The 72089-nt window shown below is 37.4% G+C and overlaps 3 protein-coding genes across 3 annotated transcripts; 1 reads left to right on the forward strand and 2 right to left on the reverse strand.

Annotated features, from left to right (window-relative positions):
* Positions 1–47180: 47180 nt before the first annotated feature.
* Positions 47181–48416, reverse strand: LOC114526523 (uncharacterized protein K02A2.6-like). Its single transcript, XM_028548134.1, has one exon. The coding sequence runs from the start codon at positions 48414–48416 to the stop codon at positions 47181–47183; it is 1236 nt and encodes a 411-aa protein (XP_028403935.1).
* Positions 48417–52014: 3598 nt separating this feature from the next.
* Positions 52015–53102, reverse strand: LOC114526524 (piggyBac transposable element-derived protein 4-like). Its single transcript, XM_028548135.1, has 2 exons — positions 52190–53102; positions 52015–52088 (listed from the first exon to the last, which is right to left on the reverse strand). The coding sequence occupies exons 1-2, from the start codon at positions 53100–53102 to the stop codon at positions 52015–52017; spliced, it is 987 nt and encodes a 328-aa protein (XP_028403936.1).
* A 1261-nt stretch (positions 53103–54363) lies between these two features.
* On the forward strand, positions 54364–54729 carry LOC114526525 (myb/SANT-like DNA-binding domain-containing protein 3). The gene has a single exon (XM_028548137.1). It carries the CDS (start codon positions 54364–54366, stop codon positions 54727–54729), a length of 366 nt encoding a protein of 121 aa, XP_028403938.1.
* Positions 54730–72089: the final 17360 nt, after the last annotated feature.

Below are 72089 nucleotides of genomic sequence, written 5' to 3' on the forward strand. Positions count from 1 at the left end.
TGTCTCTCCAATGACATACTAAATTTCTCGTGAATGTCGACAAAACACTTCCACTTCTTATCGAAAGTTTCGATTTCCGTTAAAATTTCCTTCGTGTCATCACTACTTCCGGTTAATAAGCAATGAACTCGCTTATACGCCCTTGATAATTTCTCGATCTCAACAGCTCTCGCTTCGTAAAGTTCGTGCAGTTTATCTCGCAAATTCTCCGCTTTATCCAAATCTAACTCTCCGTCGCCAAATTCAACTTTCTCGCCGTCCTGATTTCCATTTTTACCGTTCTTTGCCGCCCACAATTTCTAACACTTTTACTTTAGACTCCGTTGACATGTTTCTTTCTTCGCCCCGCTAGTCAAATTACTTGGGTTCGTATTATTCCCGATTTAAGCTTTACCAATCGAACAAAAAGTCGAAAACTGTTACGGGCCTACGCTCCGTTATGTTCAATCGCCGCCATTCAACACACGCAAACACATACTTTATCTGATACGGTTTTCTATACAAATTTTACATAAATTTACATATATATACAATTATTTACAAACAAAACACGCCAAATATAAAGTGTATAATAAATCCTCTTACCGACTGTGTCGATCTACGTCTAAGAAATGTTTCGAATATGAACAAATAATCGGTTTTATCCTTCGCCTCTTGGTTTCGTTTCTAACAGATTTTGCCCCTCTTTTCACGTGTCCCTTCCGAAATCTTTCCGGTACGTTCCGACCGTTCTCAAACTAACAATAAATATTAATTAATTTGGTAGCTACAATATTATAGACATTTATTGTCTATACTATATACTGTAGTATTAACTCTATTCGGATCAGATTTAGCTCCGGAGCGTGTAAAAAAGATACGGTTATTCGCGCATTGTATGTAAATCAGATAGGTGCTATTATATACATACATATAGTGCATGCATTATTGTATTATTATGACTTCACTCTGACATATAAACTTTATTATATTAGAATGTTGTTTATCTGCCTGCATGTTTGACATACTGTATATAGACCAAATTACTACAGCATGCAACAGTTTAACAAGATATTTATTTTTAGAGAACTATAGTCATATATTATGCTAATTAAATAAGGTGCCCTTCCATAAATAAATACTAACTTCTGCATTGATTGCAGATATTTTAAGAAATATAGGTAATATATATGTATCGTTCCTTCTCTGAGCTTGATGCACTACCTATGTGTTTACACAAGGTAAAGGTGCAATAAATGACAGAACCTTACCATGATAAGTCTGGAAGTAAAAAACAAGAAAGAGAGACATGCAAGATTGGAAAATGAGAAATGAGGCCAGACCTCACTTTCTATGTTCTTTATTTCAAGCGGACAAAGTCCTAGTAATGATGACTCAGAGTTAGACACAAGTGTTTCTTTTCACCATGAAAACTGTACAACTGATTGTTCATTGGTTACAGTTGAACAAGAAACTTCAAACCTTTGTAGTGTAACAAACAATAATAGTCGAGAAAATTCTCCCAATGAAACACCCAATCAATCTAGTTCTGGCGAGTGTTATAGCTTATCATCAGGCAATTCACACGCATCCTCTAAAGTCATTACTTCTGCTGTAGACAGTGATGGGACTGAAAGCGTTGCGATAACATGTGTTGGTCAACTGCGTGATTTCGATATTGGGCAGTTGGATGGAGAGATCCCAACTTCAATTCAAATCCACACTGCTGTGCATATGAGCCATTTAGAACATTTACTGATTTTCCTTGTGATGAAACAAGGTCGCGCTTTTCCTTATTCGTTGTTGCACACTCAGTTAAACAATGGGGGAAAAATCCTTCGTGACTGGCTAGTATGGAGCAGAAAGAAACAGTCACTTTTTTGTTTCTGTTGTCGTCTCTTTTACAGTGGTCCAAAGCAATCACGACCAGCACTAGCTCAGGCACAAGGCATTAGTGGAAACTGGCGAAAATTGTACGAAAAAATACCTCAACATCAGGAGAGTACTGGTCATAAGTCATGTTATGTGGAGTGGCGAAAGTTAGAAAAGGCCATTGCAAAATCGGCAACAATTGACTAATCTGGAAGAAAGTTTTCAGAGCGAATTCTTAAAATGGAAGCTCATTCTCGTCAGATTGTTAGATATTACCTTGTTCATGGCTGAGAGGGGCCTCTCTTTTAGAGGAGTTAACGAAAAGCTTGGTGACCCGTGCAATGGTTTGTTCCTGGGTATTTGCAAGTTACTTGCACGCTATGATAAAGTATTAGAATTGCACTTAGCCGCTGTGAAAGAGGCTCAAGATTGTAATTGTCAGATGCAAGTCACGTACCTTGGAAAGAAAACTCAAAATGAGTTTATTGAATGTTGTGCCAACGCGGTTCTAAAAAGGCTTTTGAAGGAAGTCAAGCTTTCTAAGTATTATTCAGTAATCGTAGATGCCACTCCAGACACAGCATGCTTTCAGCAAAATGTCTTTGTTCTACACTGCGTTCTCTGCAACAGCAAAAGAATATATGAGGTGCAGGAACAATTTCTGGATTTTGTAGAAAATCACGGAAGACACAGCAAAACAGGGGAAGCTCTTGTGTCCATGATTATTGATACTTTGAAAAAACACAGCATTCCCTTCCAAAATTGGCGAGGACAGCGATATGACAATGCGAGTAATATGACCACAGCCCATAAAGGTGTGAGTACTCGCCTTGAGAAGGAGAATAAGCTTGCAAAATTTTCTCCTTGCGCAGCTCACAGTCTTAACTTGTGTGGTACTCATGCCGCAGAATGCTGCAAAGATGTCATTACATTTTTTGGTGTGTACACAATGTTTCACGGATCACCAGAACATTTGGAGCTTTTGAAAGATATTATTGATGATAGCTTACATCCTTTTTCAAGCACACGGTGGTCTGCAAGGATTCAGAGTGTTCGTCCCTTCGCTGCTCATCTGTCTGGGTTAAAAGAAGCTTTAATGTCTCTACAGTTTAAACTAACAGTTCAAGCTAAGGCTGAACTTGAAGGGCTGATAAGATATTTGTCGTCTTTCAAGTGTGTCCTTATGTCTTCAATCTGGTTCAAGGCTTTGACAATGATTGATAACCGAAGCAAGATTTTGCAAGCGCGAAACGCTACCATAGATATTGAAGTTAAGAATATAGATGGTCTTGTCAATGATCTCGAGAAACATGGTTGAGATGGTTGATGGAGAGGTGGCCCGAAATTCTAGCGGAATGCAAAGTGGTCACGGAAAGTTTGAGAATCAAACTTTGGCCTGCCAGGTCAGATAAAAGAAAGGGGAGGCGGAAGAAGTTTTTCGCGATGCATCAGACATTTCTGATGAAAGCGAAGAGGAAGGGGATGAGGCTGATTGCCACTATACCGCATACGAACAGTTTAGATTACAAGTTTTTTAAATAATTATCGAGAGTTTGCTGAAAGAAATGAGAAACCGCTACAATGTGGTTCGCAGTTTAGAAGCAAAATTTGCCTTCCTTTGGAAGTACCTCAATATGGAAGAAGAAATCATTAAAGAACAAGCATTGTTATTTGTTCAGGAATATGTCGTTGATGTGTCGGGAGACCTTGTTGGCAAGATCTTGCACCTAAAATCTATCCACAAGGACAACCTTGGCAAAGATATAATCCCTCCTCTGGGTCTTCTAAACTGTCTGGCAGAAGAAAATCTAGAAAGTCTCTTCCCAAATATCTGTGTGGCACTGAAAATTTTCTGTACATTACCTGTATCTGTCGTTGGAGCAGAACGTTCTTTCAGTGGACTTACCATTCTAAAGAGCGACCTTCGGTCTATGATGGGACAGCTACGTCTATCGTCGTTGGGTATGTTTTATTTTAATCCAGCCTTTGCCCGTCAACTAGATTTTAATGCTGTTATAGATGATTTTGCAAACAAGAAAGCCAGAAAGGTCAACTTGTTATCAAAGTGACTCTGTGATTACTGTATTTGCTGTGATGTGTTATGTTAACCCATTAAGTGGCATTGCACCCCCATGCGCCCTGGAATTGGCAAGTGGGTAAGTGGCATTGCGCCCTCATGCGCCCTGAGCGACGCTGTATTTCTATTGGTCAAATATGAAAAAGATGCATTGTTTGTTGCCTAGCAACTGATACCTATAAAATCCCCAGAATCCGCTCTTTCAAATGAGACCTAGTGCAAGCTTGTACAAGTAATATTGTCCAAGAGTGTTTTAAACCGTGCTTTTGCGAAAAAAATTGAAATATGGCTGAAGCGCTTCGTATGTTCGATGGTAGCGAAGAAGAAGATTTTGAGGGCTTTTTGATCGACAAAACAGTTGAAGAGACACGGCTGATCGCAGCGGGAACATCGGCGATTACGTGGCGAGAAATAGCGGGCGAGTCAGACGAAGAAGAAGATTTTTTCGGTTTTTCGGACATCGAAGTAGAAGAGATTGAAAGCAAGAGCGATAGCGAGAGTGATAGTGAGATAAGTAGCGACAATTTTATTAATAATTTTGAATGGAAAGATAGTTTAGGTAGTGTAAATATTGAAGACTTGACTGCCGACTTTGGTCCTTGTCATGGGTTGGGTCAAGATGCAACCCCTAAAGACTTTTTCGACTTGTTTTTCGGCGATGAATTTCTTGACCATGTTGTGCATGCTACTAATTTCTATGGTCGTTTAAAAGGTGACCAAAATTTTTCGACCGACCGCGATGAGATGTCTGCATTTTTTGGATTGAACGTTTTAATAAGCATCAACCGCCTACCCAGAATCAGTCTCTACTGGGATTCAGATATATTTTTGGGAAATCTTGGCTTCAAAACTACAATCCCTTTGAGACGGTTTTGGATTTTGAAAAAATATTTTCACATTTCGGACCCGCGGCAAGAAAACGCAACCGATAAACTTACAAAAATTCGGCCCCTGATTTCAAAGCTCGAAAACGCTTTTCAAAATGCTTATGTACCAGGAAAAAATATTTCGATTGACGAAGGTTTGGTGAAATTCAATGGTCGTTTATCTTTCAAGCAATATATGCCTAAAAAGCCAAACAAATTCGGTATTAAAGTTTGGATGTTAGCCGATTCGGATACCTACTACGTGCCGCGTTTTCAAGTTTACTTAGGTAAACAACAAAATGACAACGAAAATGATGCGGAAAAGGCGCAAGGTCTCGGTTTCAAAGTCGTTGATTTTCTGGGAAAACCCAACTTTAATGATTACCGACATTTCTTTTTCGATAATTATTTTTCTTCGATCTCCCTGCTTCAGCATTTGTTGGAAAACAAAACTTACGCATGCTCGCTTTCCTGTCGATTTTAAAAACATGAAACTCAAGCGAGGTGAAATTAGAACTAGGCAAAATGGTAATTTGGTTTGTTTGGTTTGGCAAGATAAGCGCTTAGTTACGATTCCTTCGACCAATGTCGATTTCGGCCCTTTGGATGAGCGCACTGGAAAAACAAAAGCGTGCCGAAAGAAGAACGCAAAAAACCCGCCATCATATCTGTTTACAATAAGTATATGAACGGCGTGGACGTAAACGACCAATATAGGAGCTACTACCCTGTCGGATCTCCATCAAAAAAATGGTGGAAGTATTTGACTTGGTTTTTTGTTAATATTTCAATCGTAAACGCGTATATTCTCCAAAATTTGCAGACTGATCGACGCAATCGGTTGAAACACTTAGAGTTTCGGCTTGCCCTGGCAAGGCAACCTATTTTGACCTATAACGGCTACAAGAGAATTTCTAGCGGTCCGACTAGCCGTAAAAAAGAAACTCCTGTGGGTCAAAATGTCAAAGGCCATAGTTTAGTGACGTCTTCAGAGCGAAAATGAGCGTGTGTGATGTGTGCTAAAGTTGGAAGAAAGCGTGCGTCGGGTAGAACTTTTGAGAGCGTTTATAAATGTGCTCAATGTAATGTAAACCTTTGTAGATTAAGAGCTTGTTTTAATGAATGGCATGAATAAATTTAGTCTAATTTATAGACAAAATCTTCTATGGTTTTTATCTTGTTTTAAACTAGTAGTTATTTTCACAAGGGGAGTGCTGGCGAGTCTTAAATATATATATATATATATAGTCTTATATATATATACATAATATATATATAGAGAGTAGATGAAATTATTAATTTTATCTACTTAATTCGCTCTACTTACATCTTATAGTATTCAGCACTCTTTTGTCTTTTCGAACAACAAGATTATATATATATATATATATATATGCCTGCGGAAGTTACGCAACAAAATGTGACAACGGAACGCGGATACCCTACCCACGTGGGATAAATGGGGGACTTCAAGTACCTAGGGCTCTTTCAATGACCACGCAGCCGAAGACAGCCTCGTGGTTTTGTTCGATCATGGCCGAGTCAAAGGAAAAAAATGCACCAGGTAAGCTCTTTTCATTTTTGCATTTAAATAACTTGTAAACGTCGACCTTTGAACGTAGCAGCCTTTTCAGGCGTGAACTGCAGAATATTCTTAATCTGATTTTCGTACGCATTGATGATTGATTCGTACAACATCCATGACTGTACTCAGGTATTTGCTTGGAATTTGGAAATGACAAACCTTGGAAATGATATACTTGAAAATACTATAGCACTTCAAGTACAACCCAAAATAATCAGTGTGGTCTTCGATTTTTGAGCTGTTTCTTTTTCGAATGCCGCAAAGCTAAGTAGCTGAGTACATATTCCTTGGGAGTGATCTTAAACTCTGTCCTATTATTATAATAATCATAGTGTAGTAAACAATAAATATTTTGTAATATTTTTTTATTTGAACAGGAACTCATTTGAAACTCGAAAATTCACTGGACTGTTTTGTACACAATGTCTCTCCAGTTAAAGATGCAGCTGGGAGCAAACGAAAGTACTTTCATTGTACTTTACAATCTGAAAACAAAGTTGTCCGGGCAGTTTGTTTCTCTCCTGAAAAACAAAGTCACTGGAAAACCTTCGAAAAAACCAAGAGCCCAATCAAGCTGCAAAATTTTCAAATCTCTGATTCCCGATACAGTAGTAGCAGGCAAGATCTGTATATTACAAAGTTCAGTAAGACAACACCATTAGAACCAGAGCAAATGAATTTGGATTCTCCAGAATTGAGTGCAACTGGTACTGCGATCAACTTGTCTTCCGTCCATAAACTTGCACTTGAGCAGCTGATAACAGTGAAAGGTGAAGTAGTGCAAATGTCTAGCATCAAAAAGATCAATTCTACTTCACAGGGGCATCTCAAAAAGCAGGAGATACTAATACGTGATGGAACAGCTTGTATGAAAGTTGTGTTGTGGCAAGAATATGTAGATACTGTAGAAGCAGGCAAGACATATGAATTTAGTAATCTGCGAGTCAAGCTGTCCAAACATGAGAGGTACTTGAATACACCGAAATCTGAACACTTTACTGCCACAGAATGTCAAGCTTTAGCTGATCTTGCTGCCATTGATCCTGGCATACAACTGGAAGATGAAAATGAATCTACAGTGAAGGTGAAAATACTTGGAGTGAAGAATGCATATAAGAAGTTGTGCTGCATCATGCAAGAAAAAAGTTCGACCAAAAGAAAATAGCAAAATGTTGATGGTGTGCGAATCATGTGCTCTTACTCAGTCTGTCACAAGTTGTGAGTGTTCCTGGAGTTTACGTCTGTTTGTTCAAAATACAAGTAGTTCTAGTAACCGAATGCATGTAAACATGCCATCTAACCTAACAAAGGAGCTGGTGTTAAAAATTGCACCTACATTGGACTTTTCTTGTGCATCAGAAGATGACTTGGTTATTGCTATTTTAGATAGTAATATGAAAATGACAATGACATATAATACTGTGTCCTTTCAAGTCACTGAAATTGACATTGATGCATGAAAAATTCAAGACTGAGGAGTGTTTTATATTTTTATTCAGTTAAGGTTTTCCAAGTTGAACCTGTTTTAGTTGAAGTTTTCAAACATGTTTTTGTGAATTTGCAGTTTATTTATGACAAATGTTCTTGTCAATAATTTATTCTACTTATTGTATAAAACAATAATTAAACATGGTTCATATTGTTGAAATGTGTAACTTTTTCTTTGTGAGAATGACAACATTTTTTCTAGGATTTTAGTATCCTTTATTGACTCGACATAATTATTGCATTAATGCAATAGGTAATTAACATGGTTTGGATAAAACATGTATGAGTAGATTTTTCAAAACCCAATGAAATAGTAATTGTTAGGTGTTACTAGTTGGCTTGGATAATCTGACAAGTTAAAATATAATTACTTACTATTACTTATTAAAAGTACTGCAGACAATGTTGGAGATTACATTTGTTTGATATTGCAAATTATGTGACATTCAATGCAGTTTTTTACTACCCATCCCAGCCACCTGTTATGCAATAACAACAATGAAAATATGCATATAATACAACTGGTAGTTCTCAAAAGTTGTTAATTATGTAATGTTTTCAGTAGGTTGTCACAATTTTACTCCATTTGTTAATTCCCGATGTCTTAACTTTGGATAGGGTCATCACTCATCGGGTTTAATTAGGATAGGTTGTATAGGGTAAAAATGACATCACCCATAATCAACTCATGGAATTATGTATGACAAACTACAAAGAGTATGATACAGTAAATTGAGAACTAGGTGCTTCATATAGCTAAATTATCATAACAAAAAATTATCCACCCAATGGCAGTTTCACTTTCTAATAATTATTGGTATCACACAAATATATTCAGCTGTTCATATTATAATGGTCTTTCTGCTGTTTTCCCACTACAATTTCAATAGATGAATAAACCAATGAGGTACTTGCATATATATTAATTGATTTATAAACTGTTGCTGTATACTGGTGCGGCTGTCAGGCAAATGTAACACATCTTTCAACACTGGCAGTTGCGAATAGTCACATTGATGAGAACTTTTGCAGTTCAAGAACTATAGGTTGTTACTCTTGCAATTGTTCACTTTTTTTTGCAATCATTTCCATTGAATTGACAATGTGATCAACAGTTCAAGTTAAAAGATGTATCCAAAGTGACATAGTAGTGGTGCCTGAACTGTCAATGTAGCATGTCATAAATAATACTATCACCACCAGCATCCTAATCCCGTAATTGTAGCAAATGTTGACCAATTAGAAATTGTTTAGTTGAATGGATGTGACTGCATCAGTCTTTGTGTTGAAGTAGGCAGCATAGTAATTCTAGTTATCGCTTCATCATGCAATTTCATACCATATGGGACATCTACAAATTATACAGAATAACATACTTTAGTAATAGCCAAAAGATATATGTAGGATTGAAAAATTAACATTGAAAAAAATATCAACTAAAATGAAACATTCAAAGATATAACAAAAAATAAGTACTTACATTCACATGTTATTGGTACCAGCTGACATCATGAATTACTATAAATAATTCTGACGCACAAAAGAGACAATATTATAACATGGCCCGGATAGTATAAATTAATAGAATTATTATAAGTAGTTGTATAATACTTAGTATAATATTGTATGTCTATGTATATGGTACAACTGTCTATGGTACAACCAGTGCATGTAATTTCTGTGGTCCAATTATCCTAAGCAACCATTGTCAAAATGTCAACCATACTTAGTTGATTAGTGATATGCACTGTAGGTTACCTGTGCCAAGTTATCTAGCCTGCGTTCTTCATCAAGCCTATGCTGTAAGTTTGCTGAGGACTTCAACTTTGACAGTCTTTCATAGGACATGGGTTCAATGACACATGAGGATAATGTTTTCACTCGGCTGATTGCAACATAAGAGACTCCAGAAGTTTTCTCTGATTTCCCAATATCAATCCAAGCAGTTGGAAGTGTTAGTCCTTGGCTCTTGTGTATTGTGAGAGCCCAAGCAAGTCTGAGAGGTAATTGTTGCCTCTCATGGAAGCCGCCTTCTGCCTGTGAGGATACAGTTATGGGACATATTGGAACACACATTGGTTGATCGTCAATGAAAGCAGAACCTCTATAGTTGTCAAATTGGACCATGACTGCAATAGGTAAGTCAGGTGGTTGATTATTGTCTTTAAAGATAAAATCAACAACTGTCCCTGTAGCTCCATTACAGAGGCCAACACTGGACCACAGGTTCATGATCAACATAACCTTAGCACCCTTAGCTAGGAACACAACAGGTTCTAATCCAAACATATCATCTGAGGCCATCTTTTTTGCCTTCGCTGAGGAATGACGTGCATTAATATGAGCTGTTGGTTGCTCAAGTTGTATGAGTTGCTCATGATTGTAATTCGCAACTTGTTCATTGCTATAGTAAAGTCTAGTAGCATGTTGAAACTGAGACAAAGTTGTGATATTTGATGGTTGACGTGTCAAAAGTAATTGCCAGTCATCAACAGTTGACTCTCCTTTGCGAAGTCGTAATAACAATTCTCTGAACTGGACCTGTTCAGGACTTACCCCTTGTACTCGCTGATTAACAGTGAGTTTTACAACCTTGTCAAACATGCGATATGCTTGGTAACCTTGTTCACCAACCTTATTGGATGGTTTAGCATGATACAAAGGCTTGTCAGCCGCTGCTGGTAACTGACCTGGGTCACCAGTTAGTATGATAGATATTCCTCCAAATAGCTTGTCGTAATGACCTGTTGCTTGCTTGCAACGCTTGTCTATCCAGCCAAAAGTAACTTGGCCCAACATAGAATACTCATCAATAATAATGTAATCAATGTCCTTAAGATCCTCTTGTAATCTACAAAGAGTTTCACCTTTGAGGTCATTCTTACCCCTTGGTCCTATGGGTAACTTCAATAATGAGTGTACAGTTACACCATTGATATTATAAGCTGCTTTACCAGTTGTAGCAGTAACTGCACATTTACCTTGTAAAAGGTTGTGAATTCCATTAATTAGGTAACTTTTACCTGTACCTGCAACACCATTAATAATTAGGCACAGAGGTTCTTTGTCATGTGTTAGGTCATTAGAATGACTTTGAACAATGTTGTATGCAACTTGTTGCATTTTACTAAAACTGTCAATGTCAACAGTTTTGTATTGTTCAGCGACATTGTAGTTCTCTTTTTGTGTTTTTATCCATGTTGGCATTTAATGGATTTGCTGTTCAGTGTAACTGGCTCTGTCAGCATGCCAGTCATGGGTTGACTCTGGATTTTGCTCAGAGTTTGCAAAAGCAGCGTTAAGGTCAGATAGTATCATCCACTCCTCACGGATTACTTCCTGCTCCTCATCAGGAGCTTCTTCATCTGGTTCTTGACTTTGAATGACATTTTGTAATTTGTCAAACCAGTCTGGCACATTGGCTTGTCCATATCCTGTTTGCAAGAATTCATGCCAGCAATTAATAAGAACTTCGTTGGTTTGTTCTTCATCACCCCATGCATTGTTAGGATTACCTGTCCATGGTTTGTACCTTAACAGTTGGTACTTGCAGTTAAGTCCAAAATTTGGTCCTTTTGGGTTTGGAAAATATGTTGGAAATATTCTTGGTATGACATTTTCTGGCAATTTTGTCAATTCATCATTAACAACCTTGTATGTTGTAGCAAATTGAACAAAGTTCATTTTGTGTATTTCAGGTGAAGCGCTATATTGTTGACAGTTAGCATACACATCAAGCAGTGAGTAATCAGTGCATGATTCACCTTCCTCAATACTGGAAGTATCTCGTACTTTACGAGAACCATTCAAGCTTACTGGTATCACCCTAAATGATGAGCTATGTAGCTTTATTGACAACAAATGATGCATTGTTTCTTGAGCTGCATAATCTCTCTCGCCAAGTGATTTCATGACTACTTTCTTAATAGCTCGACGAGCATCAGTCGTACTATCAACATTTTGCATAATTGAATTGAATGCTTGTTTTAATACAGGTGACCTTGGTTCACCTTTGGCAGCATACTTGGTAAGATATTCAACACACGCATAGTGGTCAATGACAACCTGGATATCACAGTTAGCCCTCCACCCTTGAAGCTGTACTTGTTGATGGTTATTTAACCTTGTGTCATTTCTCTTAGTGACAACTTTTGCCCTGTAATGTTCATTGTCACCTTTAGTGTGAACTTTTTCAAATTCTAATTTTGTCTTTGGACAATGTTGCATCGGAAAATGGAATCTACATTTTAACTCTCTTTCATTTGTCTTCTTCCTCAAGCAATAGCTTGTACTACAACGAGTATGTCGTTGCACTATGTTTAACAGATTTACATAGTCTGTTTGCTTATCCCAGTCAGGAATGTCATTATGTCTTCTTTGACAAGGGTGAATCTCTGGTCTTATCCACATATCCTCCTCTGGAGGGTTAGGGTTCATGGTTGACATCAACCAATCAACATATTGACACACAGTGTCAGCAGCCACCTGACCAGCTTCAATATCCTGGTCTAATGCTATAGTGTCAACACACTCATTTTCATCTCTACATTTCTGTGCTAAGAATCCTTTCAAAGCAGTTTGGGTAAGCTCACACAAGCCTGGGTCATTATTCAGCTTGGCAGTGCCATGGCAGTGAATACTACCTCTACCTTGGTACTCATATCTGAACCAGTGCCATTTTGCACCAAGGGTGTTGTAAAGCCAGTGCTTCACAAAGCTTTCTAGTCGTTGGGTAAAAAACCAGTCAACAACGTGCGGATTGTCAATGACATTTTGTCGTCTTACTTGTGCACTGCTCAAGTCAGTTTCACAGTCAGGATGAGCATTAAATAATGCATGCAATTCAGGCCAATGCATATCTGCGGAGGAAAAAGTAAAAAATATTGTTGGAGCTCCAACATTTGTAATAATAGCTTTCAGTTCTTCTCTTACTTTATTCCAGTAAGCATCAGTGCCAGTAATATTGGCCACATATCTAGACACTTTAGACATAAAGACATTTACACTGTTATTAGCTGCCATTTCACGCAGTTCATCAAGGGTGAGATGTGCTTCACCTGGGTTTTGTTTTAAAAAGATTCCACTCTGTTGTAAGATTCGCTTTCTCTGAATCATGTTAAATGCCCAGTATGCAAATCTGGAGTGGCTAGCAAAACGATACACCCATTTACCATTGATAATTGCTGCATATTTTAGCAGACGCTTTATTTTTTCCTGAAAAGGAACATCTCTGAGAAGACCATTGTTAGTAGGGTCACCTTTCCCATCAGGAAATAATGTTGGGAAAGCTATTGTGGCTAAATGAGAGACCTGATATTCATTTACAGGCTCCTTGCTAAGTGATGGCCATGACATTGCCTCATTTTCAGCAAGCTGATTTCTAACAGCTTCAAGTTCCTGTTGTTCTTGCTGACCAACAGGTTAAAAGCTACTCATGTCAGTTGAGTCATTGTAAACAACATCCTCTGAAGAGTTGTCAGCAGGGGGACCAGTGTCTGGCGCACAATCATCTGAGACTATGTCATCATCAGTCTCGACAGTCATCAACTCTGGTGGCACACCATTTTCAGGTAAGCTATTTAATCTATGCTCATTAATTGTTACTTCGGAATAAAGTGGATTATTCCTAATTAACCAAGCTAATGCATCTTGCACTTTTTGCTTTCGTACATTCACATCTCTGAATGTGTTGTCTTGACCTCTGACTTTCACAATAATTACAGCCAAATCTTTGGGATATCTTGGCAAAGTAGTTGCCAGTTCAGTAACATTTTGGGGCAAGTTAATACAATGCCCAGAATACCCACGTTGACCACCAGGTTTAACATAGACCCTCATTATTGGCAGAGCTCGAGCAATCAACATTTCCTCAATTTGAGTCAAATTGTGAAGTTCAGGTGGAACTGGTGAAGGAATAGTAGAATTTTCATATTAAATTTTTTTTGGATCTTTCTTATCTCTACAGCATCGCGAGCACACATAGGGTGCCCTAGGTTTTGATTTCAAGGGCCATGCCTCTTGACAAACAGTACATTGACTGACAGTATATTTCAAAGACCTGTGGAATTTATTCATGTTGTCATTTGCCCAACGTTGTTGTTCAATACCACCATTAGCAGTAGTGTCAAACGTAGTTAAATAATCATCTTGATCTACTACATCTTGTGGCTGAGACATACTTGCTCGTCTTTTTTTTGACAAACTTTATTATTGTTCCTTCTAATTTGCCTTTCACTGTCAGATTCTTTTGACAGCTTTATCCTTTTGGATTCCTTATCTTTCTCCAGTCTAATTTGCCTTTCACTGTCAGTTTCTCTTGACAGTCTCCTCTTTTTTGACTCATTCATTTTTTGTAGTCTTTTTTGTCTGTGACTGTCAGTTTCTTTTGACAGCTCATTTTGTACAACACATGTAACACCTTTTATTTCAAAAGGTACCATTGTACCATCACCATTTAAAGACAACTGGAAATATTTGACCAAATTTTGTAATTGTTCAACACATGTTAAAACACAGTAGCCATGTGAACAAGGCATGCCATATCGATCTCTTGAATGGGAATCGAAAATTTTAAAAACCTCAGGAAAAGGTCTCAAAATTGCCACAGTGTTATCACCTATCGTAAGCAAAGCAGTTTGGTAATTTAGCAATGAGCTAGAAAATACCTCATTGAGGGCCTGCCCCAATGTAACAAATGGTTCCTTGTTTGAGGTCATAAATAAACCACCAGAAAATGATTCACTATATTCTAAATAGTATGTTTTATTGTTGACTGAAACCATTCCAGGTAAATCAGTAAGTAATAAGAAATCTTTCTTAACAGATCTACTGATGCAGCTATAAAGATTGTTGCCAGTAATTAATATGGAGTTCAATACTGAATTATCCCAAATATTTACACAACTTTTAATATTGTAGTACACAATTGAAGTTAGCGACATCGCAACACATTGCTTCCCACTATTACACCCGAATCTAGGGTCTCCTTGACTAAAATCAGCGAAAATTGTCTGATTGCAATCAACAACTTCATGTATAGTTGTTGGCCCTGGGTTCTCTTCCACGTTATTGGAAAGTTTCAACAGTAATGTGGCATGATAGCACATCATCTGAGCAAACCACACATTGACTTCATGATTTTGTTGGTATTTAGCATGGTATTTAGTAATGACTCGTTTCAAACAAGGTAGATAGAACACATTTAAATAAAAAATAATCAACATGTGATTCCAAAATTTACCTTGGAGTCTAGCTGAGGCAGCTCTTGCTTTGATAGAGCCATCGTAAGATCCAATTCTGGATCTGTATATTTCAAGGGAGACAGACATGTTGTAGCGTCACAGCAGCTATTATTCAATATAAAATTGTATCTTTTGAACAGTGTCAAAGGTTGCGTTATAGCACACACAACAAAATTTGGTGGTTGTGGTATAGCACACACAACAAAATTTGATGGTTGTGGTATAGCACACACAACTGAGTCTGTAGCAGTTCTGATCAAATGATACGCAATTCTATGCGTAATAAATACGTCTGACCACAAACGGATCAGCCTAAGCACAATCACTTGTAAAATTGAGCTTAGTTTAATACGACAAATCTTCGCAAAATCTCGAGTTGCTTCGTACGTTTGTGAGTCAATATCGCAAAGATGGCGTCCTACTCGCGGGAACTCGCGGCGGTAGTGGGCGGTGGTAGTCCTAGAACCTGCGAAGTGGGTAAGAAAAACCCAGCCGCCTGCGTCTACCGAATGACAAAAATCGAGCCATCGACTCAATATACGTGCCCAAACCCCCAACTTGCGCGGCTGTGTGTGCTTCCACAGGCTTTTCTCAAGAATAGGGAGCTAGCAAAAAATAAATAGTTTATATAAAAAACAAAAAACTGGCCTTTTGCCAGGCAGTTGCCAAAAAAAGAAGCCCTGAAATGCAGTTCTTCTGAAAGCCGCGTTATAGCACGCTAGTAAAATCTCAGTGTTTTTCCCTCAGAGGCTTACTTATTTTACCCAAATTTATATTATATCAATGATGAATTTTCTGTTAATATAATGAGCTCAAAATCAGTGTTAGACAACCTATATTTATAGGTCAATTTTGGCTATAAATATTTTTTTCTTTGGTGCAAAAAACTATGCCTCAGAAGTCACAAAATAATTTGAAGCAAGTCAAAAATCAACTCTTGAAAAAAACTTTTTTTGATTGTTTAGCAATGCAAAATCTTTTATATTTAAAATCCAAGCTTTAGAAGTATTTTGAAATATAAAACTCAAAACAAAAATGGTTGAAACATCAAAATTTTAGGGAAATCTGGCTTTTGAATATTCATTACCCAAAAATAGCTCAAAAAAGTTTTAAAAATCAGAGATGTGGAAATTGTGCTGTCTTGAAAATAATTTTTTAATGGATGTTTCCCTTATCATTTAAATAAAAATTAAACCCTAAATATTAATCTAAATGTTTCCTAAATTTCAAGAGGTTTTATTAATTTGGCAATGAGTAACAGCCATTTTTGTGAAGGCAGTCATTAATTCCTAAAATCGGCCATATTGTTTGCAACTTAGTGGGGTAGAACTATTGCAACAGTCTGCAACTTAATGAGTTAACAATTGAATTTATTATCCCGATTTAATGTCAAATTATTTTTGTTATAAACAAGCAGAAGATTTACTTACAAGTAAATACAGTAAATAATAGTCTCAACTCCTGAGACTTGAGAATCGTAAATGTAATCAATTATGTAACGATTGACGTAATATGTTAAAAATACATGTATCAAAAAATAGACTGGATATTCATATTCTTGTGTAACACTCCCCCCCCCCACTTTCCCGAATTTTTAAACACTTTTTGGAAAAATTCACGAACAATATATATCCCGGCCATCGCATGGGGGCATGTGGTCAAAGAATACGTATTATAAAGAAGTGTAACTAGAGATTATTTTTGTGTCCTCAAATTTCCCCCAAAGGTACACGTCATGTACACGCCACGACACTTGCTGCAAACATGGCCGCCTAAATTGGCCGCCTATGGCGTGGGCGCAAAACAACTTGTTCTTTCAGCGCCGCGAGTTTTTGTCGTCTTTATAAATCGAACTTTTTGAATTGAACTACTTCAATCGAGGATGTTGAAAACGAAATTCACAAAAAGAAGGTATGTATCATCTATCAGATTAATTTCTTAGACATTGACAGAATATATTGTGTTATAATTTATAACATTTGTATTTGGTATATAAAAACAATCCAACTTTGGACTCCCAGTATACGTATTGAACATTTTTGCTAAATACTGAGGCAAATATTCATATGTACAATCATAAAACGTATTTATATACTTCCACACCGTCATTACTGTCATATAGTTTGAATGTCATTCAGTTTCTTTAATATTTATATATAAAAACATTCTATATAGAATAATATCTTAAAAGTCCTTTAAAGTTCAATTGAGTGCTTTAATTGACAGCTCCTGCTATTACTAATTGCACTAATAGGAATAGGAATGTACAACTCCCTACTATACAATTCAAATGTATTGTACATTTTCAAATTTCAAGCATGGAGTTCATTACATATATTCATCATACATGATGTCCCAAAAAGTGACACTATATAATTTTTTATGCCTGAGTGCTATAGTATATCTTCTTGAATTTGTAAAAAAACTCCTATATTCTAATAGTATTCAAATACCGAGAAATCTTGGTAACTTGGTTCAACTAGCAAAGAAAATAATAATTGTTTTAGCACAGATTTAATGTTTTAGGCTAAAGTTTCATCAAATATTTCATTGCATGTAAGATAATTTTTATAGTGTAAATTTTTTTGGGACACCTTATTACATTGCTTGTCAATATTTATTAATTTATGCATTTTAATTTCATATCCAAATATGCATAAGGCAATGCACAAGTGAAATGTTTTACAAATGTTGCACCTTAAAATATTTTTTGTTTTTGCCCTTTGACTTTGGCAATGACAAGGCTCTGTTTCCGAACTTCAAGATGTAATAGATTCTCAACCTGAGATAAAGCCGAAGAACATACTCTTTAGGAAAATTAGGACAAGGAACTGCCAGACGTGGAAGGTGATCAAGCATCTCAATTGCAACACCTTTCTTCTTCATAATAGTGGAAAATAACTCCATTATATTTGTTTCAACAGCAGTGATATACTGTGTGAAATGATCTGCTGGTACGGTTAGCCCACCAAATGTCTTTGTTGAATCATACCCCTTGAAATAGCAAAATAGTTTACTACTGCTATCAAGTTCATCAGTGACAAGGTTTGAAACACAACATTTATGTTTTTTAAAGCATTTGGTAATAATGTAGCCAGCTACATATGTGATGCCATTCATGATGTCACCAGCCTTGCTCTGATCTGTATCAATTGCAAGATCACGGTAGTCGGACTCATCCACTTGGAAAGATTGATCTTGGGACTGGGCTTCACTTTCCTTTGAAATCCTTTTAAGAGGAGACTTGAGTGACACCAGGATGCTGCCATCATCTGCTGCGCAATTCCCCAAAGACTGCTTCAAGTAGTGGTCATAAAATAGCTTTCTAAAAGCGCGACAAAACTGGATTGGCGTAGGATTGTCAGCATTGCCTCCTTGCTGACGTATAGACCCAAAAAAGTTCTCAACAGGATCTTGGTTTAGACGCCTTGTCAACAAAAACTTGACAGATGCCGCTTCAAGCTGCCTCCAAAGGAGTAGCGTTCCTCGCAATGTAACTCTTAAGGCATTAAGACATTTCAAGAGGTTGGTTACATCCTTGTTGTCTTTGCTGATTACTTGAATTTTTGGGATGAAGCCAATCATTTCTTCCATGAACTCTTTGTGTGGTGATGTTGGTGTCATAGCTCTTTTGTATACTTTTGGGCTTTGAAGGGATGAGCTATTAAGGCAGTCAAATGTTTGGTCAAGCTTCATCAAGAGCTCTGCGGTACCACATGCGGTGGATGGTAGCTTACCAAGACTGATATAGGTTGAAATAGCTGCAGCAACTGTGTGGCTCAATACTTGAGTTGCCAAGTTCACCTTCATCTTTTGAAATCCGTTCGGTTTCATATGCTTGTCTGTTAATTTAGGACATAATCGAACTGCCAACTTGCTGTCATTGGATAGAGGGCTTCAACATCTTTCCAGCTTGAAATTTTCCCGTTAAAATGGAAATTATGGTTCATCATGTTGTTTCTGATGGCTTTCATTATGTGCGGCGGGTCGTAGATGTAAAATATCTTCCTTCCATTATGCATAAACCAAGGTTTGGTCGGTGTGATGCCAAGTGCATTGATGAACTTTTGGAAATTTGAACCCAGATCGGAGATGACCGCCACAACATTCAAACCAACAGATTCAAGTTTATCAAGCAATTCAAAAAGCTTCCTCTTGACCATTTCACTGTCACAGCTGCCGTTGACAAGGTAATAAGCCAGGGGCTGCTTCCAATTCTCTTGAATCCTGCATGCCATGAAAACCAGTGCAGAATCTGCCACAAGATTTCCTTTCGTGTCACCATCATCTTCCAGGCCAATGATTTCGTCTTTTGCTGAGTCGTAGTACAGGTGGGACTTTATGGACATTTCATCTAGTGCTAGGGTACACATTTTGTTTGCGTTGCTCATGGATTTAACCTTGGTCTCGATAACGTTGAATGCATGATCTACTATGCCTGGTTTTGCTGGCAATCCTGATACCCATTTTAGTAAACTTGACTTGGAAGGAAGGTAGAAGCACTTTGAAAGGAATCGATATGCTTTGCCACTAATGTGGTAAAGGGACAATGCAAAAGCCTTCATCTCCAGACTGTAACGTTGGCCTTTCTTGCAACGAGAATGCAGATTTATTTGCATTTCCACAAAGCTAGCAATCCTGGGTGGTAAAAGGTTGTGGATAACTTTCATCACTGTCCTCTTATCTGTATTACACAGTTTGCCTTTCTTCATGTTCATGTTCCGTCGGATTCTCGATAACTGTTTTCTTTGCCGGTTTATCACTCGTTTTAGGGCTACGTTTTGTTTTCGTAGGGAGTCATTCGACATTGTTTGATTTGTCTGGCATTGTGTGTCTATCGACGGAATGTATTTTCTGGTATCTAAAGTGTATTAATGTTAAACATAGCCATAAAATACTGTCGAATAATACTTCTTTTACAAAGGGCTTTTGATTCAAATGCAGAATGAAGAATTATGATTTTTTTATGGATTGGATTACCTACTTAACCCAGTTACGTTATACAAAATTATAATCCTGTAGCTACCTTCAAAACTGTCAATTTTGAAAGAACATTCACCCAAATTATACAACGTTGTAGCTGGCATGTTGCTGACTATAGAATATATAAACGTTTTGATTAATATTCATTGATTTTTACAGGTAATGTTGTTGGCTGAATTCGAGAAGTAAAATTATTGTTGTATTAATGTACCTTCAAATACATCGTCGTTTATGTCCTCGATCATCACAGATGAACGCTCTGGTGTTTCCAGGGGTCTAAACGTCTCTGCAATTATTTACGCAAACGTTTATCCATAGTTAATTTTGAGAACTGTAAGGATTATTGACATTGTTGTATTCATGTACCTTCAAATACATCGTCGTTTATGTCCTCGATCATCACAGATGAACGCTCTGGTGTTTCCTGCATTTCAGTATCTAAATTTTAATAAGACTTTTGAGCTAGAGACTGGAGTAAAGTATGGAAAAAACTGATCCGTGCCATAAAAATTTTTATTGCATGGTAAAAATGCTTATGTTGAACATACACTTGTGGGTCGCAACAGGGCGCTTATTCAGACTCTAACAATGTTATGTAAGATTTTAATAGTTTTGGTGTTTTGGGGCGACACCCTGGATAAAATTATATTTATAAGGAACATAATTTGTTTGTATGTATTCAAATTTGACTTGTTAACTTAAATAGCCTCATTTATACCATAATATAATATAAGGACACAAAAATAATCTCTAGTTACACTTCTGATAATAATATTCTTTGATAATATGCAGCATATATTGTGATATATATATATATATATATATATATATATATATATATATATATATATAAAGAATTGGTTATTCTATATAAACTAGAAGTTACTATTGCAAGGGGAGTGCTGCCAGGCGCAAAAAGCATTTTGTACAAACAACGATCGGTGATTACTTTAGCACAGACACGGTTAATAAACATGCTGAATTTCATCCTGTTATTTGCTTTTTGGTTGCTTTTTTCTCCTGTTGTATGTAAAGTAGATGAGTTATGAATGTCTTTTATAATTTGCTTCAATGAGCAACCATAATGTTTTGTGCTTGAATACGCTCAATATCACATGCGTCAAGATGAGAAATTTGTCAAAAAGTATTTGACCGTGCAAAAGCAGCCTTAATCACGTCAACTAGACCAGCAAGCATTATAAAAACAATTCAACATGAATCATGTTGAATTGTTTTTATTTACATGATTGCTCTGATGAAGGCTTGCAGTTTACAGCCGATCTGAAATTTAAGTTGTATTTAACGCTTTAAACTTGGAATGTTTTTAACTAGATCAGTTTCAAAACTTAAATATTTTATCATGTACTCTACTGGTCGCCAGAATAGCATAATAGCAGCATATACATATATTCAATTTATTTTCAAGTGAGATTTGTTTAGAGGTTGCTTCAACAACAATTTAACCTTTGGCAGATAGCTGTTTGTCATCAAGCTTCAAGTTGTATCCTGCTTGGAATTAAATTGGATTATATATGAATTCAGATTTTGTTCTTTAGTTCTTGTTGTTTTAGCTGGGGTAGAAAATAATTTGTACTATAGAAAAAAATAGTTTCAAGTGGAATTTGTTAAGAGGTTTTTTACTTTTATTTTAACAACAATCATTGGCAGATAACTGTTTGTCATCAGTAATAATTGAATTATATAGAATTCAGATTTTCTTCTTTTAGTTCAGGTTGTTTTACTTGGGGTATAAAATAATTTGTGTTGTTGAAATATATAGCTGTGCTGTTTTCAATACAAACTGAAATACATGTTTACTTTTTATTTTTTATTATGTCCACACTATGGTTGACTCCATTGGACCAATCCTGCGGTCATTTGTGTAAAACTCTTAACTTCTAAATTGTAGTGAACTCCAAAATTCACAATTCTTTTTAGCTAATTTCTTTCCTAACTATACTTATACATAACTGTTCTTTATACCACTGGCTCTGGCTCTACCTTTCTGATGTTAAACAAAGTAACAGAGTACAAAAGCAGCTATAGTATATCAAATTGTTACCATTGATTGAAAATCAAAACAACACATGCTAAGCACTTTTGCAACATGTTGTCAAATTAAAATAAAATTATATTTGGTACTATATGCACATACAAAAGGATGAAACCATATAGAAATTATTACAAGCAATGGATTCCAAATGTGGTATGCCTCAAACAAATTATTAGTGAAAAACATGTAATGTCTCCGAATAATTTTATACCTCTGCCCTGTTGTACAACTGAAACATTTTCATTGTTGCTAATAATTTTATTTTGTACAGGCTATATCACAATCATTGTCCACGGAGAAAGATAATAGATCAACATCTGGGTCTAGAACAATTAAGCCACTATTTAGAGCTGTTAATTACATTATTTTAGTTGCAGTAAGACATTCAAAGTTGTTTTTGATCAATCTACACATTTCTTTTTAGCTAATTTCTTGCCTAACTATACTTATATATACATAACTGTTCTTTATACCACTGGCTCTGGCTCTACCTTTCTGATGTTAAACAAAGTAACAGAGTAGACAAAAGTAGCTATAGTATATTAAATTGTTACCATTGATTGAAAATCAAAACAACACAATCACATGGTAAGCACTTTTGCAACATTTTATCAAATTAAAATAAAATTACATTTGGTACTATATGCACATATAAAAGGATGAAACCATATAGAAATTATTACAAGCAATGGATTCCAAATGTGGTATGCCTCAAACAAATAGTGAAAGACATGTGATGTCTCCCATAATTCTATTCCTCTGTCTCTGTACAACTGAAACATTTTCATTATTGTTAGTAATTTTATTTTGTACAGGCTATATCACAATCATTGTCCACAGAGAAAGATAATAGATCAACACCTGGTCTAGAACAATTAGGCCATTATTTAGAGCTGTTAATTACATTATTTTAGTCGCAGTAAGACATTCAAAGTTGTTTTTGATCAATCTATACATTAGGGCCATTTATACGAGCGAAATAAATTGCGGCCTAAATAAACTTATAAACCCAGCCCTTCGTAGAGCTCATCCAAAATAAGCCCCAGCATCAATTTAGACTGCAAAAACTGTCTTGGCGGCCGGGACTTGCGACAGCGAATTTCAGTCGTTTATACGAGTGTTTGCATGCGATGATTGGGATCAACTGGCGATCAATAATTTAGACAATATCCCATATAATTTAAGCCGCGGCTTATTTTAGCTCGAAATAAATGGCTTATTTTCGCTCGAATAAACAGCCCTATTGCTTACTCTATATTGAACACAAAATTGACAAATATGTTCTTTACTTTGATGTAAATCAGCCGTATGGAAGGGCCTATTTACAAAATTTTCTTTCGATATTTAGCAGCATATGGGTGAAATATGAAAAATGGACGCTCCCCCTCATTCCGTAAAAAAACCCCCCGGAAATCTGTGACAGACAGAAGGACAGACAAATAATCGAGATTTCGACTATATATACGTGCAAGAATAGTGTGCTGCCGCGCTTGTGCACGGCAGCAATTATTGTGAAGTGTGCCCTTATTTGGCAAATATATATAGTCACATGATGCCTACGTGTCTGTATGTCATTATGAAAAATTAATCACGCTGTCTGTCCTTGTCAGTTAATTCGAAATGATGGCTTCCTCTAGAACACTTTCATGTTATACATATTTCGGGTATTTTAAAGCATTTGATGGAAAATGTCGCTGAATTTTGCCCAAGGGATAAGGTGTTGTGCAAATTTTTGTGAGAATAAAAAAAGTGAAAGGGGAAAGTTTTGAAATCCTGAAACGAAGCATTCGAGGTACGTTCTATGCATGTCATAATATTTTCTTCTGGACTCGGTCGGCAAGGCTTGTTTTCGCTCTTATACATGCTATATTATGAAGCAAAAAAATTATAAATATATTGTCATGCAAACAAGACGGATTAAAAAGAAAAAAACTATTCGTTCGAACTTTTTATATGATCTTTTGAGTAGTTTTCAAAGTGAAAAATAGAGTTCCATTTTTGAGTACTATTATTTAAAATTTACCGACCCAAGTTTGTCGAGGTTGTTATATTATATATAAAGTGTATTTTTTTTTAAACTGACATACAGCATAATAAATTATATATACCTGTGGCTGTGTTCTTATAGTCATTCCAGCTAGTTGTACATTTTTAGTAAGCGTTTTTTTAAATATTTCGTGTTTAAACCATCATGAAAAAAACATTTTATGACAGACGTAGTGTAAAAGCTGAATTTCCACTCTCTAAAGACTAAAATGATTGTTTTTCCAATCGGTTGCAGGTTGTATATAAGACATGTTTATACAGTACGCTAGTCGTAGAGGCAAATGACTGCATGTGAAAGTGACAAATTGCTGCATGTCATACAAGGCATTTTGAAAGCTATTATATTCGTTGCAGGGCAGGACAGTCTAGTATAATTTGACCGTAATTTTGTATATATTATCTGTTACAAACGCTGTAAAATGACACGCACTGTTTTTGTTTATATCTACTTGTAAGTAATTCGTTTTGTCCAATAATGAAATTCACATACCGTTATTGGCGCTGTTTAATAGTTCTTCATTTTCTGCAAAGACTAACTTTCGTTTGCCATAAAATATTGATGGAACAGTGCTTTCTTGAAGTCTATTTCTTTCCTCGATATTCACGAAACAAATATTTTCAAAATGGACCTCACATAGCTTGCAAATATTATAACGATACTTTGCATTTTTCTTCGCCAGGTCATACCTACCACAGGCAATAACCCACTGTTCTGACCTAAGATAATTTTAGCAAAGATATACCGTTGTTTTTATGTCTTTAAATAGTAAATATATTTAGAACAGCTTCTGAATTTTAGTTGAAAAGTGAAAACATAAAAATGCGACATACAAATTTACCTTATTGGGTTTTTCGGAAAGCGGAAAAAATGCAGGTTTTTCATTACCGCTTCATTATTTTTACATGTATATGCTGAGCACCAAGTTGTGCCTGCCTTTCTACGACTTTTTTTTCTTATAATTTCTGCCATTTAGCCGATATTTAATTGTTAACAAATAAGTAAGGATATAAATAAAATTGAAATTTGAAAGACGACATATATAGACACAATAGGAGCAGAGTGCAGAGGGTATAAATTATAAAAGCAATTACGTAATGACAAATGACGAATATCCACGCAATCTACACTTGCCAGCAAGATGGCTGCCATGGGACATTTTTGTTAAGAAGATGGACATCTGTCCTTCCTTTATCTATGATGTGGTCATGAAGTTGTTCAGGGCCGGGGACTGGGTCTCGCTGGCCTTGATCACAATCAATAACTCAAGATTGAATCTTGAGTTCTTCCTTGGGGGAGACAAGAAATTCCTGCTCCTCATGCTGGGCATGAAATCAGCAACATCAAATTTTGCATGTGTTTGGTGCAAAATCCACAAGGATCCCCAGTGTGTAATGGACAAAGACTTTAAGTATTATAACTCTGCCCCCCTCAAACACACACTACAACAAGTTATTGACATGGCAAAAAAGAATGGTTCAAAGGACAGGTATTCTTGTGTCAATGAGCCACTTATTAAAATTAACTTGGATCATGTTGTACTGAATGAGTAACATTTATTACTAAAAGTAATGGATGTCTTATTAAACAATATTATTCAGGAAGTTATTTGCTGGGATATGAAAGAAAATTTTAACAAAAAAAAATGTGAAAGAAATTACACACATCTCATAAATCTTCAGGCAACAATTAGATTGATGTCCAATACCCGTGATCGGTGTCCGATGGAGAAATCCATCATACATGTGATACCGATCGATCCGATGGATAAACTTACTTACCGTCGGAAAATGTTTGTACGATGGATGTATACACCTAAACAAATACAGCATAACCTCATTTATGATATCCAGACTATTACAACAGCCCAGCATGAAAAGCTGGGCCAATATAATTTAAAGCACTTTTTTTTCTAAGTGTCTATTTTTCAAAGACAAATGGGTACGATCGGATCGATCGATCGGATCCATCGAACAAATGTGCTTACGGTCGGACTAAAATTTTACCGATGGCAAAATGACGTCATTTGAAAAGCAAACGGTTGGAAAGTAAAGAGCCTGGAAAGGAGGCTATGTCTCTGAAAGTGGAAATGTCAGACGGTCCGATCGATCAATCGGATCAATCGGACAAATGTGCTTACGGTCGGAGAGAAATTTTACCGATGGAAAAATGAGGTAATTTGAAAAGCAAACAGTTAGGAAATAAAAAGCCTGGGAAGGAGGGTATGCCTCATTGAAAGTGGAAACGTCAGACGGTCCGATCGATCGATCGGATCCATCGGACAAATGTGCTTACGGTCGGACAAAAATTTTAGGGATTTGGGATAAAAGAAGGAAAGTTGAATGGACATGATTACTTGAAAATACCCATTCTCTGCCAAGACAAGCCTTGTTTTGTTGCATAATCTAATGCTTTTGACTAATAGCAAGGTCAATTGAGCAAGAATATCTAATTCCCCATGTCTATTTCTGATAAATTAAATATGTAAATAACTTAACCAAAATTAGTACTCTTTTGAGAATTTTTAAGAGTTGTGGCTGTTTTGGCAAAAATGGGTTAAGTTGTTGTTAGGTAATCACTTTCATTGATTTGTTCATGGATGTACAAATAGATATTAATAATATAATTATAATGCTATCTTACACCTTGGGTTTCCCTTATTTCTCAGGGCGATATCTTGGGCTCGGAATAATTTGCCCATACCTAAGTTCATATGTCTTTGGGCTCCATGACAGAAATGGTCTAAACTTAATGGAAAAGTCAACTGCTAAGCCATCTCCCATGCTATCCATTACTCTGTCCCAATTATTTGGAAAATTACAAGCCTGAAAATCAGACTTGTGTAGCAGCACAGCACCTCCGTAACCCCATGTGACCTGAAAGGTATGAACATTATAAGTATGCAATTTTAATGATTATCATTAATTATCTTCTCCAGTGTTAATGGTGAGAGCTGTTTATCACATCCAGTGCAACTGTATGTGAAAAAAATACAAATCAAATCTTCCTGCAAGAAAACATTGAAAATCAAGATAAGCTGATAGTAACTACAATTTTAGAGCACATGATGTAGTGCACACTACTGTACACTATACACAGCTAAATTCGTACCTTGGGCTGTTATAAGAATGGACATTTCATTAGAAAGGATGATAGAAAGTGTATCCTGGTCCTTGCAAAAAATACAATCTTTACAAAATAAAAATGGAGCATATCTTCCTGTAAAAAAGGTAATAATCAGTCTATTTTATATAGTATTAGATTACTTACCAGTACTTGTAGTTTACCTGAAATGATTGCATGAAAAATAAATGCATGCATAGCAATATTTATTATTGATATATTTCACAGTCTCTGGAACAAGAATATCAAGAATATAGTCGGCATCTGAACAAACCAATGATAATTTTTGGATTATTAAATTTACAATAATCACTTACTGTTGAAGCCTGGAGATCCATCTGGCAGGACTGTTTCAGTTGGAGGAACTGGTTGATTCCATTTATCCAAATATCACGGTAATGCAAAGGTTTTATCTCACGAGCTGTCTCATCACAATTATTACAGAGTAATGCATTTGGTCCACAGTGGCGACACCAAACAACAGCTCTGTCTTCTCTGCACTTGAAGCAAACAGCCCCAGTTTTAGGAATTGCATGACTTTTTAAAACAGCAGCAAATATAGCAGATCTACTATTTTCCATGCAGCATCCACAGACTGCATTCTTCTTGTCCACATGGACTGGGTACTGTTCTTCATCTCTTGGGTCAAACTTTCACAATTTGCTATACAGGTGGTCAAATTTTCTACAAATTATAAATAATAGACTTTGCGTATGATATGCACAGTAATGCTTGCACGCCGGTATTGAGTAGTTGTAATAAATAATAGTAATAAATTAAATATATAGGGATGAGACTAACTTCTTTGTAGAGAAGCATCAGATGATTCTTCATTAATGATGTCAAAATCAAAACCACTATCTGATTCAAATGGGCAAAGGTCAACGTTGTCGCTCTCTAAAGATTTACTTTTTTGTGGGTAGCCTGCGCATGCGCGGCTAACCACTATGTAGTCGAAAAAGTGTCCGGATGTTTGTGTGTGGGTGCCACATCTTCGGCAATCGTCGGATATACGAAAGATGACGATTGCCTATTGTTCTTCTACTTCCGGAAAATTTCGTTGTTTCGAAGAACGGAAGCAACCGAAGTCATGTTAACGTTAGTCAAATATTAAAGCGAAGGTGACTAGGTCTAGGTGAGTACTTTAAAGACGAAAAAGCAGTGATCGGTGAGCGTTGAATCTACAACTACAAAGTTACACTAATAGAAAATAAATAAACATTACTTTATTCGGCAAATGGCAGTAACAAGTTGCCCTGTTTTATAAATTATAATGCAATATTTCACCTGTCAATTTCTTGCTTGTGGACATGCAGCTATTAAACCAAATACATGACCTCATTGCAAATTGTAGTAACAAGTTGCCCTGTTTTATAAATTATAATGCAATATTTCACCTGTCAATTTCTTGCTTGTGGACATGCAGCTATTATTAAAAACCAAATACATGACCTTATTGCAAATGGTAGTAGCAAGTTGCCCTGTTTTATAAATTATAATGCAATATTTCACCTGTCAATTTCTTGCTTGTGGTCGACATGCAGCTATTAAACCAAATACATGACCTTATTGCAAATGGCAGAAACAAGTTGCCCTGTTTTATAAATTATAATGCAATATTTCACCTGTCAATTTCTTGCTTGTGGTCGACATGCAGCTATTAAACCAAATACATGACCTTATTGCAAATGGCAGTAACAAGTTGCCCTGTTTTATAAATTATAATGCAATATTTCACCTGTCAATTTCTTGCTTGTGGACATGCAGCTATAAACCAAATACATGACCTTATTGCAAATGGTAGTAACGAGTTGCCCTGTTTTATAAATTATAATTCGGCAAATGGTAGTAACAAGTTTCCCTGTTTTATAAATTATAAATTATAATGCAATATTTCAACCGTCAATTTCTTGCTTGTGGACATGCAGCTATTAAACCAAATACATTACCTTATTGCAAATTGTAGTAACAAGTTGCCCTTTCTTATAAATTATAATTCGGCAAATGGTAGTAACAAGTTGCCCTGTTTTATAAATTATAATGCAATATTTCACTTGTCAATTTATTGCCTGTAGACATGCAGCTATTAAACCAAATGCTTTGGAGTTTAAAAAGAAGCTTTTATTTGAACATAATTAACAAAAACATATTTCTTTAAAAAAAAACACTTTTAACGCAAATACGTACATTTCAACTGAACAAATATCTTGAAAATATTTTTCAGATACATATATGAGTCCTTTAAAATTGTTTTGCTGAAATGTTTGAAACAATTTTGGACTCTTTAAGTTAATAATGTTTTACAGGCTACCCACATGTACGCATTGCGTACCTATTTTTTTATCTATTGTACCGGTTAACTCCCATAAGTTTTCTAGACTAGCCTCCAAGGAAAACCTTGTTGTGATGACCGCTTTGACGATTTAGAGCACTCTTTGGCTGCTGCCGTATTGTGTGATATTACCATATGCGCATATAAGCGGACCAATCTCTGGGCTGTGGGTCCTACAAGTGTTTAAGGCTTGAACTATGTATTATGCATATTCTTATGGCATTTGACATATACCAATAATAGGTATTCTTAAAGTGAGGATGTGTCGCATCCAGCGGTTTCATTTCACCCTGTTGAATCTTACAATATATCGTGGTCATAACTTAGAAGATCGACTATTCATTAAGAAGTGATCTTTTTTTTCCTATAGAGATATAGCCTTTGTTTTAACTTTTAGGTATGAAACTTAATTCAAAGTGAATATTGTTCTTAATATTATATATTTAATAGTGTAGTACCCTAGTTTCTCCTTGTGATAATTTTGAGCAATTAATTTGTAGTACCCTAACTGAAACTTTTGGAAAGAGTATAATTAAATAATGATCACTGTTACATTGGACATGTATTATTCAAGTTGGAGCAAGGTATTCGAATTAGTATATGCAGTGATGAACAACATTTATGGCAGCAAGTATTCTCTGAGCATCTACTTGACTCACTTCTTTTTGCCTTTAATATATTGAGTGAAGAAACTACGGCATCTAATTCATGTTCAACTATGTCAGTAATAAAACCAGATACAATATCCAAATATTCAGTTGGCAGACCAGCATTTGAAATTCCTAAAGAAACACTTAAACTTCTCCTTAGCTATTGCTTTACTTTAGTTAGAATTGTGGAAATTTTAGGCATTAGTGCCAAGACAGTAAGTCGGAGAAATAAATAATTTAACTTAAGGGAAGAATTACCCAAATACACAGATATCACAAATGTCGACCTTAATAAAATAGTGTCAGATATTTATAGAGAATTTCCAAGTTGCGGCATAACAAGAATGAAAGAATTCTTAACTGCAAGGGGTATAAATTTGCAATGGGAGTGTGTCAGATTCAGGGCCAGATTAACCATATGGCAGAAGCGGCATATGCCACAGGCCCCGCAGTTTTGGGGGCCCCGGAAAGTGTCACCGGCAAGTGGGAGACGGAAAAAGGGCCCCAAAACCACATGGCCACAAAATAAAATGAAGTGACTCCAAAAAGCGAGGCCTCAGGAATAAATTAAAATGCTTTTAAAGCTTATATTAAGCTACCGAGCAAAATAAATGACGCAAGGCCTTAGAAAACAAAAGGCTAGGCCCAATAACCAGATTCGACCCCAGAGACAGCACCCCTGCAACCAGATTCTCACAAGAATATTTTAGGGTAATGGGAAAATTTAGAAATTGAAAACTTGAAATGAAGGGAGGGCTGCCCAGAAGGGGGGTCAAAGGGAGCAATTTGCCCTGGGCCTAGGGTTGTAAGGGTCCCCAAAAACCCACCAGAATAAAATTAAACTGCATGTTGTTGGAAATATATAGTCCTCTTTCAGAAAACGTCTCAGGTTATTTATAGTTTAGGTAATGCAATATTATATTCAATGTTGCAGAAATCTCACCTACAAAATGCAGGAAACCGCATTTGCTGCACTTATTAAAACTTCAAAATTTTCTTTTGGAAGAAAATTCCCCTAAAATCCCCCCAAACCCCCCTAACACTCCTATAGCCCCCAAAATCCAATTTGCTTACACCTCTCAATAATGTTCTGGTCATGCATTATCGCGCTACAGTAGTACAAATTGCAATTTTTTGTGGATTTTAGTCCCCTAACGAGAATTTTACCCCGAGCCCCAAAAATTCTGTGGCAGGCCCTGAGTAAAGGCTTTGATGCTTTACGGGATTGAGGGGCCCTGCACTGAAAAAATGCCACGGGCCCCGCGAAAGGTTAATCCGGCCCTGGTCAGATCATCACTTTGAGGAAGAAGTTGACATTGAAAATTTTGACGTTGCATGGTTTATGCTGTCAAACACTGCACAAGGCCTTGATCGTGGCAGTTTCATAGCAGGAAAGAGATGCTGTAATAAATGTATTGAAAGACTCTGGCGCAACATCTTTTATGGTTGTACATTCATATTTTACTGTGTTTTCTGCTTTCTTCAAGAAAATGGTTATTTAGAGATTGATAATGAGTTGCACATATTTTGTTTACACTATGTATTTCTACCTAGAATAAATCGACATCTCATCCTTTTCAGGAATGGATATGACCATCACCCATTGAGGACTGAATCGAACATGACACCAGTGACAGTATGAACAAGGGTGCAACAATATGAGGAGCTCTTTTGGTTTGAATATACAATGGCAAGCTCAAAACAACCAATTGTACTTGCAAAAAGTTGGAATTTTTTGTTTGTTTACATACAAATGTATAAAACTTAGCAGGATGTTGGTGATTAGATTTGCTTCAAACCTCAATGATGAATCTTAGAAATCAAATGTGCTGTTGATAAATCTTTATTTACTCTGATAACAAATACTATGTATCATGAAATACTCAAATAAAAAGGCTAAATTGCAAAATACCTGTCTACCACATCCGAACAACTTCAATTGTGTATAAATGAGACCAGTCAAATTTCGGTGGTGCTCAATTCTGTCTGGTTAATCTGTTCACACAGGGATTGCACCAATTCTTGTGTTGGAAAATATATATATGAACTGGAGCACAGTCCGAAATTCATCTATACTCCTGTGTCACCAATGACTTATAATCAAATTGAGTTTAATTAAACACGCTTCAACACTTATTGTGTTGTTTACAAATTATAATAATATTCAAATGTAATGCACATGTTTTATTATTATATAAAAATATGTCTACTAAGGTACATGCTAAAATTAGTAATATTAAATCATAGCCTATATATAAATTTATCCCCGGTAATAAGTTGTATTAAAATTATGCCACTCCAATGTTCAATCCCTTAACAAAACCTATATCCCAATTATGCATGTGGGTATTTAACTGTAATGATCGAGCACTGTTTGTTACATGAGTTTGAGCTTCTAAAAATTTCCATATATATTTTTATATCTAAGAGGAATGTTTCAAATAGGTCATTTCCTATGTGTTCATAGCACCAAACGAACTCAGCTAAGTGGGATGAAAACAAACATTTTCTTACACCAAATTTGGGAAATTTAGGCTTAGCCTGGCACCAATGACCTTCAATCTTGTTTGTGTGATCCCCATCTTCGTTTACAAACTCTTTCGAGTTATGCTTCTCAAGGTTAACATATGCTTTCCAACAGTCTTGTTGTACCCTTTGCTATGTGGTAACCCAACTCATCATTTCACCACAATGTCCGCATTTTCTCTTTCTCGCAATTATCTTTTCATCTATAAGCCACCCAATCAATCTGTTCTTGTTACACAATATTTCTTCTTTGAGGCGATCATATGTCCACTTAATGTCAGCTTTGTTTTGGCTATATTTCTCGTAATTTTTACCCTCACTAAGGTATTGTATACCGTAGTCCACTCAGGTTGGGACTTGTTCCTGACACAGACTTGAATCCCTTTCTCCATCTGTTAAAGACCTTGATTTAGAAGTTTGTATCGTGCGAATGTATCAACTATCAACGTGTGTCACATTCTCAAAAAAATGTTTTCACCAATTATTGCAATTAATCATAAACTGTCAAAGAGGCATTTCGCATACTTTTTATGCAAATGAAACTCACCATTGTGCTGTAAGTAACATTTCATTGTTACACCATCCTACTATACAAAAGCGCAAACAAACAACCTTTGGCCTTTTTCTCACCCAACTTCATCTGATTTGGTAAAACACCTCTCAAAGAGCGGTACTGGATTTACCGTTTTGCCAGAAGTTTCAGATGTGTTAAATAAATTGTTAAAGTTGGACAAGGATGCATGTTCTGGTTATTACATGGTTTTATGGGAACACTTCTCAGGTAAAGAAGCTAGTTTCACTATGCAATGGAAGATGCGAAAGATCAAAGAAAACACACCTTTTTCTATCCTTGGGTGCACTCAGATGCCTAACACCACTAAACTTGTTGCAAGAATGGACAAAGGACAAAGGCAGTTTCCTTAGGTTATAAGTTTAATCCTTTTGGATAGGTATATAACTGCTTATTATATCCTCTTAAAAGCACTAATTTTTCCAGTTCCTCAAGTCCATAATGTAATCCGGAAAGGCAAGTGCAGCAAATGTGAAATCAGGAATTCTATTATGACCGATTTTAGCCTGATGATGAACGTAAGGGTCTCTAGATCTGCCAACCCAACTCATGTGTTTGTTAAGAAAACACCCGGCCAGTTTGTTGAATGGCCTGGTGATTTTTTGTGCACAAGATCTGATTTTGAGAACAGTTATCATTGTCTCTGTCACAAAGCAATATCTGCAGGCATTCTGAGTTTGTTTGTTAGCCAGAATTTGCTCACAGACAAACAAGTATAAAGAGTATTGAACATATCAATACGCAGATCCATTAACATAATTTAAAAGCCATACTTTGTTTTATACCATTTTGAAAAATAGTTTATTAAAAGAGTAACAACATTTTGCCTCATTGTCAAATAAATTAACTACTACACTTTGTATCCACATATCTTTGTATCCACTAAAATACACTTAGTGTTTATGGAAGGTATTCTATCCAAAATCACTGTTCGCATTTTGCACTGTAATAACCACATCTTGTCTTTATAAGAAACCTTATTCTGTTGTGATTCATTAGCGTTTTGGAGTGGTCGTCTATAAATTTGTATTCCAAAAACACATTTTGTATTAAAAGTTTGGCATTCCATTTTCACCACAATGTATTCTGTTTTGCAGAATTCCATTGTGATTACTAACATTATTTGTGGCACTCAGAACGCAAAATTGATTTATCTCCCGCAAAAATTGAATAATAAGTTATTTCCTGCAAAAATTCATAATTATTCTACAGCATGGCGGGACAATGGAAGGAGCCGCGAAGCAGCTGCTTTACTTAGACTGGCTGCCAATTTATTAAATCCTAGCAATCAAAGTTCTAGTGGAGTCAATATTGTTCTTGCAAAACGCATCAAACTAAATGTGCATGGACAGTCTCAACATTTTAACCCCTCAAAAAAATTGGACACATGATTTTTTTTGCTTGGCCAACCACGAACAAAGATGTGTGCCATCCAGGTTGGAAAAAATGAAATTGCAAAATGCTGGTCTTGGTCGCACACAAATTACTTTCTATAAAAACGATGATGCCACAAATGTAAAAGTAAAATTAGAAGCTGCTTACCCTAGATTGACAGCTGGAGGGAAATTTGAGATTTTAAGAAGTGGTCTATCTCTAAAAGATCCTTCATAAATCCGGCCTCAAGTTGTGATTATACAGTGTCATTTCTAAGAGATAGTTCTGGTCTTGGACAAGCCATTACATACATAAGACCCATTCAAGCTGATCTGGATACTATTCCTCTTGAAACGATTGCGAATCAGACAAGCGAAAATCACACAATGCAGGTAAATTTGCTCATGTACAACTATATCTTTCATTGTTAGGACGTGTATGATGTAAACAGTGACAGTAAAATTATGACTTTCCTCCATTGTTTAGGAAGGAGCCAATGGCCCAACAGTGAAATGCTTAAACTGTTCTGAGGAAATTCCATTAAACTTTATCAGATCTCACATATCTGAATGTGGGACACAAGATGAGAATGAGAATGTAAGAATTGTTTGACACATAATATACTATCATGATTAGTATTAGTGTTAGTTATTAGTTATTAGTTGTTAGTTATTGGTTATTATTATTTTACCTCTTAAGTGAGATTTGCAACTATATTATACAGAAAAATTGAATAAGGTTTTCATTATTATTATTATGTTGTTTGTTATTGTTGTTGTTAGTATTGTTATGGTTATTGTTATTATTATTATTAAAAACACAATAAAGTTTTCATTATTATTATATTCAAAGTATTTAATTTTAAAATTAACAGTTAAGGCAGGTTTTTTTGTGTATCCCAAACATGTTAATGTTCTCAATTTCAAATCAGCCACAGCCCACTGTAGTAATTTTAAGCTGATGATATGCATATTTTTAGAGCATGTTAAATTACAACAATACTTACAATAGGTGAGGTTGATTTTAATTTGAAAGGTTATAGCTTTTATGACACACTCTCAATAACTAATATTTTATTATCATATCATAATATCATTTTTGTACTTATAGGTAGAAAAGGACAATGAAGTATTGCAGTCACCAAACTTGAAGGAAATATTTCCTGACATATCAAGTGACGAAATTGAGATGGGCTATTGAACGAAGTGGTGGTGATATTTTTTCTGTTGCTAATTCTTTGCTTGATAATAGTAAGTAAAGTAGTCTGATTTTACAAAAGATGAAAACCTGGTTATATTCTGCAGTAGCTTTTATGAATATTTCTTTTATGAGATTTTTGTCAAGGTCAAAAAATTTATCAGAAATTGAGATGCCAGACAGTGTAATATATGATCCAATTATTAGCATATCTGAGGTTGTTGTCAACTATTTGTTATCTGAGACCACTAATGAAATCCCACTGTTAGAAGTTGCTGACATATGTTGACTTGCGAGTTGCATTGGTTGAAGTATGAAATATTCATGCAATAATGTTGTAATCTTTGGAATTTTCGTACTTTTAAAATTTTTCACTTTAGTTAAATAAATTGGATAAAGATAAATCTGTGCCCGATGCATTAAAGGATTTCCTTGCTACTTACAGAGATGAAGCATCAATATTAGATACATCGCTATCTGGTTCTAATAGGCATATCATTGCCCAGTAAATCATGCTCCATAATGGGTAACCGGTGTAGTGGTTTGGCAATGTTTGCGAATCCTGGAACAAATCGTCTATAGTAAGTACAGGGTCCGAGAAAACTCTTTGCTTCACGAACACTTGTTGGCTGTGGCCAATCTTGAACCGCTTTCACCTTTCCTTGATCCGCCGATATTCCACGTTCGACACGGAGTAACCCAAGAATTGAACTTGCTCCTGGAAGAGTTTACATTTCTCTGGATTTAGTTTCAGGTTCGTTTGTCAAAGTTTTTCCAATACTCAACGCAAATTCTTAATGTGGCAGTCGAAGTCGGCAGCGTGAACGATAATATCATTGAGATAAACGAGGCACGTCTCCCAAGGAAGTCCTGCCAACACAGCTTCCCATGAGCCGTTCGAAGGTTGTGGGGGCATTGCACAATCCAAAGGGCATCACCTTAAATTGCCATAAACCTTTTTCTGCAGAAAATGCGGTCTTCTCTTTCGCACTCGGCTCAAGTTCAACTTGCCAATATCCACTTTTCAAATCCAATGTTGAAAACCAACTGGCACCATTGAGAGCATCCAGGGTCGCGTCAATTCGTGGTAGTGGGAACGAGTCTTTCCGAGTGATGTCATTTACAAGACAATAGTCTACACAAAATCTGGTGGAGCCATCTTTTTTTCTAACAAGCACAACAGGTGAGCTCCAGGGACTGGTGGAAGGTTCGACTATGCCCTGCTTTTCCATATCCTCAATGGCTTTGAACGGTTCTTCTCGCTTTGAGACTGGAACTCTTCTTGGTGGTTGCTTTAGAGGCGCAGCATTCCCTGTGACGATGTTGTGTTTCACACCTGTGGCACGTCCAAGATTCTCTGATCCCTTCAAGAAAACATCTTGAAAACATAGTAGAAGCTCCGCCACTTTCTCTTTGTCCCAATCACAAAGATTTTCCGTGCTATTTTCATGCAGGGACTGTAAATAATCTGGAACAGGTTGTTTGTCCCAGGTTTGGGGAAATTCCTTTTCTTCGTTAGCCATGTCCGTGGGCGTTATACTCTCTGCAGGTTCACAAACAGCTATCTCAGTTTCTTTCTTTAGTTTCTTCTGATTAGATGACAGGTTTCCAATCCTTATAGGGATGTAATCTTTGTCCAGGTCGAGAACGGTTCTCCCAACAACAATGTTGCCGTCCTTTCGTAACACCACCTCGATCACCTTCAAGTTTAGTGGGAATGACCATTTCGGTAAATGGTGGCGGTTTTACAGCTTTATCCAAGACTATTCTTAGACACTTAAACTCCTCTCCACCGACTTACAGTGGAATTTCCGTTTCACTTATTCAAAGTGTTTGTCTTGGATAATCAATGATACAACCTTCCTTCTTCAAAAAGTCCGCGCAGAGGATACACTCTTCTTGAATATGAGCAACCCATACATCCAATTTAGAGACCGTTCCGCCCAACTTAATTTCCAGAGCGACTCGTCCGATAACGGGATTATTTGTCCGTCTAAGCCTCTTATAACTCCATCAGTAGACATAGTTTCTACTGCTGTGGCAGAGTCCATTCTATGAAATACTCGAGAACTTAGTATGGTCACATCAGCACCAGTATCTACTACAAACTGACAGGGTGTATTCTCCATGAACCCGGATACCTTTAAAGTTCCACCGCAGACTTTTATTTCCATACGAGCCTTTTTATTTTCCACACTGGTCGAGCCTTGGCCCTCTAGCCCGACCACTTCCCGTTTCCCGGCCGTGGTTTTTCAGAAGCTACATGCCTAGGTTTCTTTGGTTGCTCTTCCTTTTCTTTCTCTTCCTTTGCTTTCTCCTTTCTCGTTCGTTCTTCACTTTCTTTTGGACAAATTCTCTCCAGATGACCTGGTTCACCACATGACTAACATTTGGGGGGTGCGGATGCACAAGATGGACGACGTCCTTGATTCTTTGTTAATTCTTTCAATAGCCAATTAATCATTAATTCAAGGCCTTTGCTACTCAAATTTCCATTATCTTCTGGAGGGACATCTTCGTTGACTTTACACATGTTCAAAGATGGTCCACGAGAAGTTCTATTTCGGTCACAAGAAGTTCTATTTCGGTGAGGAGAAGCCAATTGGAAAGATTCCAATTCCAAGGCATTTTCCAGTGCTACTTAGAGGGACTGTGGTCTTGCTTGACAAACCTTTAACCGTACGCCTCATCCAGTAGAGCATCAATAAAGTTATCTTTAGCAATAGTATCCTGAAGGTCTGACAAAGCATCAGGGTACGCAGCCCTCGTTAGAGTCTCAATGTTCTCAGCTAGCTCTGGTAGGGACTCTTCTCTGCCCCTTGATCGGCATTTCAACTTAGCACGGGCCAATTCTGATTGATGAGCCATCCCAAACCGTATTGTAAGAGCAGTCACCAACAAGTTATAATCCCGCTGTTCTTTATCAGGCAGACTACCCAATACCATCGCAGCTCTCCCCTCCAACGCTGTCGCCAGAAAAACAGCTTTAACGTTGTCCTGCCACCCATTCATCTCCGCAGCAATATTAAACTGAACTTGAAATACTTCCCAGGATGTTTTGCCACTAAACTTCAGGGCCTCTTTAACTTGCCTGCCGTCTTGAACCACAAATTTCGTTGAAGGACAAATCTCGTCTGCCCGTTTTTATTGCTGTAGACTTGGCTTTTGGAATATCTGATAAGCAAAGTTTACTAACGTCATTTATTTTGCCTTGCAAATCAGTCACAGCTGACTGCAGTTCCTTATCGAGGCCCCCTACAGCGCTAAGCAATCCTTTAAAACTCTCCGTATAATGCGTACGAACACTTTGAATTTCTGCAGATGATGTTTCATCAACTTGACGTTCTATCTCCTCATACGAACGCGTTGAAGCCGTTAGACGTTCAATATTTCCTTGTAGAATGTTTATCCAAGTCGGCTTGACGGTTTATCTGTGATTCTAAACGCTCAATTCGCTCGGCTAACACACTATTTTCCCCCAAGACTTCCTTATATAATTCTTTAAGTTTGTTTTCTTCGTCTTTTATCTCGCCCAATACTCCCTTCACAGCGTGCAGCGTTTCTGCAAGGCCAATTCCACTCACTTCGTGTTCACTTAACCACTCGTCGCCACAAGCGACGAATTGATCAAACTCATCCATTTCTCCTTGCTGACTTCGAGTCACCGGTATTTCGATAAATATAACACTGAACCAACACGAGTCTCAATTAATACAAATAAACCATTTCCTGCCACCAATTTGTAACGTGCTAGTCCGACATGAGTTTCACAACAACAACTTTTTTACAAGCAAAAGAACCCATATTTATACAAGTGCCCACCTAATTTGCCATTCAATTAGAGTATATACATATTTACATATTACGTGAAGCATGTCACGCCACAATATGTAGATTTGTTGACAGAATTGGTACTGATGATATTAAGTGTTAGGTTTGTTAGTATATTGACAATGACATTACAAAATACTTTTGTTAAGTATATTAGCAACAAAGCAAAATGTTTGCTTGACATGAATACTTATGTAGTCTTATTAGTTAACATGCACCGAAGACCGTAAGTGACGTTATATTCAGTTATGCAAATGTACAAATGTAAAAGTTCTAATTGTGATTGGCTAGATGTATAATAATTGCAAATGAGACGATGTATGCATGTAAGCATGTTGATGTTCGTTTAAAGTAATTAGTTGATTACAATGTTTTCAAAATTTGTTATATTTTTGGTATTTTCCATAAATTTTGTAGCATAGGATTGTCGACAAAAATCCCAATATACTTGCACCTGACACTATTAATTTTTATATAATCGTCACGAAACATGCACAACATTATGAAAAGTTAGAAAACAATTATAACTCGCATTCAATGCCGGTGTAAATTTTCATCTCATAAGATAGATCAAAACTATTAGTCCTTTAGGACATGTTTTCTCTCAGCACAATAAATATGGAAATATAAAGCAGTATTTAACCAACAAACATTTCTCAGTTAGAATACCCATAGATGCAATAATATTCAACCTTTTTAAAACAGTCTTCCTGTCTTCAATAATATGTGACCGCGAGCATGTAGAGGGCACAAATTAATATGCGAAGTGGAGAGAAACTTGCTTCAGAAACATTATAGAAGGATGTTGTGGTAAATGAAGTCGTTGGGGAGGAGTGGTTTGAACAGCTTCCAGCAGATGTCAGAACCCTGTGCCAAAGTGCCAGAGAGTGAAACGTTGTACGTCAAAGAGTTCGAGATTTAATATAAACAAAAATATTCAGCTTGCGTCGAAAGAACTTATGCAAAATAGCAGTGCAAACTAATTTTCGTATATGGATATATTACAGCAAACGTTAAACCGAGTGCCCAACTTTTTACGGTAAAGAACGAATTTGGTAGTCTAAGCCAATGGGGAACAATGATCCCAAGTTACAAGTTTTTCAGTGCACAACTATTTGAGCACTTCAAAGTGTGTTTATCAATTATCGCATTTAATATTAATTACGTCATAAGTTGGGTTTTCTTTTTACGGGAATAGATTTGAACTGAGACACTGCAATACTCACAAGATTTCTGTAAAGATTATTAATTCTGTTATGTTTCCTTAGTTGTGACATCATCTAATGTTATGTCATCTGCTATGGATGAATTGAAACATTTCAAAGTAAATGTCTACACCATTGTAATTGGATGGCCCTTAAGGGATTAATAGTGTTTTCTGGTTCTGCCTGATCACTTTCACTTAAGACAACATCGGAATTGGGAATAAGAACTTGTTCTATTGGATCAGTTTGCATCAAGTTTGGCATTGGTACTTCCATCATATAGTGAAGAATATGTTTGACTATTACCGACTGCTTTCTTACCCTTCACATTTAAATAAACATCAATAACTTAGCAAAACAAATATTAGCATAAAATAATAAACATACTATGCGATTTGCCTACCTGCTGCTGCATGAGTCATACTGTCTGAGAAGCAAGATCCCTGTATCCATAGTTGCTCGGGTGATAAATTTCTCTCTGTTCTAATTGATGATCTATTGTGACCTTGTCAAAAGACTTCCAAATTTCTGTTAATGATAGGTTCAAACACATAAGTTCAAAGAAAACAGATGCTTGTCACTTGATGGATCCAACATTCCATATGATAAAATAAGGGATAAAATAAACTAGTGCAAACAATAAAGAGATCACACCAAAAACATTAAATGTGTTGGTTGTGCACGCTTCTTCCTGTTATGTGACGCCCAGGCCCTCGTAGAGGATGGTTTAGCATAAATCGAGCAATGCCCACATTTTCTCCACCCTTGTCGGTTCTCACCCTTGATGGCAATCTATATTGGGCGACTGCAGCTTGAAAGAGATTTAACACCGTTTCCGCTTTGTTATTTGTACTACATTGCATAAATACAAGTAAACACTAGCCGCCATCTATGCCAGCATGAATGACAAATCGCCACCTGAAAGAGGTTAATACAATCAGGAGTAAGGTAGGTTACCCATCTCCATCACATCCAAAAATAAACTGTAACTGTTACACCAATATCAGTTATTTGTGTGTACAGCATGTTCTGTTGATTGCTTAAGTGAACATATGATTGAATCTCTGAACCTAAAAATTTAATACTTTACCTAATCAATCTAACCTCTTGATAACAACAGTCAATTAAAATATTTAGCTACTTTTTTGATACATCTGATACGTAATGTATTTAATGACTAATAATAACATTATGCCTCCTTAAAATAAACCATTCACTGCGTATACAGGTATCTGCAAATCCACAAAAATATAAAGCCACCTCTAGTTTGAGAATCTGATCTATTTAAACTAACTGTATGCCTCATTCTTAAATTAAGCTGTTCACTGGGTATCCACATATCTGTGTATCCACTAAAATATAAAGCTACCTCTAGCTTGAGAATCTGATCTATTTAAACTAACTGCATGCCTCGTTCTTAAAATAACTGTATCTCACGTTCTTAAAATAAGCTGTTCATCACGTATCTGCGTATCGACTTAAATAAAACGCTAGCTCTAGCTTGAGAATCTGATCTATTTAAACTGCATGCCTCGTTCTTAAAATAAACCATTCATTGCGTATCGACATATCCACAAAAATATAAAGCTACCTCTAGCTAGAGAGTCTGATCTATTAGCTTCTTCATTATAGATGTGGTTTCATCTTCTTCTTCACCTACTATGTAGGAGTAAATATGTGGAGCCAGGAAAGGAAAGCCAATTGAACTTCTTTGAAATAATGCATGGCTTACAATTATGCCAGTTAGCTGAAACAACATGCCTTTTGTAGCGTCTTTGATCGGAACCATATTCTGCTCAATGTCTTCAAACAATTGAGCCTTAACCTCATTTTGAACAAGTGAAAAAAACTCCACCTTCATTGCACCCCCATGAAGACCCTTCCATCGTTAAAGGAGACACAAGTTCTTTTCGTAGGATTTCTGGTTTTGTAAGAGATCTTTTATGAAATTTAACAACATTCATTCACAATGTCTCATGATCAACAAGTATGTTTTCCTCACCAGACAATTCATTTTCATTTACAAATTATTCAATTGAATCTTCTAAAGATAAACTTTCCTCATTCCAAATTGGTATCATATTGTTCTAATACAACTTCAGGATCACTTTTCTCTGACATATCGTCAAGATTTTCAATGCCACTATCAATATTAATAGAAGAAAACTCTTTAGAATGCTGACATAAAGCAAATATTGGAATTTTGCATGTTCCACATTCAGTCAATGGGCTAGTTGGGCTAAGTGATGCAGTGACTTTTTCAACTGATAAAGGATCTTTCATGGGCCATGAGTATATTGTTGACCACGCATTAGCTCAAATGCACCATCTTGTGATCTCAATTTTGAGTATTCAGTTTCTAAAACTGACTTCAACTTTGCAAAACCCGTATTCTTGTCAGGGAAAACAATAAATTCTTTGAGGGCTGATAAATGTGTTAGGGAAGAGGTAATGTTCTGATTGCTTTTAGCCAAAAAGCCTTTTAGCTGGTCTTGAAGGTCTTGAAGAAGTAATCTTTTGCCCCCACCACGAAGACTGGGAAAGGCTTGGATAAAAGAAAATGTATTGAGCATATTTAGGTTAACCATAAGCCATGAACTTTTGCTTATGCCCACTTTTTTATTTTAGTCCACTCATCACTTTAAGAGATATCTTATCCCCATTCCTTATCTTTTAGAAAGGCTTCAGTCCCTTAAAAGGGGAGGGGGGGGGGGCGTTAATTTGGTTTATGTACCTAGAGAATGTGGAATGATGTTACATCCTAGATTAGATTACTTTGCCTTTTACTTTAATAGCAACTTCTTTTGAGAAGCAAATTTAGTTTACTACCCTTCATCTGCTTTAAATCTCATATTAATATTTCCGAAAATTAATATTGAAATCTAATTTTTTAATACTCTATGCTTCAACTTCATGTGCATAACAGTAAATAAGGTTTCAATCCCAATTTACACAGATTTTAGCTGCCAGGATGAAATTTAAACAGATTTTTTAAGTCTAAGTGACTTTTGCAAGTAATAAAATGTGATTTTATTGATTACATTTTGAGACATTTAGTAAGGTATTGTTAAATGTTATGTAAAATATCATAAAAGATTGCAACTTTTATGTGAGCGGTCGGTGAAAAACGTAATGACAATATTCTTTTATTTTCTTTGTAGTTGATAATTTTGCACTTACTGAAAATTTCTCTTAATTGGTTGATTATATGTTTCTGACTCTGACCTGGATCAGGTCCTGATGTTGTTATAGCAGAACTTGGTGTCATAGCAGGACTTGGTGTTATAGAACCTTGTGTTATGGCATTTGTGTGCGAATTTGTGCTTGATGTAGACGGACTTGAGCCCTGAATCTGCTTGATCGCTTCTCTTAACACAGATACCTCATGGGTAACATTTAGCTTTTCCGCCATTTTCAGGAAGAAGGCTAATTATCATAGGAATATTGGACATGAAGTACATACAATTTCTAAAAGGACAGATCCGCTGGCCATGATGCATCATGAGATTCAAAACAACGAAATAAAACTGCTGTGCGCGAAATATGAATGTAGTGACACAATTAATTGAAACGTGACACAAATTTATGATGGACGACTCAACAAAATGAAATGTGATTTGTGGATGTGCCTTATTAAGGAGAAGACATGAAACTGCATGTCGAAGGTGTTAAACTACAAATTGAAGATGTGAAATGCAGTTCAACAAACAATGATCGAGCTTGTTTCGCCCTCAGAAGAGGAAACTGGCCCTACAACATGAATATGAGTTTTGTCCCTTACCTAACTCATAACATATTTCTGTGTTTCTATGTTTCTGTGTTTCTTAGCCTCCTGCACAGGCATCTCTTATGTATTTATATTACCTATTTATGTTTAGCTTGGGTTAGCTGGGTCGGGAAGCGAGAAAAAAGTGTACCTGTCATAAATCAAACAGCATGGATGTGTCACTGTACCATGTGAAGCTTTGAAAATGTCTTTTACAGTAAATATTCTTTGCCGATTGCTGGCAAAAAATGCGCTGAATTTAAATAAACATAACTTCAAAAGTTTTTTTTTAGAATTTCTGATATTCACACCCAGCACCAAAGACTATCCTAATTTCAAATTATTTTAATTTGGTACTATTTATGGGCTTTGTTTACATTAAATGTTACCGACGTCAGACGTCTGAGTTCATGTCCCTTGCTAAATAACCTTTTTTCATTGCCCTTCTCTCAAAAACTAATCTATAATGTTTTAGTACTAAAGTATACTTTGTTGTTTATGTTACAAAATACTTAAAATATTTGCAAAAATGTCTCCCGGGGAAAACCCAACAAAAGCTTTTGTTTTGAAAATTCTGATCATTATGTACTCTACAACCAGTTAATTCATGCAAACATTCAAATACAGGTATACTTTTAGCATCCTATCATACACTGAAATTAGCACTCTGCACATTTTGAACTACAGGGTGTCCAAAAAAAAACGAAAACTATTGAAATCACTCATTGTTAAAATTTGAATGCCATGTTCACGAATTTCAGCCCGTGGGGATTTAATGCAACTTATAAAATGCTAAATGCTTTGTGTCACTAGAGAAAGGGGACATGTCGAACGTCTATGGCGCTTTATCGGGGTCAAAATACCATATATGTAAATTTGTCGATGTCTATGGTTAGTATATATGAATTTGCCAAAGAAACTGTGTGAATACTGCGAATTCATCGAAGATTTGTAAATGTCATGTTTGTATTCATCGAACGTGTAAATGAATCATCTGTACGAATTCATCGATACAGTGAATTCGTCGATAGTGCATTGCGAACTTCAAAATGAGCCCACGGGTTCGATTCAATATATATCTATAACATGAAGTATAGTCTTTTGGCGTAACGTTTTGCAACCTTGTCGTTTTCCATCATGGAAAATGGCGGACGAGGATCTTGATCTAGAGAGACTGAATACAGGACTGAGGCATTCTCTTCTTGACCTTGGGAGAAGATTAGAGGCTAATCCGGACGAACATGTGGCCGACTTTGTTATGTTTCGGTTAGAACAGATTCTTGGCCACGTAGTTCGCATTGGTGATCGATTTACGGGAGTTCGTGACAGCATTACAACAGCAATGCTTATGTTGAATTCTTATTTTGAAAATACGAGAAATTTTGTTAACACGGTAGAATCCACAAGTAGTGCAGTAGGGAGACCGAAGTTTGTAATTCCCAGGGAACAGTTGGTGTATATGTTAGAATATGATATCTCATTAACGGATATTGCACATGCACAATAAAAAGGTGGCTACGAGAATATGACATCACAGTCAGACATGGAGATGTTTTGAGAGATTGTGAATTAGACGAACATGTTAGAGGAGTACAAGCAGAGTTCCCAAATGCTGGTTATCGACGAGTATACTACCAACTTAAGGCAAGGTCCGTTAACGTGACACAGTCGAGGGTGCGAGAGGCGATGCATCGTACCGATCCTGAAGGTGTGGCGATGAGGTGGTTGTTGATAACCCCAAGAGCAGTTTACAGCGTGAGGGGTCCTCTGTCATTATGGCATATTGATGGAAACCACAAACTCATTAGGTAGGTAATGAATCAAATGAGAAGTGACATAGGAGACTATTATTATTATTTGACCTGACGACGTACCCCCTCCCTATGGCTCTATAGATAACGGTATCATACAGGTAATTTTTTTACCTGCATGCTGATTCCTATGGTCAACTCCATCGGGTAACAGTAAAAAAACTAGGATTTCCTACCATCATGGTAATGATTCCTGAGGGGTCCTGTTTCATGTATTCACTTCTGGCCTATATTACGATCTACATATAACTCCCTAAGTCACATGCAGCCCACATATATATACACTATTACACTAGGACCCAGTCCGTCACTACATTATAATGTTACATCCTTTGTTCTATACAAGTTGTTAGTTTTTTTTTTGTTTTTTTTTAAACTAAAACAAAACCGTAACGTTTCTTTGTTGATTCCTAGTTCAGTTCATTTCGAAATCTCTAAACCGTTCTGGCAGTTTAATACTTCTTCCCGAGCGTGTTCTTCGCATGACCTCCTCTGCCCGGTCTTGTCTTGGTTCAACTCTGTCCAAGCCCTCCAACGGACGGCACTGCCCGGTCACAATCAGTGGTTCTTGATCGTCTTGCCCCCGAACATCTACTTCGCGACCCATCAGAGGTTCTTTCGGAGATGCCGTCGATTTCTACAATACACCTTACCACCCTCAGTGACCACCTCATACGAGCGAATTCCAACCTTGCGCTGTATTTTTGCCTTCTGAGCTCCAGTTCTCTCTTGGCTTGCCGGAACTATTCTCACTGTTTCCCCTCGTTTCAGCTCGGTTAAACCTCTCGTACCTCGATCATAATACTTCTTTGCCCTCAATTGACGTGCCTTGATCTTCTTTATTACGTTATTGACTACTTTCGGGCGTAACAGTGCCTTGGTGGTTGGTAAAAGCGACTTTGTGCGTCTGCTCATCAAACGTTGCACTGGGCTGCTTCCCAGCGACTGAGTGGGAGTATTACGATAATCTAACAACGCCAGATATGGATCACTCCCAGTTTTCTTCGCTTTTTTCATCAACTGTTTAGCATCCCGAATTGCCCTCTCAACTTTACCGTTGCTCTGCGGGTATCTTGGAGATGATGTGACATGCTCGAACTTCCACAATTTTCCAAAGTTCTCGAACTCTTTAGACGAAAGCTGAGGTCCATTATCCGTCATCACTACGTCTGGAATCCCAAATCTTGCAAACTGGGCTTTCAGCTTACGTATCACGGCCTTCGATTTCGTACCCTCCAACAGATCAATTTCCCAATAGCTTGAAAAGTAGTCAACCGTCAGCAGATAATCACGACCATTGAACGTGAAGATATCCACTCCCACTTTAGACCATGGTCTTTCCGGAGGATCATGGGGATGCAGCGGCTCTTTTGACTGTTTACTATCGAACGCCCGACAAGTCTCGCACTGTTGGACATATGCTTTCACTTCGCTGTTCATTCCAGGCCAATAAAGGCACTCTCTCGCTCTTCGTAAACAGCTCTCGATCCCCATATGCGCTGAATGAAGACGTTTGTTCATTTCTTGGCGCAAACTCTTTGGTACGACCACTCGTTGTCCCCGAAACAGCAGCCCATCTTGGGTAGACAATTCGTCTCGCATCGACCAATAAGGCGTCACCTGTACTGGTAACTGCTTCTTTTTCTCTGGCCAACCGTTCCTTACCACTTCTATCACCTTTTGCAGCTCGCTGTCGTCTACTGTATGAGCTTTAATATCATCAACTCTGGCCGCTGAGATTGACAAGTATTCTGTCATGTTGACTGTCTCCACTTCTCGCTCAAACGCTGTCGCCTCTTCTGGTGAACCATGCGCTCTGCTTAGAGTATCGGCTAACTCCATTTGTTTTCCCCTTCGGTAAACTATTCTCACATCATAGAGTTAAACCCGTAACAGCATCCGCTGCAATCGCTTATGCGTTTTGTGAAGTTCTTTTTTTACAATCACCTCCAAGGGCTTATGATCCGATTGCACAGTCACCGTCCGCCCATACGTATATTGATGAAACTTCTCTAGACCATACACCACCGCCAACAGCTCTTTTTCAATCTGAGCATATTTCTTCTTTGCTTCGGATAATACACGACTTGCATAGGCTATGGGTTGACCATCTTGTATCAAAACAGCTCCAAGTCCTGTTCCCGAAGCGTCACTCTGTACAGTTAACTCTTTCTCCGCCTCATAATATTTCAGCACAGGCGCTTTGGTTACCAGCTCTTTGATCTTCGCACAGGCCTGATCATGCGTGTCTAACCAGGTCCACTCTGCATCTTTGACAGTTAACTTCCTCAAGGGCTCGCAGACGTCGCTCAACATAGACAAAAATTTACTGAGGTAATTCACGAACCCCACCAGTCGGCGCACACCAGCAACATCCTTGGGTTTTGGCATCTCTAGAATGGCTTTAACCTTTTCAGGATCAGGCTTCAAACCTCCGTCCGTTAGTAAATGTCCAATAAAGGGCACTTCTTTTCCTTTAAATCTTACTTTCTCTTTATTCAATTTAACGTTACGCTCGCGACATCTTTGCATGAGTGCGCGTACCTTCTCATCATGATCCAAGACTGCCTCTTCATCGTTTTCACCTTCTCCAAATACTAGTATATCATCATGTATGGATATGACCCCTGGCAGACCTTCAACCACTTGCTGCTGGCGCCTTTGAAATTCTTCTGGGGCAGATGCCAATCCGAACGGTAATCTCAACCACCGAAATCTTCCAAACGGCGTGTTAAATGTTGTAAGAAAGCTACTCTCATCATCTAACTCGACATGCCAGAATCCGTTACGTACATCAAACGTGCTGAACACTCTAGCTCGGGTAATCTCAGGTAATACTTCGTCAATCGTCGGGATTGGGTAGTGACTTCTTTTCAACACTTCGTTCAGATCTTTAGGATCTATGCAGATTCATAAACTGCCGTTCGGCTTCCGCACCACGACCATGCTTGACACCCACGACGTTGGACTGGTAAAAACCCCCAACCGTTCAAGTCGAGATAATTCCTCTTTAAGCTGCTTCTTGAGTGCTGCAGGAACTCGTCTTGGTGGGTGAACGACAGGCTTAGCAGTTGGGTCGATTTCTAGCACGTACTTTCCGTCAAATTTTCCAGTACCAACAAACACTTCTGGAAATTCCTTCACCAACGACTCTTTGGTTAGCACTGGAACAGATTTCGTCTTACCATTCACTGCCATGATGTTTTCATATTTAACTTCTATAAGATGCATTTCTTGAACAGTGCTGCTTCCCAGCAACGGTACAAATGACGCCTCTATGACAACAAAATCCACTTTATAACTTTTACCCGTTTTTGGATTCATAACAGATAACTGACATTGTCCTATTGGCTTAACCATAGACTTGTTGTACATTGACAAAATTTTGTCTGTTTCCTGAAGCTTACACGATCCCACCGACTTTTGAAGGACTTTAACTGGCATGACGTTACATGTTGCACCACTATCTAATTGGAATTTCACGGGTCGATTTCCAACGTTCAGTGTGGCGAAAACTTTCTTTGAAAAACACTCTTGCGACACAGCATGCACTTGCGATATACGTACGTAATCTACCGTCGCTAATTCGTCAAACTCTGATTCGCTATCACTTTGAACTTGATTAACCCTCGATTGTCTACGTTTTGTTGTTAGGCATTGTGCGGCAAAATGATTCAACTTATTACACTTTAAACACCTTTTACCAAGCGCGGGGCACTTTTGTTTATCTCGCTCATGCTTTCTACCGCAGTATCTGCATACTATGAAGCTTTGTTCCACTTTCTCTCCACTGCCTTCTCTATTTGCAAGTTTGCCTTCGCCTCGTTTAAATTTTACACTGTGCAGTTCATCATTAATTCGCTCTGTTTCATGGCCTCGAATCATTTTTTTCCTTTCCTTTGCGAGTTCTGAAGCCCGACACGCTTCTATGCACTTTTTTAGATCTAAATTTGCATCTTTAAGTAAATTCTCTCTTAACTCATTAAGTTGCAGACTGTTGCAATAGTTCTACCCCACTAAGTTGCAAACAATATGGCCGATTTTAGGAATTAATGACTGCCTTCACAAAAATGGCTGTTACTCATTGCCAAATTAATAAAACCTCTTGAAATTTAGGAAACATTTAGATTAATATATAGGGTTTCATTTTTATTTAAATGATACGGGAAACATCCATTAAAAAATTATTTTCAAGACAGCACAATTTACACATCTCTGATTTTTAAAACTTTTTTTGGCTATTTTTGGGTAATGAATATTCAAAAGCCAGATTTCCCTAAAATTTTGATGTTTCAACAATTTTTGTTTTGAGTTTTATATTTAAAAATACTTCTAAAGCTTGGATTTTAAATATAAAAGATTTTGCATTGCTAAACAATCAAAAAAAGGTTTTTTTCAAGAGTTGATTTTTGACTTGCTTCAAATTATTTTGTGACTTCTGAGGCATAGTTTTTTGCACCAAAGAAAAAATATTTATAGCCGAAATTGACCTATAATATAGGTTGTCTAACACTGATTTTGAGCTCATTATATTAACAGAAAATTCATCATTGATATAATATAAATTTGAGTAAAATAAGTAAGCCTCTGAGGGAAAAATACTGAGATTTTACTAGCGTGCTATAACGCGGCTTTCAGAAGAACTGCATTTCAGGGCTTCTTTTTCGGCAACTGCCTGGCAAAAGGCCAGTTTTTTGTTTTTTATATAAACTATTTATTTTTTTAAAACAAGATAAAAACCATAGAAGATTTTGTCTATAGATTAGACTAAATTTATTCATGCCGTTCATTAAAACAAGCTCTTAATCTACAAAGGTTTACATTACATTGAGCACATTTATAAACGCTCTCAAAAGTTCTACCCGACGCACGCTTTCTTCCAACTTTCGCACACATCACACACGCTCGTTTTCGCTCTGAAGACTTCACTAAACTATGGCCTTTGACATTTTGACCCACAGGAGTTTCTTTTTTACGGCTAGTCGGACCGCTAGAAATTCTCTTGTAGCCGTTATAGGTCGAAATAAGTTGCCTTGCCAGGGCAAGCCGAAACTCTAAGTGTTTCAACCGATTGCGTCGATCAGTCTGCAAATTTTGGAGAATATACGCGTTTACGATTGAAATATTAACGAAAAACCAAGTCAAATACTTCCACCATTTTTTTGATGGAGATCCGACAGGGTAGTAGCTCCTATATTGGTCGTTTACGTCCACGCCGTTCATATACTTATTGTAAACAGATATGACGGCGGGTTTTTTGCGTTCTTCTTCCGGCACGGCTTTTGTTTTTCCAGTGCGCTCATCCAAAGGGCCGAAAACTTGGGGCTCGGGATCGACATTGGTCGAAAGAATCGTAACTAAGCGCTTATCTTGCCAAACCAAACAAACCGAATTACCATTTTGCCTAGTTCTAATTTCACCTCGCTTGAGTTTTATGTTTTTAAAATCGACAGGAAAGTTCTTCCTGTTGTGGCGCAAGGTCGAGCATGCGTAAGTTTTGTTTTCCAACAAATGCTGAAGCAGGGAGATCGAAGAAAAATAATTATCGAAAAAGAAATGTCGGTAATCATTAAAGTAGGGTTTTCCCAGAAAATCAATGACTTTGAAACCGAGACCTTGCGCCTTTTCTGCATCATTTTCGTTGTCATTTTGTTGTTTACCTAAGTAAACTTGAAAACGCGGCACGTAGTAGGTATCCGAATCGGCTAACATCCAAACTTTAATACCGAATTTGTTTGGCTTTTTAGGCATATATTGCTTGAAAGATAAACGACCATTGAATTTCACCAAACCTTCGTCAATCGAAATATTTTTTCCTGGTACATAAGCATTTTGAAAAGCGTTTTCGAGCTTTGAAATCAGAGGCCGAATTTTTGTAAGTTTATCGGTTGCGTTTTCTTGCCGCGGGTCCGAAATGTGAAAATACTTTTTCAAAATCCAAAACCGTCTCAAAGGGATTGTAGTTTTGAAGCCAGGATTTCCCAAAAATATATCTGAATCCCAGTAGAGACTGATTCTGGGTAGGCGGTTGATGCCAATTAAAATGTTCAATCCAAAAAATGCAGACATCTCATCGCGGTCGGTCGAAAAATTTTGGTCACCTTTTGAACGAGCATAGGAAATAGTAGCATGCACAACATGGTCAAGAAATTCATCACCGAAAAACAAGTCGAAAAAGTCTTTAGGGGTAGCATCTTGACCCAACCCATGACAAGGACCAAAGTCGGCAGTGAAGTCTTCAACATTTACACTACTTAAACTATCTTTCCATTCAAAAATATCAATAAAATCGTCGCTACTTATCTCACTATCACTCTCGCTCTCGCTTTCAATCTCTTCTACTTCGATGTCCGAAAAACCGAAAAAATCTTCTTCTTCTTCGTCTGACTCGCCCGCTATTTCTCGCCACGTAATCGCCGATGTTCCCGCTGCGATTGGCCGTGTCTCTTCAACCGTTTCGTCAATCAAAAAGCCCTCGAAATCTTCTTCTTCTTCGCTACTATCGAACATACGAAGCGCTTCAGCCATATTTCAATTTTTTTCGCAAAAGCACGGTTTAAAACACTCGTAACTTGGACAATATTACTTGTACAAGCTTGCACGAGGTCTCATTTGAAAGAGCGGATTCGGGGGATTTTATAGGTATCAGTTGCTAGGCAACAAACAATGCATGTTTTTCATATTTGACCAATAGAAATACAGCGTCGCTCAGGGCGCATGAGGGCGCAATGCCACTTACCCACTTGCCAATTCCAGGGCGCATGGGGGCGCAATGCCACTTAATGGGTTAAATTATCATCACAAATTCCACAAACAATGCGGTCACGCACCAAGGACTCTGAAAGCTGTTCGAAATTGCATGTGGCCGCTAAAATCTTTAACTCAGTTACGAACTTCTCTATCGATTCATCGATTCCTTGCACTCGCGTAAAGAATCTATATCGCTCAACTGTCTCGTTCTTCCTAGGCCTACAATATTCTTCCAAGCCCTTTAATATATCCTCTACTGTCCGTTCCTCTTCGCTACCTTCAAATTTTAATGTATTGTAAATCTCTCGACCTTGACTTCCAATAAGATAAAGTACAAGTTTCACCTTAGTGGCATCTTGTTGCCCGGCCATCGCCAGCTCCAAGTATAACTCCATTTCTTCCTTCCATCGTCGCCAGGTCTGCGGTAAATCATTTGAATCAAAATCCATTTGTCCCGGCGGTTTTAATTGTATCATTCGGACTTCTCCAACAGCAGTTTTCGTGCTTGTCGCCATTATATAGCTCCCCAACTTAGGCCTGTATTCAAAAAGCTCACTCACACTCACACCTGAGTCAGACTGTAGTGAGGTTGACTCAAGTATGGTTGAAATGTGAGTGAGGGTGGAGTATGAGTGCAACGTTACACTGCGTGAGTGTGCGCTCATCCATTGGAAAATCGTGTCGATTTGTATTCATAAAGCGCACTCGAGTATGACTTATCCAAGTAGAACTGTACAATGACAATTAGGATAATACAGCTATTTCAATTAAGGTTGACAATTGTACAATTGAGGGTAAAGGACGTATGGGAACATCAATTTCGCAGTTCTAAGTAAGGTTTATACATCGGTACAGCAACGATGAAATAAAATATAATGTTTATATAATCCCACGAGGCCTCTGATTTGTTAATTAAACCCATTCAATCTAACTATAGCTCGTGTTGTACATGTGACGAATGTCTGTGACCTCCGTAATTTAAATAGCTGACTATTGGTGTATAGGCACACACAATTTAGTGAGAACCAGGCAGTACAAGATGTCGCAACCTAGGCAGTTTTACTCAGAATTAGAAAAGACTCTGTTAATAGAACTAGTTGGAAAACCCAAAGATGTTATCGAAAATAAGAAGAACGATTATAAGACAATTAGACAAAAAACCCTCGCGTGGGAAGAGTTAGCACAAGAATTTAATTCCCAATCTGGTGTTACGAAAAGAGATTCGAAGCAGTTAAAGAAATGCTGGAAAAATGTGAAGGCCCGTGCCAAGAAGAATCTTGCGAAGGAGAAGAGACGTGCAAAATTGACGGGTGGTGGTCCATCGTGTGTGCAACAAGAAGACGAGGATGCGGCCGTAGCCGCTATTATTCCCAATCAAATAGACAGCCTTAGCAACCCGTTTTAAGACGATAATTACGTCGCAGGTAATTGAAGTGCACAATAAATTATGCTTGTAATATGTGATCGGTGTTTTAAAATAAGCCGTCGAAATGTATTTATACGTTACAGACAACACAGATAACGAAAGTGATAATTCACAGGCGTCGAGTACAAATGCGCAGAACCAACAGCAAAAATCATCTCTCGTCGTTGAGGCGGCTCTGAAGGACTCAGGCACAACAAAGCCAAGAATATCAGCAGCGCAAGAAAAATGTTTGAAAATGCAGACATCACAGCATGAAGCTGAGATGGACCTCTTAGAACTCCAAAAAGCCAATCTGTTGATGCAACACAAAAGAAAAATGGAGGTGTTAGACGCCGAACTTGAATATTGGACGTCTGTGACAAAGGCAATGAAGACAACAGACGAACAACAACGGAGACCAAATACAAGATCAAAAAAATGAAACAAGAAAGATATTTATGATTAAGGATTGTTGTGACATAGGCATGCATATGCACGAAACGCTTGGCAGATAAGATTGAAATGCAGACGTTTGTTTACTGACTGTGCGGAGATATTTTGAACTATAGATCGTTTCAGACGATTTTCTACCTTAACCATTGCCCATTTACATCATTTTATATTTATAATAAATACACAGGGCAAATCATAACAAACGAGACCTTTTCAAATTCAAATTAGCCATAATCTCTTGTAGTAATTGGAAAGTTATGTTCATTGGAGAATCACGAATGACTACAATAGATTGTTTATGGCTAATGTGGCTATTTGAAAAGAGGAATGGTTTGTTGCTACATCTGTAGTGTGTAACATGAACTATGTAGCTCATGAAAGTAATAGACGTGTGTGTCTTGTATGTTCCGCACGTACAACGTTGTATGCAAATTTTGCGCTATCCACTTTTGTAGGTTTTTATTGTCTATGTGAAATGTTGACGTATTAAATTTTCGCGCACAGCATGTCCCAAACGTCGTTCACCAGCATGTGCATCAGGTAACTCATCTTCCGCAAGCAGCATATCATCCGCTTCATCAAATGGATCATTTCGGCTGCGTACAAAATTGTACAAAACGGCGGTTGCGACAATAATAGTTAAGGTCGTTTCTAGTTTCGTTCTTAGGCACGTTGATAAACATGGGAACATTCTCTTCCATATGCCGAACATTCTTTCTACTGTATTTCGTGTTCGTATATGTGCAATTGTATCGGCGTTCTGGTTGAGTTTGCGGGTCAGCAAGAGGTGTCAGGAGATATTGGCGGCACGGATAACCGCTGTCACCCAGCAACATGCCATCTATGTCACCTCGTTCAAACTGAGCACAAAGACGACAGTTGTCAAAAATTCTTGCATCATGCACACTACCTGGCCATCGGGCAACAATGTTCTGAATTTCTAAATTAGGTCCACAGACAGCTTGCACATTTATCGAAAAGTATCCCTTTCGATTCCTAAAAAGTTCCGCGTTCACTCCCCCAGGACTTGTATTTTAACGTGCGTACAATCAATAGCTCCCACAACGCCTGGAAATTCAGAAATTCTCCAAAAATCTAATTTGACAACATTCAGCATATCGACAGGAGGAAAACAAATGTATTGATTCTTTAAACCGGCAATTGCAACCGATACACGTTTGATGATTCTACTTGCTGATGCGAAATGCCACACAGGTCGCCGCAAGCTACTTGGAACGTTCCCGTAGCATAAAATCGAAGAGTCAACAAAAGTTGTATATCGGCTGGAATAGGTCTTCCTCTCTCATTAGGTGCATATAACTTGTCTCTGATTAGGTCAAGGAGTGCACGAAATCCATCCTTTGTTAACCTGAATCGGGACCGAAATTGATCATTATCATAGTTGTCATACTCAAAATGATATATTTTCCTCCTATTTAAGTCGTTTCGTGGGATATTGTTCACTAATTCTAACCTTCGTAGCCATCGATCCGCCATATTGTTATACGTTTGTTCACTGGAGTGTGTCTGAAGGGAGGTATACCCTTCACTAACACTCCACTCAAAAATAGTACTGCCCTTAAGGGTGAGCATTGTCTTTGAATGCTTGGAGTGTGAGTGTAGTCTTCTACCGGACAAGTGTGAGTTGACACCTGATAAGTGCTCACTTGTCCTTACTAAGGTTGAGTAGCAACTCATTGAGTGTGAGTATGAGTGAGCTTTTTGAATACAGGCCTTAGACTTTCACACCTGACACCATGTTTCATGTATTCACTTCTGGCCTATATTACAATCTACGTATAACTTCCTAAGTCACATGCAGCCCACATATATATACACTATTACACTAGGACCCAGTCCGTCACTACATTATAATGTTACAGGTCCTCTGTAAGAAACCAAAAATCCTACTTTCCGAAATTTGAGTATCATTTGCCCATATGGGGGTTGGATAGCAAATGGTGTCCCTGTATTCAGTATCATGATTTTACAAACTATTACCTAAACCCATTGTAGATGGAGGATTGTAGTTCATGGTGGCATTGATGGCCAGTATACCTGAAATGTGGTACAAGTAATTATGCAGAGACTGTGGTGCAATTGTTTGAACAAGCTGTTTCCCAATATGGTCTGCCATCAAGGGTGAGGTCCGACAAAGGAGGTGAAAATGTCCATGTATCACTTTACATGCTTAATCATCCTCTCCGAGGACCTGGTCGTGGCAGCATGATTGCTGGCAGTGAATTGAACGATTGTGGAGGGATGTGTTTCAGGGTGTTTTGTATATTTATTACAGTCTCTTTTGTTATTTGGAGAGTGTACACATTATTGATCCAGGAAATAAGACCCACATGTTTGCCCTGCATTTTGTTTATGTACCACGCCTTAATAGGCACCTGGAAAATTGGAAATCTGGATACGTTCGTCATAGTATCAGAACTGCTGGAAGCCACACTCCAATGCAGTTGTACATCTTGGGTCTAATTAGAATGCAAGGAAATGGGTTTACTGAGATGGATAACTTTGAAATCATTGATGTAAGTTCTGACTATCAGTCAAATGTATCACAATGTATTGCACTAACTCTATATTTGTATGATCTCAATTTAGGGAGATTTTGAATCATATGGCATTGATTATGATGGCCCTGTGCCGTTAGATCCTGATGATGATGGTGTTGTGGAAGTTCCAGTTACCAATCAACCTTGTTCAGATGAAAGGTACCAAGAACTCCTGCTACAGATAAACCCACTCCGCTATAGTGATAGCTATGGCATTGACATTCTCCTCGATGTTCTTGCCTTTTTGGGATAATTTGCCATTTTACCAACTATATATGATCAGTCCTGTATGACCAGCAGCTTCAATCCACAAATCTAACATTAAATGCAACTCTAACCATAATACTTTTTATATTCCAACTTTAATAATAGCCTGTACAGACAGTTTTAAAAAACACTAAAAGTTTGATACACAATATCGCAGTTTCGACTGCACATCCTACTACGCATCCCAGGGTGAGACAGAAGTTGGTTTCAATATCTAACAATAATCTAGAACTGTATTGTCACCAAATTTGAAAATGTAAATTAAGATGTAAATCATTGCTGCACTCTCTCCTCAATGTTATGAACCCAAACCAACTTCTGTATCACCTCAGAATGCATAGTAGGATGCACAGTCGAAACAACGATTTTGTGTATTGTCAATGAACATACAGTAGAACATAACATAGAACAAAATAACAAATCTAACCATAATCCAGTATTATATCCCAACTATAACAATATTAGCCAGTTTTAGAAAAAAACACCAAGGGTTTGATTGTCAATTAATGTAGAACATAAGCTACATTGTATTGAATGATGCACCATTGTCCATGATAGCAACTTGCAAAGCTATTTTAAAGTCATCATAGTGTCCAACATCTCCTGGCAAATGTAATGACTTTGTGCAAGTAGAGGCAAAGATTTCTCCTCCGACTGCATCAAAATGCACATTAATTTCATCCACACATGCCAGACTTGAAGTCCCAGTAACGAAGCACAAAAATTGTTGAAGTTCTATAGAATAGGCAATTTGTAGTTCAGGACTCTTGGTACAGGATGGAAATGATCATATAACTTGCTCTGTCATGCAGTGCAAATATGTACATATGGTAACCTACAATAGTGATTACACTATATTTACTGTGATCATTATAATAAACACCACCAAAATGATTTTGAATACTGGTACACTACCCTGATCACTGCTTTCATCAATAAAATACTGTAGCATTTCTTCAACAACATGGTCTCCATCAAAAGGGGGAAACCTCAGTTTACTCTTGACAGAATCAGGATTGAGTGCTTTCTCCATCCAAATGAACATTGGAGCCATAACATCCGGGTGCTTAGCAATCATATCTAAAGTGCCAAGGGTTTGAAGACCCTCCTTAAGTTGGTCTAGAGCCACTTTCCTTTTGTTAAGAACAAAATGACCAAGTATGCATTGAACTATTTCATGTTTGTTCTTGCTCTAGATAAAAAGAAACCATGTAAGGGTAACCCAATATATATCAATTGTCAATGTCTATACTGTGCGTACACTTGTCATAATTTCCATACAGGTACACCAATAATTAAGAAAATTCTATGTGTTCCTATACAGTACAACATAGAAAGCATAAGTGACAGTTTGTGGGAATGAGGAATAATCATTACACCTGTAAGTCAGTCTCTGCAGAGGCTTCTATAAATTAAAATAAAAACGGCACGGTAGGGTTATATATGGGGAACATGGGATAACAAGAGATAATATTGGGGGGGGGGGCATCAAGGTGGGTGGAGCAACTCATGCAGCTGCCCACACACCCCTGACTCAAAAGCCTCTGCAGAGGAGAGTGCCTGCAAGTTACTTCAACTTCTTTCATATTATTGAAAAGATATTCAATTGTTAAAGCCTATACCTACAGGTACTAGGTACACAATATGCAACTAAGACAATATGATCAATATATTTTCCCATTTGCAAGTAGTGGTCTGCAGAATACTGTACAGTATAACAAGTTGGCTGACTGGCCTGGTGAACATTTTACCGATAAAATGCATGTGCTGCCAATATCTGACAAAATGTCAATAAAGGCACTGTCATGATTGAGAGCTTCAACATCCTCGTTTGAGTTTGCTTTGACAATCTAAAAACAGATTAATATTGTTCAAAATTGATGGACAGTTCTGATTAAAATTTAAATATACCAGTTTTAGTATCTGCTAATCAGGCATGATGTTTTTCTTGGGATAAGAGGACATGTACACTCCAAGAAGTCATTTATGGTTTTGCATCCCTTTAGCAACTTGAAATGATAATGAAGTCTGCTTGAGTTGGTCTCTGCTTGGCGGTGTGAGTGTTACAGTTATATGATATATAATTTTTACATTAATTGTGCTTATTAGAAACTTATAAATATATGACCTTATCTAAAACCAATGCTGTATCTGTATTATGCACATGAGAAATGTCAGTATATGATATGCATTTACTGAAGTCCCTATGGACAAAATACCAGTAACAAGCTGGTGAGAGTCTGGGAAATCCTATTCCACACTGGGCAATCGAATGGGCCATCATCTTTCCCATACACTTCATAACACCAGAAAAGGCAATCCGGCTACTGTAAATTGGTAAAAGCTTCGTAGGAGGCCCCTCAAACAACCTGAAACCTTCCTCTCCTTTTGCCAGTTTGGCAAATGTTTTTTCAAAAAACTCCTTCCTAGGACCCCCGGTATCGACTGCTGGTTGATTCAAAAAGGTTATCCTCAGTGGACGGGTAGCATCAAAACGTGGATCTTTATAGATGGCCATAGCATCTGATACCAGGCTCTCATCTTCTGTTGATACTTTTAATCTTGGACCAGTTAGTCCTTTTCCCAAAGATTTAATGATTGATGCAATATCTAAAAAATATTAATTTCCATCAAATCCTGGCTTTTACGGTAGCAGTCCTGGCAGGGAATTTTGATTTCACCTTTACTTCATACAGGGTTTGAATGTACAGTAGTTGAGGAAAGTGATGTGGATTTTTTTGCATCACGTTTGCCAGTTTTGTATATTTTTATGTCGAAGAAATCAGCACCACTGTTATTTCCACAGTTATTTTTACACATCATTTTGATTATGTGATGCTCAATGTTTGCATAATACAAACAAACACAAAAAATTTGTTTGGAGATAGAAAGTAATACAACAGCACAGGAAGATCTGATATTTACAGGTGTGTGTAAACTAAAAATATCAAATATTCTTGCCATGTTCTTCTAGACTATCTTCAATTTTGTCAATAAAAGGACTAACAGATAATAAATATCTGTCAAGCTGCTCATCATCTGAGTCATCACTAATTGCCACTTAAAGGAGATTATTAACAAACAATGTTAATTGGCAACAGTTAATATGACTCACATAATTGCCCCAATAGGTAATGCTGTAGCTTGCTGGTATGTATGGTCAGTACACTACCTGAAACAGTTGGATTGTTAGTACATATGTACATTTCAGTTTCTTGTAAAGACTGGCAACCATTTCGGGCTAGAAAAAAAGGCTATAATTAAAGCTGTTCTACTTTATTTACCTTCCCATGGGTAATTATATTTCTATCTACCATAGATAAGATTTGGTCTTATGGTGCATTTGCCTATAGAACACATTAATAGGCATAAAGCATCCATGAATGGTCCAAGCAAAATGTCAGAGTCAGGAAGGCAATACCCTGTAGTTTTTACCTAACAGAATTTCAGCTGCTGCATTAACATCTCCCATGGCTTCAGCAACAGCAGACTGTAACACATCATCCTCCACACCTGGAAACATTTTCTGCAACTGTTTGGTATTTCCTAAGAAAAGTAATGGCATGTGCTTAATATTCTGATGCTTAACCATTAATGTCAGTGCTGGCCAGGGGATTCCCCTGGCCTATCAGTTAAACAAAATCTGTTAAGATGTTAGTTTTTGCTGGTCAGGTTTAATGAGGTGATGTTGTATACATATAATGTGTAATATTGTGCATTCCAGAAATTGTGTCATGATTTTTGGTTGGAAACTTATTTTCTGACAGGCACATGACAAAACCCATTCATGACTATGGAGCTCAGGACAATGTCAGGAAGTGCCTGAGTCCATAATTAGTATATCCATGATATAAGTAATACAGTATAAGTATAACTACTGTAAACATATAAAAATATTACTGAATCATATACCATTATTTTCCACATCCTCATCTGGCTCGCCATCATCTGGGTTGATGAATGAAGTTATTTGCATTTGCCCTGAACCATCACACCTAAGAAATTAATGCAGTATTTTGAGATGATACATACGAGGAAGAAAAGAAGACCTAACAAGCTGTCCATTTATTATTTCCGCATCTCTTTTCGATCTGCTATAAATATCAACAGCATAAATATAATTCAAATTTATACACAATGGGATCTACAGTCTGTACATTAGTACAATGCTCTAATGTCCAAGTGCTATATATTTTTTTATAATTAGGTTGTGAATGATGGTCATTGGCCATTTTCTAAGTCAAACAGTGTTCACAAGCAAGCAAAACACTGAATTTAAAGCAATTTCATTAATGCTGTATTATAAAGGATAAGGGCCAGGACAGGTGCTATAACAAGCTAGCAGTACCTGGAAGTGCCACCACCACATTTCTTCATATGGATTCTCATTTCTGACATTACAATCTCCTCTTTGCAGTTTACACACTTCACTTTTGGTGACTGATCCATGCCCTCAAATGAGACAAAGTACACTTACAGTAACTAAAGGTTATTTATCTAACCATTTAAAATGTTTTATAGAGGTTGTTATTTATTAACAGTTATTGTAGATTTATTTATTTAGTAAATGACAACAACTTATATTAGATACATGAACATGTACCAGCAAGTTAAAATTTCAAAGCAAAAATTTCAAGGGGTCAGTGTCGGCATCTTTGATCTTTTTTAAGGGGTAACATTTTCAAGGATGACCTACATTGGGGTGTGTGGATAAATGAAATGGCCCATGGAACACCCAGTGTGAGTGTAGAGAATATTAAAAAATACCAAATTACATAACCCCTTTACCATACAACATACCTTTGCCTGACCAACCAGTAACGGTAGATCCTTTTGAAGTGGTCGCACAAATGCTTTTGCCTGGCCAAAAGCACTCTTGATGAAACTGACAGTGTAACCTATTGGAGGACTTGGTACCTCAATCAATGCCTTAGAGTTGCCCTCAGCTGTTCTTAGGATCTCGTATCCTCCACCTTCCACTAGACTAGGGAAGGTTTCCAGCAATTTTTCATTGACATGTCTAGCATCCCCATCTTTTTCAAAAACTATTTTTGCCTCTCCAAGACCAGCCAAACTGAGACTTATTCTGTCGCTAGCAGTTGGAGGATGGGATTGGTTTACCTTGGCCAGACAAACAAATGCTTTTGTGAAGGTATTTTTAGGAGTGTACCCGGTCTTGGTGGAATATGGCACAACCCTCCCACGTGTTGAGCCAGAACGTCTAGGAGCCTGACGCCGTGTACTATTTGTAAGCGACGATGGAGGACGAAAGCCAAATATTCGTCGATGTTCATCCAAAGGGGTTGGGCGATTCATTCCAGAAGTATTTGTACCACTTACCGCAGCCTGGACATCAGCCGAGCCCGATGCAACACTACTAGTAGAACTAGAAGTACTTGCAAATCGCAATGGCGCTATTGCCATGGCTGTGGGCAATGGTGACATCAGTGTTGCATTTCCCTGAAACGATTGCGTTGTTGACGACTCAGACGTGTGTGGGTGCTCTCTACCACTGGAACCAATATCATTTGCAGATGAAATTAGTCTTTCTGCGCATTGTCTAAGAATATTTTCCATATTTATATTCAACAAGCGATGAAGCATGAAGCGGGAAACTGCAATGACAGTTGCAACCAGTCACAAGTCACTGGTCGCAACTCGCTTAGTTGACAACTGCTGTCTGAAACCCGTGGGCTCATTTTGAAGTTTGCAATGCACTATCGACGAATTCATCGTATCGATGAATTTGTGTCGATGAATTCGTATCAATGAATTCGTACAGATGATTCATTTATACGTTCGATGAATACAAACATGACATTTACAAATCTTCGATGAATTTGCATTATTCACACAGTTTCTTTGGCAAATTCATATATACTAACCATAGACGTCGACAAATTTACATATATGGTATTTTGACCCTGATAAAGCGCCATAAACGTCATGGTCCTTGAGATGCACATTTAAATAATGTTATCCATATTTGTAAATTGTAAATATTGTTAATAAATATCATTTTTGCAAACAAGCAAATTTTACAGCATCATATGCATGCTTATGGCAACCCCGATTTATACACTTGTGGGCCCAACAGAGTGCTTAGGCATTCACACTCTAACAATAGCATTGTTATGGGTGATTTCAATAGTTTTCGGGTTTTTTTGGGACACCCTGTAGGTGTATTATATTAAATAGAGCACTGAGTACAGGCAAAGTTAAATGAGACAATTTTCTGCGATACATATTGGGAGTAGGTGGTTAAGTCAGATGCACACAAGGACAATTTTAGTCAGCAAACTCGGACGTAAACTATGGCACTATCATTTAACAAATACCTGACATTTTCTTGTCATTGTTAGTGATTTTTCTTAGTTGAGAAAGATCAGATTGATTTGATCTGCTATTTTCAGCGATCTTACCTAGTGGTATACTTCATAGAGATAGAGAAGAGGTGCTGCACAGCACAATCAGTATGTCACACAAGCAACAGAGGACCACTGGAGCGCTGTAGGTTCCTCTGCCGCAATCTACTTTGGTGATTTCCCATATTGTAACTGATAATACTGTTGGCGTTGTCCTGCTTCAAGCACCTCAACCAGAACCAGAAACTTGGTCGGCTTCCACCTCTGAAGCTACAACTCCAGCAGCACAACTGCCAGTTCAAGGCAAAGATGATACACCCCTTGAGGTGGGTATCCTGCTTGTTTAATTGTTTTATACGCTGCATGCTGTCCTTTCTCTTTTCAAATGTTTCTCTATGTATCATGAAAAATTGTGTTTATAGCCTCGTGAACTGTGCAGTAGTCTTTGGCATTGTCAGCTGCTAGCTTTAGGCTAAACCTTTTCTTAGTTTTCCTAGTTGTACGGTTTCCCAAAGACCTGGCACACCGCATAGATTTTCCTTGCTCTGTGTGTATATCTTTCAGACCTTGTTTTTTGTGCATTATTTATGTAAATTTTAGTGACAGATGTTTTCTGTTTACGCCAAGATTGAATTTACCTGCCCAAATATTCACTCCAGCACGCCGCAAATTACCGCTCAGGCATATTCTTATAGTGCCTACTCTTGTTGAGTGGAGGTCTTGATGTTTAATTGTCTGCGCTTACCCACTTTTATTTACGTGGTATAATTTGTGTTTTAAATTGCTATAAATTTAGTTCTTGATTTCAAATATCTTAGCACTCTTTAGTTGATTTCATCTTTGTGCTTTTTTTGTAATTCTTCGTAAACAGGATGTTAGATCTGCACTAGTCAACCGAAACTAATTATCTTTTGTTTTCTCATTGTTGATCTAAATTTTCATGCATGATTTGCAGCCTATTTTGGCAGACGTGGTTAAATTTGAGTATATACCAGTCTAAAAACCAATAGCCTCTTACTAGCGTATGTTCTTGCCTTAGTCTTTCATGGCTTCTTGTCCCTTGGTTTACTCTTTTCCCATGGCGGTGCCTGGAGGAGTTCCTAATAACTCTTTCTGATTCCCAGGCGCCAAAGCGGCTATCATTGGGTGCTATTTACACACATTTGTAGGATTTTAAATTTCATTGAATAATTCCACAAATTTCCACCTTGGGATGGCGACCTGCACCATTCCACTGCAATCAGGTTTGTCTTCAATTGTCGGTTTCAAATGTTTACCTTGTTCCATTTTACCTGTGTGCGTAGCCATGCCCAAATTTTTTTTTGCTGTTTAGTCTAATGGTTAATTCGCCTTTGCTGGCATGTGAACATTATTCTGATGATGTTCTTTTGTTAATAAATTCAATTTCTGTCCACTTATTTATCACAGGGCATTTTACCATGTTTGCTTTAGTGCATTCAAGCCTTAGAAACGACCTTACGTCTTACGTTCTGAGTGCAACTACCGACTTGACAAGTATAAAGTGTTATCAAAAGCAGATTCCCTCTGTTGTGCCGCTCAAAACCAACAGCGTGCTAAAGCATTGTTTCTCAATGTAGCTACACAGAGTCTTAGGGCACATTGACTAAACCAATCGAATACTTCCACACTTACTTTTTGGCACTGTTCTCCCATAAATATTATTCTAAAGGTTCTGGATAGCATGGCTAAAATCGACAATGCCTTCCGGCAGATCTCCTCTGCTTCTACGCGTCACCAAAATCCAGCTGGTCAATCCCAAGGCGTAACTTGTTATTATTGTGATATCTCCGGCCACACAGTTCCCAACTGTTTTAGCACATGACCAATGAAGGCTCTGGTGATCACCCCCAACAAAGCTGATAAGTAATTCTGAGTGAGCAACTGCTTAGTTACTTCATAATTAATTTTAATTTATCATATCATATAATGTCTGTTGGATGATTAGATTGATTATTTATTTTCTCATTTTCTGTTCTTGTTTAGATTTTGAATTCTGTTACTATGTTATTATTATGTTATTATTATGTTATTATTATGTTATTATGTTATTATGTTATTATGTTATTATGTTGTTATGTTGTTATGTTGTTATGTTGTTATGTTGTTATGTTGTTATGATGTTATTATTATGTTATCATGTCATTATGTCATTAACATAAGATTGTTATCAACATGAGATTAACAGTATACTGTCGATGTTCATTGCACAGCTTGCGTTGGATAATTTAATGTCTTTGTACTTGTACCTGTAATTTCTACACATTCTTGTTCCTTCTCTAGCCCTAAGTTGAATGTTGTTGATCTTATCCTGACATTCCTGCTTGGAAATTCACCTCTAACTTCCAGCCTCAGGCGGTACAGAGAAATCCTATACATTGGGTTAATCTCGTTAATTAATTGGATTAATTAATTGCATAAATCTCAGATTGATCCCACCGGCAAAGTTCAGGAAGGAACACAGCTTGCGGAAACGTCTCTATTTGCCTTCCAAGACCCAAATAATTTCGTTGCTGGGCAGCTTCATGATCATTTCAATGCCTGGGCACGAATAACTCCTTAGCGCAGTGTAAAGATGCAACCACTGTCTTATATTGGATTACAGACTCTGTAAACCTTTTTTGACTTCTTCTTCGTTACAGGACCAACAATGATAAAGTCAAACACAACAAACTAGTGCCATATTGTTTGTTTATTGTTAATCGTAAGAGTACTAAAATCATAGTATTTGTGAATAAAGATATGAACCATTTGATACCTATAAAAAGAATTTTCTAACCTGTTTGTCAAAACTTGATTGAAACATCAAATCTGACAGTAATGACTTTTAGAATAGGGCGCTGCATATTAGCACAGTTTGACATCACAATATACAATTTGAGTAATTATTTCACCACTGCATGGATCATGCCAAGGCACATGCCAATAATTAAACTCTAATTCCAATTTGCACATTCACCATTGTCTTCTGTCTGACTTCCATGCAGTTGTGACATGTACTGGTAATTCCTGAAAAAGTCTATTGTGAAATAATTTCATTTAAAAAGCTTATCTAGTAGGTTCTTCCATTACAGGATAGTAGAATAATATATTGTTCTTATGTTGTTCCATTCATTAATTGAATTTGTTTTTAACTAATAAATGTGTTGGAGGCTAGATTGCAGAATACCTGTCCAGTAGACTTCTTTCACTGCGTAGCCATATTTTACGTGGCTACATAGATATGCATTCGCTGACAGCAAATTACATGTGCAACATCCCAGTGGGCTTGTTGGGCTTGTACTCAGTATGTTCAATACTTAAAGAAACTAAGTACGACCTCACAACAAATGTATCAGTTTTAAACAGTATGACTAATGGTGCTGAATGTATCATCAAGAAAATTGATTACCGCGTAGAAGGTTCATCAAGACCAAGTATCATCTGGGTTTCATTTCAAGAAAAACACATTGGGAATGATTATCGCAAAGAATACTCTTATCTTTACAATCAGAGTATAGAAAAAATGTGGGTTCCAATTTTTGAGATGAAACGACAGTTCAGAAGAAAAAAGATAAAAGTTCTTGGTAAGGAGTTCCCCTTAGGACCATCCGCAGCTAAAACTATTTACCGTTGGCAAGAAGATACAACATTAAATAAAGGTGTTCTTGACCTTCCTTCATTAAAGCGAGAGTACATGAATTACGTTGCACTTGGCAGACTTAGGAAGCATTTCGGGATTACATATTCTTAATTTGAACGAAAAGAAAATAGTTGTGAGCAAGAAGGTACAAGGAGAAATGACAAGACTAAGGCAAAATTGTGTACTTAAAAGCCATCTTCCCTTTCTCTATAAAGATAGTAGTGAGACATTTAAAGTATTGTTCTAAAATGTGAAATCATTACATCTTCACATTGCTGATGTTGCAAGTGACTATAATGTACAAGCAGCTGATATCAATATGTTTGTAGAAACTGCTCTATGTCGTGAGGACGACAGTGAATTATGTCAGATTTCAGGCTTTACAAGAAATGACTTCATTCCAGATGGTGCTAGAACACCTTATGCAAAACTGCTGTTTACCTAAAGGACAATGAACAATTAATGTCAGAACCTTTAAGGTGCAACTATAATCATGTAGAAATGACATTACTTGAAGTAAACCAACCAGTAAATAATTTACATATTGTTGGAATTTATTGCTCTAAATCAAAAGTAAAAATTGCAAAGTTCATTGATGCTTTAAAACATTTACACTCTACATATATAAATGATCCAAATACTCCTGCTATCATCATAGGCGTACGGGCCTGATCTTTTTTTGGGGGGCACACGATTAGTTTGCCCGACAGCACACTGACACTATTAGTTTGCCCGACCACTTTGCGTCATTCAGGGCCATTTTCCATTAGGCCCTCTTTGCCCGCGCGGGAGAATAAAGAAACAACCTTTTAAAATAATGTTCGCACAGATGAAACAGGGTCGACTAAAAGCGAACGTGATAATAATTACAAAGCAGAAAGACGTATACAAATTTGTTCAAGACTGCAGTGTTATTGTTTTTTAAAATGCGAGTATGATTGTCAACTGTCAAGGCAGTTTAGTCAGCAGAATCCGGTTCCAAAATCTCTATAAACACTAAGACAATGTTCAGTTTTCTAGGTTATAAACACTGACAGTCTGACACGATTTTCATGGTCTCCGAAAATGTTCGTAAATTGTGTGCATTTGTATATATACATTACGTCATGCTATATGCACGTCAATATCGCTCATTTTGTTGCCTCATGGCCCCCAAAATTAAAAGAAATATGTCTGTCGATTTTTTCGCTTCCCAAAAATGTCAATGACTTTATCAACTTCCTTCATTACACGATTCGTAAAGGCTCTTTCAACGTTTATAACTGCAAGGCAATTAAGCCGACTTTGCGCCATAGTGTTTCGAGTATAAGTCTTCAGTCTGCGAAGACAACTGAACGAACGCTCTGCTGAGCATGAAGTCGCCGGAATTACAGCCAAGATCTTGCATAGATGGAAAAATGTTGGCAAAATCTTGTCAAGCTTTTTCTCGGACATGAATTTTGCTAACGCAACAGGTGTCCTGTTTGTTTCACAAGGAGACTCCGAAAGGAAATTGGAAAATATGGTCTTTTCTGCTTGAATCAAATCTTTATCCAATTCATAAAACTTTGCAACTTTGTCCGCGCTGTTTTCAGACGGTTTGTCGTTCAATACGACATCACCAAGAGCGTACAAAATATCCTAGTCATCCACAGTGAATCTTTCTTTGATTTCTCCGATGACCATGTCTAAAGCTACGAAATACGTGTTTACTCGATGGTAATCAACAGCAGTTACTTGGTGAGTGTGACCTTCAGATAATTCGGCTGCAAGAGCTTGAAGGCGTCTCGATGGCTGGCGAATTCTTGGTAACGTTGCCTCCTTGAACGAAAATTCGGTATCTTTTGTAACATTCTTTATTTTGTTGCTTGTCAGTTCAACCATTTCCCACACAGTTTCGAAGCTTTCATTGTTTCGGCAACCTTGTAGGGCATTAATTGTTCCGTTTGCAGTTTTACGCGCACTGACAACATCCATAGTGCTACTTTGTAGATACCTACTCAGGGCATTTACGTTTGACAATATGACTTTCAGAATAACAAGACAAAGGACGAAGTCAAATTCACAAATGGCCTTAAGTAGCGAGTTCGCGTCTGATGAAGTTTTTGCATCTTTATCAGCTGTCAGTTCTAGTAATGCTTTGGTAATACTCTCAATTTGTTGAATAATAGCTTTAACAGACTCGTGACGACACGACCACCTTGTTTGACTTTGGGATTTCAATGTGAGTTTTGGTTCGCCGTCAACACAAACGTCACTAAAAGGACATGTCGTTTCGGGCTAGCTTCCAAATATGTGTAAATGGATTGCACAGTTCCTAATGTATTTCGTAGTGCTTTGATTTCGGATAGAAACCGACAAAGACTTCCTTTGTAACGCCATTTTTCAGGTAGCGAAGACAGACAGACACTTGTTCTCTTCGACTAATATCAGACGTTTCATCAACAATTATACCAATTTCTTTACTCTCGCGTGCTTCATCGGATATTTCTTCCAGCACTAAGTCACCTACCAACTCTAGAATCTCGTTTTGAATCGAGGGTGATGTCCACTGACTGTGTTTCTTAAGTTGATCTTCGAGTTTATCTTTAAACCAAGGAATATCTTTACTTCGTAAGTGCAATAGTTCTATAAAGTTACCTCGGTTGACATCAGATTGCTCCGCGATGCTACTTCTGTCTTCGTCGTGCCCTCGCTGCGCAATATTTTGTTGTGCAGTGAATAATATAGATTCAATTATGACTTTCATGTACTGCCTGTTTGCTTTTACTGTATCTTTATGGTGAGAGTCAAGTAGTTCAATGACTGATTGTCCGCTCCCAACAGTCTTTGAAAAATCCACTTCGTCATTGCCTTGACGTGGCACTTGCTTTTAGCGTGTTTATTGAGTCTTCCTGGTTTCTTCCAATCGCTGAATGAGAAATTACTTTCATCCATAAATTTTTGACATGCCCAACAAATGGCGTGATTTTCCTTTTGTTCAAAACTGAGCCAGGGGTGTTCCTTAAACCATTTCGCCTGGAAATCACGACTTTTGTTTCCATAGGTCCGAGGTGCGTACTGTTTCCAAATAGGCTGATTCGGAGAATCCGGTAAGGGATTTTTCACTTGACCAATGTTTCTTTTTGATGGTACAGCTTGATCAGTTTTACCTAGTTCCTCTTCTGTCTCAGACAAATCAGCATTTTCGTCAACCATTAAACCGTCGTTTTTATCTCCACTGTTATCTTTAAAAGTAGGCTCATTCCCATCCTGTGAACTCAGATTAACAGTAGGAACTCCCTCTTCTTTATCAGGCCATTGCAAAACAGAAATTTCTTCACTTATTAAACTATCGTTTTTCATTACCTCTGTTATCTTCAACTTCAAAAGCTGGGTCACTCTCGTTCTCTTTATCAGGCAACCGTAAATCAGGACATTCCACAATTTGCGTCACGTTTTCCTTTTCATTTTCACCCTTATCGTTAACTGCAAAAGCAGTGTTTCTGTGTAAATTTGATTCGTCAGTAATACTAATGGCTTCAGCATTTGTTGTCATATTGGTGTTTTTCTCTCCATGCATGATCATTTCAGGCTCAACAACAACCGCCTCGTTCGTTTCAGCAACCTTAGATCTATCAGATGCATCTGATGTTGTTAAATTGCTTAATTTGCTACGTTTACACAAAGAATCTAAAGTACGCTGTCCGTATGATGTTAGAGGTGTAAACGTCACGTTTTTCAATCCAGGATGAGAAACCTCGGCATGTTTTTTCCCATGATCAGAATCTATTTCTCCGTTGCAGATTGAACATCTTACACGAAACCGATAGTGCCGTTTTCGTTTTGTTTGTAAAGGTGTAGACATTTTTGCAATGGGATGGCCCGGCTGCTATGGATTGTTGGCGACTATATAAATAGTAACATTTCAGCGTTTGTAAAGAAACGCGGCCGCGTAGTGCGTACAGAATAATAAAAACCGCTGTTAGTGATGTTTATACGTGAAAATGTTGTTGTTACTTGTTATGGATAGTTAAAGTGCTGTTTTACTTCATTGCCTGTTTGCCGATATTTAACAGGTTTGAAGAATGTTTTTGGGTAATTGGGTTGCTTTTA

Source organism: Dendronephthya gigantea, unplaced genomic scaffold, assembly GCF_004324835.1.
Source record: "Dendronephthya gigantea isolate DGI-Jeju-01 unplaced genomic scaffold, DenGig_1.0 000039F, whole genome shotgun sequence".
Taxonomy (NCBI): domain Eukaryota; kingdom Metazoa; phylum Cnidaria; class Anthozoa; order Malacalcyonacea; family Nephtheidae; genus Dendronephthya; species Dendronephthya gigantea.

Excerpts from the sequence above, each read along its gene's own strand:
- LOC114526523 (XM_028548134.1), bottom strand. The coding sequence starts at position 48,416 with ATGGAGTTAGCCGATACTCTAAGCAGAGCGCATGGTTCACCAGAAGAG.
- LOC114526524 (XM_028548135.1), bottom strand. The coding sequence starts at position 53,102 with ATGGCTGAAGCGCTTCGTATGTTCGATAGTAGCGAAGAAGAAGAAGAT. Across the intron at positions 52,089-52,189 it reads TGATGCAGAAAAGGCGCAAG|CATTTGTTGGAAAACAAAAC; the intron begins GTCTCGGTTTCA and ends TCCCTGCTTCAG.
- LOC114526525 (XM_028548137.1), top strand. The coding sequence starts at position 54,364 with ATGTCGCAACCTAGGCAGTTTTACTCAGAATTAGAAAAGACTCTGTTA.